At 30.6% G+C, this 72,089-nt stretch overlaps 2 long non-coding RNA genes and 7 other non-coding genes across 10 annotated transcripts; all 9 read left to right on the top strand.

Moving 5' to 3' along the window:
• The first annotated feature begins 35,358 nt into the window (after positions 1-35,358).
• Positions 35,359-36,842, top strand: LOC121120158 (uncharacterized). Of its 2 annotated transcripts, XR_011780543.1 has the most exons (5): positions 35,359-35,654; positions 35,716-35,935; positions 35,986-36,173; positions 36,310-36,462; positions 36,518-36,842. It is a non-coding gene; the product is annotated as an uncharacterized lncRNA (long non-coding RNA). The 2 variants fall into 2 exon arrangements; XR_005864922.2 differs by lacking the exon at positions 36,518-36,842 and having other exon boundaries at positions 35,986-36,232.
• A 1,318-nt stretch (positions 36,843-38,160) lies between these two features.
• LOC121120909 (uncharacterized) lies at positions 38,161-71,222 on the top strand. The gene is made up of 2 exons (XR_005865257.2): positions 38,161-38,337; positions 70,956-71,222. It is a non-coding gene; the product is annotated as an uncharacterized lncRNA (long non-coding RNA).
• TRNAI-AAU (transfer RNA isoleucine (anticodon AAU)) lies at positions 40,472-40,545 on the top strand. Its single transcript has one exon. It is a non-coding gene; the product is annotated as a tRNA-Ile (tRNA).
• Positions 42,754-42,827, top strand: TRNAI-AAU (transfer RNA isoleucine (anticodon AAU)). Its single transcript has one exon. It is a non-coding gene; the product is annotated as a tRNA-Ile (tRNA).
• TRNAI-AAU (transfer RNA isoleucine (anticodon AAU)) lies at positions 44,236-44,309 on the top strand. Its single transcript has one exon. It is a non-coding gene; the product is annotated as a tRNA-Ile (tRNA).
• TRNAI-AAU (transfer RNA isoleucine (anticodon AAU)) lies at positions 47,995-48,068 on the top strand. Its single transcript has one exon. It is a non-coding gene; the product is annotated as a tRNA-Ile (tRNA).
• Positions 51,751-51,824, top strand: TRNAI-AAU (transfer RNA isoleucine (anticodon AAU)). The gene has a single exon. It is a non-coding gene; the product is annotated as a tRNA-Ile (tRNA).
• TRNAI-AAU (transfer RNA isoleucine (anticodon AAU)) lies at positions 59,246-59,319 on the top strand. The gene has a single exon. It is a non-coding gene; the product is annotated as a tRNA-Ile (tRNA).
• On the top strand, positions 63,006-63,079 carry TRNAI-AAU (transfer RNA isoleucine (anticodon AAU)). The gene has a single exon. It is a non-coding gene; the product is annotated as a tRNA-Ile (tRNA).
• Positions 71,223-72,089: the final 867 nt, after the last annotated feature.

Raw genomic sequence — 72,089 nt, 5'->3', positions numbered from 1 at the left:
GTTCTTGTAGATTTAACGATGGAAACAAATGATCCATAGGTGTTTTATGAATGTCTTTATGACTTAAACTTAATACGATTTTTTACCTGATATATATAAAAGGTGTATCTTACTCGCAAGTCCATTATATAATTTAATATCCTCGGCTTTCTTTGTGATAAACATCATAAAAAATTTCTGCTTCGTATATTAATGTGAATACATACAAAATAAAGATGTTTAGAAGCTTATACATGTGCAAAAATGCCAAGACTTTGAATGAAAGAACAAAGAAATTGTCATATGAATGTAAATTGATGACGTTTGAGAAGAAAAACATACCTTAATCTCTTTACAAAAAAGCATTCCAAATTGTAGTAGACAAATGATGTAAAAACATACATAGTTCTCAGAATCCATCTCTTCAATCCATCTATGTTTGACCTTGAGAAGTCAATTGAACAAAACAAAAAAATGGATAGAAACATCTTATGCTCATCTTATAAAACTACACATATTACTTGATATCAAATCACAGGGACTTTCCCTTGACTCAATTATGAGTTGAAGTTTCTACTAAGACATGTGTCCTCAAACTTTTTGAATTAACAAATTTTGCAATTACTTTGTTTATTTTCCATAGACCATTCAATTCAAAAATAAGAAATATAATAATTAAATTAAATGAAAATACAACATTTTTTAATCAAAAGACATTATACATCATTATTAAGGGCACAAGAGCAAGAATGTCACTCATAATTTTATAATATCCCTAGATATGGGATTGTAAAGGTGTGAGTATACGCTCCAAACGCTTTTTCAACGGTATTACGCTCAGTCGTTAATTATCGTGCGTCGAGTATGGAGGTTCCAAAGGAAGAAATTCAGCATATTTTACATTTGCACAACCTGAAAGGGAAAACGCGCCAAAAGTGACAAAGAAAATGTGCCATGTATACAAGGCAATACTCTTTTTCTTCGTGTTGCACAAAAGTGGTGCGAATGATTTAGTTCTGGTGTAGTGGAGGATAATTATTTGCAACGCACGGGCAAGCCGGTTGCCGAAAATATTGATAAAAATTATTAAAAATATCAAGATAGACAATCATTTTAGCAGTCGTAGCATCGCCCAATAGCTGAACATCAATCTTAAAACCGTTTGGAGCCATTTTTAGAAGGCTAAATACTAAAAGAAACTCGAATAGGAAAAGAATTGTGTTTCATCAAGACAACGGCAGGACACCAATATCTTTTATGAGGCGGCCCCGAAGCTCCAGGAGCTCGAATTTTACGTTCTTATACATGCGTCCTAAAGTCAGGATCTGGAACCAAGTCATTACCAACTTTTATTATCTATAGCCAATGTGTTTGGGGGTTCAAATCTGGCCTCAATAGAGGCCAGTGAAAATTGGTTGTCCAAGTTTTTTTACCAATAGCGGCAAAGGCTTCTAAGGGAAGGACATTATGAAATTGGATTCTCGTTGACAACAAGATATTAAACAGAAGGGGCATACTTGGCATAAATCAGATGATTATAATACTTCGTATAATGCATTAATTTTAAAAGTAAAATACGAAATTATTTTTTCTCCAGCCTAATATAATCAAAAGAAAATAATCAATTATTTTTGCATATAAAAAATCCCAAGATTTCTGATATTTGATATTAATCATCTCTGACGTAATGTTAATATACCAAGATCTTGAGATAAATCCCAAGGAGTGTTATTTCTGCACAGGGGGAACCAATTCTATACGATACAAAACATAATTAATTGTAAGAATTTTAACTTGGTCTTTTTTTTAAATGTTTAGCCCCACAATCCTTTATATGCTGTATAAAAATGACGTCCATATTGATGGCATTACAATATCTCAACTTCTCATATTGAGTGTTTGCACAAAAATAAGTGGGAGGGATTGCGAAGCCACTGGTCATTTTTTTTTTTTAAGTCTTACTATAAATTCGAGGCAAGAATGTACTTTTTAGGAGTGCCAAGAATGCAATCATGGACAATCTAAATCATCTCTTCCTTTTGGCAAAGCAACAACCTTTTTTCAAAAGCTGATGTTAAATTCATTTCATTTTGACCAAGAATGAAGCACGCTAACAATGAGTATTCTCTTGTGCATGATTTCATTAAATTTGTCTTTTTATATTATTCATGGTATAATACAGATTAGATTCGTATATTTAATTCAATACCTGGGCACAATTAACCAACTCATAAATCAATGAAGAATCCGTATTTGCCCCTCCTCAAATTAAGCCTATGTACAGCGAGACATATGTTTCTTTCACAGTAGATTCACAACCTCTTCAAAGAAAGGAAACGTGAAAGTTTTTACATATGTACAAACGCATCATTAATAAAAAATGCAAGATCATTTTGAGAACGGCGTAATTACTTACGGTTAAAGATTTGCGATACAATATGTTGTTAACTTGTCACATGATAGCTCTTGCAAAGTCAATGAGCACAACTTATAATGGGATCAATTATATGTGCCAAATAGATATAAAGTATTTTAAAAGAGATTTGAGGAGTAAGTGGGTCTTCACATCGCTTAGATTTTATATAAATAACTTGCTTTTTGCTTCAAGATAGACGCTGTTTTTGCAGAATATACATTCCTTAAAAGATATTTCTATCTTTTTTGTTGTTGATTAAAGTTTGAAAATTTTTTCATAGAAGTAAGTAATGTTGAGCTTGTCTCTAAAAATTTTAATCCAGTAAAACCAAAGACTATTCTTATCGGTCTTTGGGACCATCAGTATTATGCAAGACGTCAGTGGGGCTTGGGCAAAGATTAAAGTCCAGTCTCTTTTCTTTCTTAAAATTTGATTTTTTTTAAATATTCTAACCTTTTTAGAAAATCAAATATTCTGTTTAATTAACTTATTGGATAAGATTTTTAAGGCGCTTTTTTTAAATAAAATTTTTAGTCGAATGTTTTTTTCTTCTTAGTTTTTCTAAGTGTACGGGTATATGTTACGGGCAATTTTGAAAAATGCCCGTTAGAGCGGTCAATTTGCAAAATGCCTGGGCAATCTATAAACTTTCCAATATAATGTTCATTCACTTTGACAGCTGGTTCCAAAGGGGGGTCAAAACCTATCGGCACTGGTGTCATGAGTATCAAGAATAACGCATTGCACATTAACCGCTCTGACAGGTATTTTGTTCTTATATTTAAGTTCTTACAAAGCCTCAGTTCCCCTCTTAAATTTTCCCTGGTTATAAGAAGGGACAATTGACTATTCATATTTAAATTGCAACTTGAACCTATTTGACAGAAAATAAAACATTACTACATTAATTAAATAGTCGTTTAATGTATCTTAATTCAATTTCGAATTCTAGTGAAGTTATCTCAACATTAAGCAAATATAATTTTTTTAGAAGTATTCAATTATCCATTAGTTACAAAATTATATTTTGTTCTTAAGTAAAGTTTACATGATAACGAAGGAAAATCATCAGATTTTCATGTTTCAACTAATTACATAAATTTATTTTGAACAAAATATCAGATTTAATTGATTTAAAAATCGCAATTTAATTACTTATATCAAATGATGTTTTGCTTTAAGTATAAATGGAATTCTTCGTATATTTTGGAGACCAGCATGGGGGATTGAACCAAAGTGGCTGAAATATAGTTTTCAGTTCTAAATTAAGACTGACACAACACTAAAAGTTTGCCTATTTACAATCTCCTTAATCCTTACGTTCAGGACTATAAATCATTTCATATACTAACTAAACCAAACTTAATCATTTTCACATTAAAATATCCCTCTGGCTATACCCTTTAATATTAGATAAAGTACTATTCAGTAATTTAAAACGAATTAATTAAAATAAATTATACTTGACATTACTAGTCATAATAAAATTATGAAAGGAACAAGAAATAACTTAAGAAAATACATTTATTGTCTATTTTAATTTAAAAAAATACCAATCCACTAGCATCTTGATCGTAAATTATCAATCTACAAATTCATTGGCTGAAACATTAGTAACTAAATAATTATTGGTCATGAAAAATATACTTTAACAAAAAGCAAGTCATCATTGATTATAATCGATATAAATATTTATTTTTTACTGCAATGACTCAAAGGCTTTACTCGTTGACTGTTGAAAAAATATAATTACTTCTTTATCAACATTCAAAGAGAGGTCAACATAATTTACTTACCCTCAACCAACAGGCTATAATTGGTAACAGCGGTAAGTAAATAACCTTGTGCTTTCTGTGGATGTTGGTAAAGACTAATTATATTTTCTCTAGTAGATCCTTAAGAAGAAGATCTACATATATATAAATTATAAGTACACACAATTATATAAATAAAATAAACGACTTAAGCCTTTGAGTCACTACACTACCTCAAAAATACCTCATTGAATCAAAATCATAAGAACGCACCATTTTCTTGTATATTATGTCTAAAATATGAACTGTCACATGAATTACATTGACGCTTTGTCCTAAATCTTAAGAATGCGTCCATAGTGGACGCAAAAGTATATAAATAATAAAAATCGAGTGATCATGTATATATGAAGTTGACACCTTCCAAAAATGAGTTAATTGACCAAAACATTCAAACTGCATTAGTTTTATATAGGTCACGTCGTTACCTTTATTGCATCACGCAACCTTTAATTCAAAAAGAAACAGAAAAAAAGGCACAAAATCATTGGTAGTTAGCCGAATAAGTCAATCATACCAACTACTATTTATCTCTAAAGTACTCTCAGACTATCATTGTCATACTATTTCTTACAATTTTAGAATGAATGACATAGCTATACGGATTTCATAGTATAGAACCCTACATAGTATTTTATTCGAAACTGTATTATAATTTTACTTAGTAATATTTTATTAATAGCGTGGCTGTAAATTTGTATTTATATATGATAGTCAATATTTCTTCACAAAAATAATAAAATGGCCAATATATATGTGAACGACGCGGGATCAACAGGGTATTCCTATCCTTCTGGAAACGGAGCAGAAAAATATTACTTCATTTATTTATCAAAAGAATAAATTATGAAATAGCCATGACGTATCTATTGAGACAAGGTAATCCACAGCTGACAACAAAATACAAATGATATTTTTATTTTAGCCAGGTGTGTTGGAATGCTAATATCTGAAATTTATTTTAAGTTATTTTCAGGCTGGTGAACGAAACGCAAAATTGAACGGTGTTCCATGGAACGTGCGTTCAATGAATGGAACATATTTTTTTTTAAATGCAAACAATCCAATTTGAGCATTCCGTTTCAATAGTACTTAGTAAAAATTCAAGACTTCAAAGTTATAAACTTTATAGTTTTTAAATGTGATTTAAAGGGCGGATAAAGTAAACGCTTGGGAGACATATTTCATGGCAGTAGCACAGAGTGGGGGAGGGGGGTCGTCAGTGAGTAATTTTAAAGGCTCTTATCGAACATGAAAGTTTCTAGTACTCTAGCTTAACTCGAACATATGAACTTAACTAGTTCAATAATTCAAAATCAAAGGGCCAAGGCTCATCATTTGGCCGTGACTGTAATGAAATGAACACTAACAATAATAAATTCTGCTCTCGTGTGTTGTGAGGTTTCCTCTAGGTTGTTGGACTTAACCCAGGGCAAGACAGATGACCTGGTACTTATTGGCCCCGATTTATAGGCTTTCGGGAACCAATGCAAGGTATCCTCTTCACGTCTGATGCCATGAGTCCCAACATCATGGCAGAGGCTGGGAACTTAGTCTGGTTGACCGACGGAACCTCATCGACTGCCAGGGGAGGTAACAGTCGTTCTTGGTGTTCTCGACTAGTCCACGGTACAGTTTTTCTTGCCTTTTTGCTGTGCTGAGTGCAATCAAGTTGGTAAAACTTTGCATTTTGGTCCCCATTTCGACAATGAATGAACCGATTTTTAGTCAATTGTAGCTCATTTGATTGCTAATATTCATATAATATTAGTGCTAAAAAATCTTGAAACCTTTTTCTCAAATGAGGCCTCCCTGACACTATCAAAGGGGAAGTCGCGATTTGAGGTCGTACCGTGTATATGGTACTACCTTATGATTGGAATGTGGAATAGAACGGAAATAATGTCTGAACGCTGAACAAAGAAAAAAAAATTGAACAGAATGTTAAAATAGCGGAACGCTTACAAGCCTGGTTATTTTTTTGTTCTTTCCTCTATTTTATATTTGACTATATTTTTCTTTATGGGAGCCTTCAGTTGTCATCAAACTAAACTATGATTCCCATAGTATTAGTCTGCTCAAGAAATTGTTTATTCTTTCAATCTTTAAAATTATTCTTTATTTCTCAAATTTTTTGATCTGATCTTATTAGAGGTAGAAATAGAAAAAATAATACAAACTTATGTAAATGAGCGAGAAATCGATCGATTTTATTGCCCTTCTAAAATGATAACGCTCATTAGTTAAAACAATGAACGTGCTCTCGTACTCATTCAAGAATTTTGAGCGTTGCTAGGAGAGATGCTTAATTGAGCGCTCTTTACTAATACTTGGATGATTCCAAACAAGTCATGGAGGGATTAATGTAAGAATAACTATATTTTCTATTGTTTTGGTAAATTAACTTCCGGCTTCAAAAAAATTTCCTCATATTTGCTAACCGTAAATACTCTACATATTGTATCTCAATGCAGAAAAACCGTTTTGGTAGAATAATCATTGCAAAATAACATCATCATAGATCTCAACCTGTGATATCATCATCAACTAATTTTCACTAATTTTTAGTGTACTAAATACTTCAATATAGCCTAAATTAAGAACAATGAAATACTATTTTCGTGCAAGGAAAATACTTAAAGACATTTTACTAACTAATTTTATTGGCAAACTCCTTTGTTTTACTGAATCCATAATGATACATTCTGAAGGGTGCTCTTAAATTTGGACGTTTTTCTGGAAACTATAGCAAGGATTGGACTTGACTGTCTTTAAGGTTCCATCGTTAACGACTGATACAGCCCTAGATAAAACAAAATAAAAGTACTGGAGGATGTCTGTAGCAAAATCCACAAATTCCTTCTACTTCATATATTAGTTGACATATTTTTAAAATTCAAAACAAAGTTAAAAGCTAAATTTAAGATGGGTAACTTAATACGACAAGTATGTTTACAATCAAAATGTCGATAAACATCATTTTCAATTGTAGAAATACAGCTGAATAAAAAGTTTTAAAAGTAAGAGTTCATATTTAATGCATAATAAATCAGAAAATGCTGTTATTTTACTGATTTTATAAGAATGCTGTATTTTTGAAACAGTTAATATACATTAATACAAACTAGTATTAAGAATACAATCATGTGTCGATGTTTTTTATACAACTTTATAACTTTTATAATGTTTTAAAAGTTCATCTTAATTCCATTTAAAAATATAAGAAAATCCAATATGAACCGTAGGTACATATTTTATACAAAATATAGGTTACTATTTCCTTTTAAAAATAGGGAATTCTTCAAAATTACAGGTACATAGCTATATATGAATGATCAAAGAAAAAAATATTTCATAAGTGAATGAATCATTGATGTGTTTAACTTTGATCATTACTATAAAATAATCATTTAAGATCTTCGTGCCGAAAAATGTAAATTAACATTTAAATATTTTGACAAATTTCATTCATTTTTCAAGGATTTGAGAGTTAAACAAATTTATTGTTTGGTAAATGTTGGATAAAATCATTTGACTCGAATATTTCTGTTAAAAAATGTAAATATATTGCTCATCAATACAGAATAATGCTTTCAATTAGCAGGATGATTAGAGTGTCCTTCATTGACAAAGAAAGATAGGGAGGGAATCAATACATATCAGCGTATCATGAACCTATCATCATTATTCAGGAGTGGGTGGGAACTTGGACTCAAAACTTGCTACTCAACATAGACTTAAGTCCATATTTTGAAGACTTGTAATCAGCAGAGCATTAGTCCATTCAATCGATCCTGAGTGCGTTCACCCGTAATTACTAATTTTGTGAGCGCGCTCCCGCTTGTTTTTTAAAGCTATGAACATGCTCTCGTGCAATTAAAAATGAGTGGCTCTTATTTTTTCCCTCGTATTTGAATTTGACAACTCTTTATTATTACAATTAAATTCAATATGTTGCAAGTTCTAGTGTATCGTACGATTTGTGGCAACATTATCACCTTATTTTATAATGATCCATATGAATGATTTAATTAAAATAGGTGTAGAAAAAAAAAATTATTTCTCTTTTGGTGTGCCTTGGGCAAATTTCTTTTGGGGACCACGGTCGTAGCGGAAATGTATTTACGAGGTTTTGGGCACTATTATCAAGTTAAACCTGAGAGTTAGCTTGATCTTGAGGAAAGGTTTCTCAAGTTTTTGAAATTATACTTGAGTGAGATTTTAAATTCTGATACAGTATATATCAAAATATAAAAAAAAGTATTTCAATTGGGGAAATTCGTTTAAAAAATAAAAATATATTTGAACGATATATTTACTCAAGAAGGGGCTGGAGGTGTCTCTAAGGGAACCGATATTTGAGTCCTCTAGAGGTTCCAGCTATATGAGAGGTGAACTTTGTGAACCGGAACAGCAGAGAGTCAAAGATACAGCATAGAAAAAAGATTCTAGCTTATCTTGAGACATAACCTCAACAGTCTATTCTTGCAATCTTTAAAATTATTCTTTATCTCTCATATTTTTTGATAATAAGCCATAAGAGGTAGAAACAGAAAAAGTAATACAAACTTATATATATGAGCAAAAATTTGAGGGATTTATCGTTCTTCTAAAATGATGAGTGCCCTCACGCTTGTTATTTAAAACAATGAGCCTTCAACACGTCCGAATAATTTGATTGGAAAGTTAATAGAACGGGAAAAAGTCAAATATTAAAAGGTTTGAACAAAAAAGTTAAAGTTTGAAACGGTATAATATGCATTCATTAAAATCCATCTTTGGATGAATGTATCAAAATTCATAATGAATGTGAAAAATTTGATTACCAATCCTTTAAAGTTCCGTTTGCAAATCAATAAAAATAGACTAACGTACTCGTGAGAAGGAGATATATAATATTATGTATTAATATTTTTTTTTTTAATACATGGAATTTTAGGAACTTCCGGAAAACATTCATCTCTGTATATATATTATGGTAGTTATTCGTAGATATGTCCACAAATCAATGTTATGTTAAGATTCTCCAATGTATTGACGAGTCGATTAAATCAAGCAATATGCTCATTAATACTTAATTGGTAATCTGCAGAAGTTACCTATTATTACCAGGTTTGCCAAAAACCTGGAAAAATCGTATTAACAATCGTGGCCTCAGTTATTATCCTTTCCCTATCAAGATTTGAATTTGAACCTCGTGCAATCCTTTGTGCATGGGGTACAACATTAATTGAGACTAGCAAATCGTAAACTTTGAGATGATGTCTTCAATTTGTTCATTGTGAATCTTCAGAGAACCGAAGCCATTATCATTTTGCTTGAATTAATAATTTAATTAATGGAAGCTGTAACGAATGTAGTATGTCCATAGTTGCAACCTACTTATATTCGTAAATCCCAGCAATATTAAATGCCCATTTATTTATTGTTATTCAATAATCAGATAACGAGAGAAGAGGAAATTGGTATTTTGTTTGAAAGAAAAAATAATAATTTATTTGATATGTAACAATTGTATAATTTTTTTTTAATTAATAAATTGCACGGAAACTATATAATTAAATAAATGCTTATGTATAGTCGTATATGTACATAAAATGCATTTGTTAATAAATGTTTCTGTATTTTCAATTTTTATCATTCCACGTTAAAATATCTTTTTTGCGTGTCATTGCATTTTAAAGTTTCTAAATAAGGGTTTATTTTTCTATTTTGTATTTTATTATTCATCGTTTATCGTTTTTTGCAATCCCACTTGGAATAAGTTGAAAATTGTATTATTCTTTTTTTGGTATCTAATTAAATATGCTCTCAAACATTCCACGATAAAGTCTTGATAAAAGTAGATTGAAGGAGTCTATTAAATCATGAAATTTTAGATCAAATTAAATGCTCACGCGCGAGAAAAGAGAGAAAAAATAAGAATTCTGAGTGATGTGATAGTATTGTTTTAATCTAATACCCCTTCATTCATATGAAAAATGAAAGGAAAAATAACAATTCGGGTGAGTTCACCTGCATAGACATAGAGAAGAAGGCAAAGTATATTCATCAGTTGAAAATACAGTTTTTTTATGAAAAAAACGGCAAGTTTAAAATTATTAATTAATAATAATTGATATTGTCAGTCTTAATTGTCAACTTTGAAGTTCAAATGCTTTAATTAAAGCCCTTCATTGTAAATATATCGGCCTAGGATCGATGAAATGTATTTAAGGAGTAATTTTTACTATGCCACTACTATGACGATTTTCTGTTGATTTCAAAATGCAGTCCTGTTGGTTTTTTCATTCCTCAACCCTCATAATATCATGCCCAAAAAATCTTGTACTCCTCAGTGCAATTTTGAATATTATAAGGAATAGATGAACCCTTCATTTTACTACATAGATTCCCTTAATATGAATCCTCTATCAAAAGGTGCTTCGCTAAGAGCAATTTCACGCCAATTCAAAAGTGTGTACGTTCGAGGCAATCTTCCAAGGGTTCAAAAGTGTGCTCACTCACCCTTCAGGAAGATAATTTTTTGATTGAGAGTGCAGACAAACGGTGACAGTTTCGGAAAATACTTGCTGCAGGAGAAACAACTTGAGTTGCGTTATTTGAAGCCTTCAACATTTTTGTGTATATTTCTAAATCTCCCAAAATATCTGTCAACGCATTACTATAAAATACCAATGTCCAGTAAAAACTTCATCTACTAGAATATCAAATGAAAATACAGCTATTATTCAAGCAGAAGAAGTTTTTTTTCATGAGGATACACATAGTTACTTCAGTAATTTATGCATGAAAATTGATAATGAAGCACTTACAAGGCATGTGCATTTCAAAAGTATAAAAGACTTTATTCAGTTTAATTGCCTATCCCAACAGTCTGCAGACTTTATTATGATCGATGTCACTAACAATGTTACTGTGGATCTGTTTTTCGTCCTGTATCTTAAGAAATAAAAAGTATGTTCCAATCTTGTCACACACATCATGACAGACGGGGAAACTACCTCAATAAGCAACTTTAAAATATTCTTAAATTATTCCTTATCATCATACTCAAGACAGGATTACCCACATTATCCATGACATCGTCCGATCCTATCAGTGGAGAAAGCTAATCGTTATTGCTATGCAACTTTCCCTAATTAACTCCCCTAAAAAAATTGTGTTACTTATAGAGATTTAGACATTAATTATATACAAAATATTTAGACAGAAAATAATCCGAAAATTCATTCAGAAGATATTGCCGCAATAAGTGAAATATTATATAACTTAGAAGACGAATCGTTATGTATGGATTTGGATTTTATGTGAGACTTCAATTTTATTCTTTGTTTCGAAATATGAATATAACTTATGTATTGTCCATCTACTGTTATATGTAGCATGTATATTCATTAGGTTTTCTCTCTGGATCTTTCGTTGAATCAATCGAGAATAATGACAAAACTAAACTACTAGAGCACACCGAAGATGACTCTATACGCCTTGTGACGTTACGTTATTTTTAGAAGTCTAAATATATCATGTATATAATCATATCATGAAGACAAAAAATATCAATTCCCTCTTTTTTTTTTTTTTAGAATTGATTATGAAATTATTCAAGGATGATTAAATGGTAATTTATTGAAAGCTTACATTTATATTTAAGGGTTTATATAATGACAAAAAGAAATATCGAAAAAAACTTATTCGATAATATCAATCTAAAGTGATCTAACAATTCAGGCAGTCATAATTCCCAAAAAAAATAATTTTTTATTCTGTAATCATATAAATATATATTTGGTATGTTACATTTGTCTGTTATTGACTAGATTCTTTTGAAGGATGACCTATAAAATACTATTATCTTTATTTTAAAAGGTATTTTGACTAAAAATTGAATAAAGGGACGTTTATAAACTGTGTGGTTCTTATTAACCTAATTCTGAACACCCTCCTCCCATGTTGACTATCATGGCTTGTTCTGTTACAAAATAAAAAGTCACATGGGTGTTTACAACTATTAAACAATAATTTATATCTGCTCTGCTATCAAGCATTATGCATATTTTTATAGAATTAGATACGATGACGTTAATTTAATTTTTGACTATTATCCTCATCCAGGACCTTGAAAAATTCGTGAGCATTCCAAGTTTAGAGCTCCGTGATTAAATATATTATAGCAATCTTATATTCCCTTCTATTTTTAAGAGTATCAGGTTTGTGAGAACAATAGTAAGCTGTTGATGGAGCACAAAGGTATCATCCCTGGGATATCTACAATTCCTAGGTACTTTTTTTTTGTTAGATGCTGATTTATCTACTCTTGCTTCATCTCAATAATATTTCCAAAATATCGACTAGATGTGTCTACTTTAGAGAACTTAACATTAGTGTTCTCAACTTCAATGTGTTAAACTGGAATATCTGTTGTTAAGTTGTAATTAATTCCTATAATTTAGGGCCCTTATTTAAAGACAATCGCCTAGGCAACATCTTCACTAATTTTTTACTTCTCTAACTTTTAGGTGGTAAATTGTATATTTCTCCTAGAGCGGCAAAAAGCCAAGGAATGCCCCGGAGTAGAGAGTTTTTGAACGGGTCCACTCTTGTCTCAAGTATCCGAATTCAAAGCCTCTAATTTTTTTACTTTTTTAAACATCCACATATTTTTGAAACTGTTTTAATATATATATAATTTATAATTTTTTTTTTTTTGCGATATCAGATCTTTTTGACCAAATGATCTACATGTATTGTTAGTGAATAAATATGATTCGCAGTTTTTAACGTATTTTGGAAGAAGGTTCAGATGAAACCTGCATTTCTCAATTTTGCAGGTCACGATTCGATTCGGACATGCGATCCGTGACATCACTAGTACATACATTACATTACATATATATACAACATCATCTTCAATTAATACAAATCAGATATTGTCATATGTATTTAAGGTGTCTTTGAGCGTTTTGTGCTGTATTTGGCTTAGAATATTTATATTTCGATAAATAAAACATCACTTCACTTTTTTTTAGTCACCTGTTTCACATGTTTCATTGTGCGTAACGTTGATTTATTGAACTCATATAATATGTTGCTAGGCTGGAAATGTTCTTACTATAATATAAAGTATGATATAACAGTCGTAGATAATGTCATAATTGGCTAGTTACCAATTAATTTTAGGGTTTTTTTAAAGGAAAGGTTGCAAGATAAAATGAAGTCATCCTCGCGTAATACTAGCGTAAGGAGCAAGAAAAATGTAAGGAAAATGCCAATATGTTTTTGTCAGATCTTTGATTCTAATCTATTTTGGAAGATGAATATGATATTATTCTTTATTAGTATAACAAATATTTTTCGGAAAAGTAAAAATACTAATAGGTTGTTTAATTATAATATTGGAACACACGTCAACATGTAACATATGACGCATGTCCTTAAATTAGTTAATAACATACAATAAATAATATGTGTTAAAAACTTTATACAAACTTTTGAACACATGCAAATTTAGGGAAAATTAGTTACGGCTTATTTAAAAAAGGGAAAAAAAAAAAAGATTTAGTTGCAGAGGCCAATTACTAAACCCTTCCATTTCGTATTAGTAATCAATGGCTGGTAATGATCTGAAAGTAACTCAAATTTTATTTAGTAATACATATTTAACATATTCTACAGAGGCCCATTAGTTTAGTTGGTTAGAGCACCGTACTAATAACGAGAAAGTCGCAGGTGCGATCCCCCCACGGTCTATTTCGAATTTTAACATACAATTGTAGCTTACTGTTTTTTAGGGCATTTTGCTTTTAATTGTAATAGTATATGGGGGTGTTTTATTTCTCAAAACTGTTTAATCTTTTTGGTGAATATATCAAACCTATCATAGAATTATAGATACATGGAAGTCTGTCAACGTCACTCAGTTTTCCTTTTTTTTTCCCCCAATAAGTCATAGATCCTTCTTTTGATATTTACTTAATACACTTATAATCCTTAATACATCATTTGTATTTAGATACATTTTTGTTGGTAATTCCTTGAAAATTAACATATTATATGATGTATATGGTAATAGTCTGGGAACCTGCCACGGAAGATTATATCCCATAAGGTACATAAGATTTGACCCCCTGAAATTACTTACAGGGAGCGGGGATCAAATTTTCGCCTACTTTAAACCTTCATAACTTGAAGACCACATTATCAAATAAAAAACCGGTTACCAAATAGGAAAGCTATTCTTGTCAGCTGACGATACGTAGTTCAGTTAGCATCATGCCGTCATCATATGAGTAGATAAAGAGCTATAAGTGGAACGAGGAGCTTTCGAGGTCCCCCGTAGTCATGGCATTGGTTAATAATGGAGGTGAAATCTCCAATTCATTAATTACTTCAAGCTTAGGAGTGAATTTACGGACTGTTCAGCGTATCCGTAAGAAGCTAGAGGACACTTGTGATGTTGATGCCACCATAAAGAGGGCACCCAAGGAGGAGGGAGCCGACAGGAAGGTCAGGGACACCGACTTTGTCGACAAGGTGAAGAAGATGACCCTACCAGGTCCATGAATGCCATGGCGAGGGATCTGGGCTGCCATGAGAAAACAATAAGGGACTGTGTATCTGAGGATTTAAGGTGCAGGAGCTACAAGATGCAGGTGGGCCAGATCTTGACCCAGAAGGCAAAGGACAACTGGCTGATGAAGTCAACAAAATTGCTCAACAAGCTCAAGCACCCAAAGCAGCCCGGGAGGCTGTGGTTTTTCTCTGATGAAAATAATTTCTGTCAAGATCAGAAGGTCAACAAGCAGAACAACAGTTGGATAGCCACTTGCACCAGCCATGTGAGGAAGGTAATGAAGACCAAGTTCCCTGCAATGGTCCTGGTGTTCGGGTTGGTCAGCAGTGAAGGTCATGTTATGCCTCCCCACATGTTTGAAACGGGTCTAAAGATCAATACAGAGGTCTACCTGGATGTTATGGAGAAGGTGGTTCTGCCCTGGATCCAAGGGGTGGCCGGAGACAGGCCCTGGGTGTCACACCTACGGACTCAATAAACTTCGATAGCCCAACCAATCAGCATGTAGACCTGAAAGAGTTCATCGACATAATGAGCAGAGGGGGGTTGTCTACTCCATCCGACCTTCTCTACCTCTCCTGTCTTTATGATCACTCCTTGTTCTCTTACATCACAGCTAATCCTGAAGAAAAAGACAGTGTACTTGGCACCCTAAATCCTAGACCTTCATTTGTTGCCACATTCCTTGACAGGACGAAGGACAGTTTAAACTCTGACATTATCGCCGTTGTGGGAGTAAAGTGCGAGAAAGGACACTCCTGGTCAGCTTTTCTTCAAAGAATTTCATTCGCTTTGTTTAATGTAATGGGTAACAATTTCAGTGCTAAACTGAATGATGACATCCGATTTTTAACAAAAAGAGAATGGCAGCTAAGAATTCAGAAGCTAATAGAGAAAAAGATAAATTTCAATCAAAATTTTCTCACTTGTAGACTTGGACAAACTTTGTACTTTTTGATATTGCCTTTTCTTTTTGATGTGTTTTTAATGTTTATTTTGATTAAAGTACTAATAAAATACCACTACTGTTAGAAATATATAGCCTCATTTTTATTATTTTGATGATTTTCCCTGGCAAAATACTTTTAAAACTTTTTATTTTTTTAGCAAAACACTTGAAGAGAAACATTCCATATACAATAAACAAATTCTAAATAAACAATTACCAATATTGGGGACGCGTGAGTCCAGTGTCCTGTCCCGGTTACAGGAGTCCTTGCTCAAATGCACGTTCTTCTTTTTATTTCCTGTTCACTCATTTATCGTCAGATTTTAATTAGATCCTTGAAACGAGACTTAATTTTTTGTAAATAAATAATATAAAATTGACTTTTTTTGCCAAATGTTAAATAGTTTACCAGATATTTTTGAGTACAAACTTTGTATGGTCACATAGATGAAGACAGTAGGTATTAGAAATGAAAATAGCGTTTAATAAGTGACTTAATCAATCCTTTAGACAATAAGTAAGAGTACAAAATCTTATGATATCTCGCAATAATCTTATGATTGAACTATTATTTTATTGATCGTTTTCCTAATCAATCTACGTCACAATAAGAATCATGAGTTTAAGGTTATATTTTTTTATCATTGAATATATGAACATTGAACACACATTCATACATATAAACATAACTTTAAATCATTGTATCTTCTTAATTTTGCTTTTCCCCTTTAAAACAATTGTTGAACCTCTTTTTATCTTGAATTAATTAATCTAAATTTTATCTAGGAATAAATATCAAGTTCTGACGTCATATGTAAGTATTTACAAATGAGTTATCTATGAAGATTGTAGATATTAGGTATTATTACTGTAAAGATAAAAAAATTTGTTTTCATTATCTCATTATTTAAATGATTTACTACTTTACAGTTGATTTTATTGTCTTTTTAAAGATATACTTGTATAGTCCCAAATAATAATAACTAACAAGTATATCCATTGATGAAATGGTTTGCCTTATAAAGGGGTTTTCATTGGGTAAGCTGTAGTTTTTTTTTTTTTTTAATTAGGGAAAAAATGACATCATTTTTCTTTTCTTCCGCTAACATTTAAAAACTTCATTAGTATACGTTTCATCATGGAGTGATATACACTTGATTATAGATTGCTAATAAATTTGGATAATTTGCAATCGATAACCAAGTGTATATCACTCCATAATGAAACGTATACTAATGAAGACCCAAAATTATCTTCAGTGATGTAGCTCATTTTTTGCTCAATGGCTTTGCTAATAAGCACAATATGCGTTATTGGTCATGCAGCAATCTACAAGTGCTTCACAGGACATCATTGCATCCCAATAAAAAAATACTGTTTTTTGTGGACTTCATGCTGATGGGATCATTGGCCATATTTTTTCGATGATGATGATAATCACTATTGCACCATGATAACTGATTATTTTTTTCCCCAATTGCAAGGTTTGGACTTGAGAAACAAGTAATTTCCTCCAAACGGTGCCACTTGTCACACAGCCAACCTTACAACTGATTTCTTACCAAGCAAATTTGGTGAGCGCTTTATTTCAGGAAAAATAGACCATTAAATTGGACACCTTGTGCAATTTAACTATATTAATTATGTTATTTTCTTCGGGGTCACACGAAGTCTTTAGTCTACATCAATAGGCTGGATACGTTAGAAGAGCTCAGTGAAAATATCGAATGCAAAATTGCTGCACTATCGGTCAATTTATTGGAAAAAGTACTGAAAAATTGGGTTAAGTAATTTGTAAACGTGCTCGTGGTGATCACGCTAGAAAAATTGATTTTCATGCATAAATGTATATGCTTCTAATTTGTACTGAAAAAAAAAATTGGCAAAATATTAAACCTTTTGTGTTTTACTTCAGGGCCGTGATGCTCTTGTGACTGACCTTACACACCTCCCTCTCCAACTTCCCCTACCAGTAGTAATCACACGGATTGAGGTCGGGTGAGTTGGAGGGCCAGGTGTTTGATCCCAGAAAGTGATGTCGTGGGAGTTGAAGAGGTTAGTGGTCCTCATGGCGATGTGTGCGGGCGCTGAGTCTTGTTGGAATATGAACTCCCTCCCAGCGGCCGTATCCTTCATCCAGGGGATGACGAACTCTTCCATGACTTCGCAGTACCTTATCGCGTTAATCCTTTCCTTCGGATTGAAGAAAAAAGGAGGCATCACTTCACAGGTGCTGCAGATAACATCCAGGGTCATCACGGAGGCCAGGAACTTTGTGGTGAAGACCGCAGGGACCTCTTCTCTCTCCTTGGCAAGCTACCTGTCATTCTGGACGTTGTAGTTTCTGTCGAGAGTCCGGTTCTTCTCATCATTGGAGAAGACGATGATTCTTCCTCCATGGCTCTTCAGGTCATTGAGGAGACGCTTACCGTTGGTGAGCCTGGTGGCCTTCATGGATGCCGTGAGGATGTGTTATTTGGCCATTCGGTATGACCTGTACCCGAGGTCCTCATTCACAGCCTTGGAGACCAGCTGCTTGCTCACTCCACGGTTCTTGGTCAACCTGGACAAGGAAATCCACGGCGAAGCCTTGATGTACTTCTGGAAGCCTTCAAGGATATATTATTATATTAAAAGTATGGTGGAAGTCAAACATATGTCGTACATGTGTTATAGTACAACCTTTGATACTGTCAGGTTACATTCAGTCAGGTATAAGCAGCAGTGACGAGGGAGAGAAGGCAATAAACAAGGTCATAGCATGAAATACTACGATATAGATCCTTAATTCTACTCTGAGTCCAACAAAGACTTTTAATTATAACTCTGCAACAAATCTCTCAGTTTTTATGAGCTCAGGCAAATGTTCAATTTGGGTTTTTGTACATCAATTATAGCTTGTATGTAGAAGAAAAGGAAGTTCACTCCTCAGGATTTAAATAAAAATGACAACAGCTGGGGAAAAGAAAGTTCACTCCTCAGGTTGCCAACTCCAAAAAAACGACAAGCTAAAAAATGCAACCAGTTAACATCACTGCTCATAGTACTAGCAGGTCCTACATAAACAAGGCTGTTTTTAATGTGAGCATTGGGCAAAAATATATATGCCATTTTCTTTCTTTCCTTATTTTAATTTTTTTCTTTTTTTCGCATTTGCAGCAAATAAAATAACTATCGTTTTTTTCCAATGACCTATAAAATTTTCGACCAGCAAAATATTTACCCACTGGGTCATTCTATGTCAAATGAACGATGGCATGTCATCCGAACCTATCAGATTTGGACTATTTTAGGCACATAAGCTCAAATTCATAGCCCTTTTGGATCCTAAAATATACCAGACATAGTAGCGTCTGGTAAAAATACATTAAAGTGACGTTGAAAATTGTGGTCTGAGACGAGTATTTATATCTAAGAAACAACTCAGAATTATTTACCGAAATTTGGTACACTTAATCTACTCATGAATTTGACCTTGTGTGTCAAAAATTACCCAAACCTGAGTGGGTACGGTGACATTTTTTTATTTATTTTTGTTGGTTTGACATGGAATGACCCAACTGAGAAATTAAAAGGATTAAAGGAATATTTTATTTTATATTCAGAAAAATATTTAAATAATATTTTTCTGTATATTTTGAAAAATATAAGTGTATTCAGCGTGTGGACTCCGGTGCCTCACCCCCCCCCTCCGTCCCCAAACCCTTCCCTTCTCTGAACATATAAGGAGAAGAAAACAAGCATTTTATTGAAGAGACTGACAGGAGTTTAATAACCATGAAGCCTTATTCTCAATGATATATAATGTATCATTGAACATTGTATATACATATTATATAGATTAGGTCAACATCATGTTAACCTTATTAGAGCAAAACCACGATTATACTTCATAGAAGGATCATAATGAACTCTCTATGCACTATAATTCAATGATAAATGTGTCAAATGATATAAATTTTAATTTAATAACAAATTAAGTATGCACATTCAAAAGTTATTAGACATTTTTTGTCATCACTAAACATTTGCATTATGTATTTTAATGTATATTATTCTAAAGAGGAGAAATATTGTATATATCATACCACGGTGTATTAAATTATCAGCTGTTGATTAGTCCTCTTCTTTTTCTCTTATGAGTGGTCTGGCTGTTGATTGATTGAACTTGACTTAGCTCTTGATAAGCTGTAAATAATTTCAAACATTTATAATTCCATAGTTGGGAAGAAATGCCTGACTATTAATAGATTTTGGACCTTTATGGGACCAACTAGTAAGAATTTAAATTTACTGTTTATCAAAAATATATATTCCTTTTATACCTAGTTATTTATATATAACTATCAAACACTAATATCAACTAAATATATGTTATTACCTAATTATACATTCGTATTTCCATAACGTAGACAGTAAATTAACTATTATACTGGAAATAATAAGTTATCTTTCTTTAACGATCCCTAAAAATTGTACAAATCTAGCCATTTTTAGTACATATTAGATTAATTAAATTAAAATATCACTATTTAGCATGAACATAAAGTAGTATACTATTCAGGTGTTATGGTTTTTTTTAAATTTCTTTAAGGCATTTGATAAAGTTTCTAAGATTTATTAGAAATGTGTACACTCATATTAGAAAAAAATATAAGCTTTAAGCCCCCAAGATGGCCTTACCTTGAATTATGATACAATTTATGTCGTCAGTGATCTAGCAACGTACGCCTCTGAACATATTGAAACATACATTTTTAGTTTCTTCAATCAGAAAGATAAATGGCCTAAAATGATTTGGTACCTCTGTACTTCATTATTTTAAATTGCAGGACTATTCCTTTTAGCAGTAATTTTTTAATTTGTCTTCGACAAATCAACTTTTAGAAAGCCAATAGAGTAGGAAACAAATGTATATCTTTTTTGTAACTCGTTACCTTACCTCCAAAAACAGAAATGAAAAAGAAAAAAACATTAACATGTAGTTAGTCAATTCTTACCAACCGTGGGATTATTCTTCACTTAATAGAAGGAAACTGCTTAGAATGTAACAAATAATCATTAAAGCTCAATAAATCAACGTTCATAACACTTATAAGGGCATATCTGGTATAAAAAATTACTACTGGCTCAAAAATATATAGGACAGTGTCGTAATCATGGATTTGTTTTTATGGGGGCCGACTTTTTTATGGGGAGGGCCTGATTAGAGAGACTTTGCACTACTCACCGTTAATGCAACAATAAATACTACTATTAAAAGAAATATTTTAGACCCCTGGTGATAACGTCCCTCGGAGTTGTTGAAGTTTTTGGGGATACCATTTTGCTTTAACCAAAAAAAAAACCTGTTGAAATAGACTTTAATGCCCATTCTTGGCTTCTGTTTTAAAGAAAGTGTGATTTGTAACTATCTAGCTAGACCCGTAGTTTTTAATATTTTCCTTCAATGACAATGATCCATAAAACAAGTCCTGTCATTATTTAAAAATGAAAGACCCCCAAGGAGAACAGTTTAGCTGCCATGCCGTTTTATTAGATCAGCTACAAGCAGCCGTTAGAGGAAGGAAATAAACAGAAATCCCACTCCACATACTCTGATGTCGATTCTCAATTATACTTCGAGTCCTACGAATACTCACACTTATGACTCCCGAGCAACGCCTCATTGTTACTCTCTGTCTTCATGAGCACACCCACTAGCTATTACTTCATACTTAGATGTTCCCTTCTATATTAATTGAAAAAAAGATTACAGCTTTGAAAAATAAAAAATCCTGTTCAGACATATTTTATACACCTCTGTTAATTTCCCTCTTTCAGTATCTTAATGGATAAGGTCCGATCCCCCTCCCCAAATCTCAGAAATTTAATGATATTTTTTTTTAAAGACACTTTTTCATTCAATTATATATTGTATATAAAGTGATTTCTAATGGATGTTTTTAAACAAGATCTTAATTCCTGTAAGGAACATAGCACATGCTTTCGTCTTTGATTAAGAATCACTAATCTAGACAGTGTTTAGATGGGTTACTTGTTACTAATACATCGATCATGCGTGTGCAAGCAACATATTTCTAAGAATTTTGCATGTTATAATCTTGAAACCTCAACAACTCTCTCTGTCAAAATAAAGAGGTTCAGTTATTTGAAATATTTCTTGCATGTGGGGATTAAAATAAGACATTAGTCATTTTGTATTTCCAAAAATTACTCTATCATGGGATTTGTATTCCTGCAAATAGGACATATTTTAAATTACAAGATACCTTTGTTTTGAAAAGGAGATTTGTTGAGGTTTGAAGATTATAATACGAAATGTCCTTGTAAATAAATTGTGAATACTACACGTCTTTTGTGTAAACACATGATAGATGTTGTAACTCACCTATACGAATACATATATTTTTTGTTTGTTTGCTTATGATGCATTTTTTATACACTGCTCTCTGGAGTAAAATACAGCCCCAAAAATTATAGTAATCAATTGTTGTCTTTCAGGAATACGTTCATTCCTTCACATTTGATCCCACTATTTGACTTTTTCACCTTCCTTTAATCATTTAACGTTTCGAAAAAGAAATTTTATTACTGTTTATACAATATGTATATATATACATTTATTAGTCAAAGAAGGTATGAAATTTCAAAGGAATTTCATGCTTTAAATAACTATATAGTACTTTTGCAGTCTCCGCTCACCCTTTTTGAAAGTGGAGGGCCAATAATAGGAATGGATTTTTTTTTTGCTGCTATATGTTGGGTGACAGATCAACAGCCATAACGTGCCCTAACATTTCTCTTTTTACATTATGTCCAGAGCGTCCAATGCTTTTTTTTATAAATTCATAAATTGTCCGGGTTTTTATGGGCTAAGTAGATTTTCAAAATGTAAAAAGAGGAAAATTGTGTACAAAAGAGAACGGTTGGACTTCCTAATTAAATATAAAACAGGGATTTCCCGTAAAAAAAAAATATATATAAGCTAAATCAATATTAAAATCAAGACAGATCAAAATGATTTGTTAATTATTAAAAAAAAAAAATTTATAAGACTTAAAATTTACATAATTTTACTAATTTCAAAATATTTTCCCTCTCCTCCCTAAAACCCGCACAAGTAAGTTAGTCCAAAACCCTTCTTTTGGAAATCAAAATATGTAGACAATCTATATACCAAGTGGTCCATTAAAATATGAACACTTTGAAATTTAAAATTCAACAAAAAATAATTTATTCATGAACAAACGAATTTCAACCAAATTAATAAATTAATTGATACGTGCCTAAGCTCTCTTAATCATTAATGTAGCTGCACTTATTAGAAATGATCACTTCCGGGCGGTGGCGAAAGGCCTGGAAGCCACTACAGATGTAGTCCTCTGTCATGGCGTCTCATTGCTGGTTGACAATGGCTCTGAGGATCTCGGTGTTTGGATGACGTACACTGCAGGCCTTACTCTTGACATGCAACCAAAAGGTATAGTCGAGGAATTTGACATCAGGGCTATAAAGAGGCCAAAAGTGTCAACAAGAGTTCAAAAGACTCATTTAAATGAGTCTTGCAACGGAAGAGAAGGGTTTTTTTCATGGATGGTGTCAAAAGTGGCCTCTCTACCATCACAAGGCTGTTTCGACCCAATTTTCTGATAGCTCTCTTGTCAGTCTTGTCTGAAACCCCAAAATATCTTGCATGGACCATCCTGGACTTGAGGGCATTGGCCTGAGATGTTTTCTTTAACTCCTCCGGGTCCTCTTTGGGCTTTTCGATAGAGTCCTACTTCCTATCCAACGTTTCAGACTTGCTGACGGCTTAGATAGTGGTCTTGGAGACTCCCAACTGCTTGGAATGCGGGAATGTAAATTTGTATGTAGCTTGAGAGCTCAAGCTTGTTTTAATTTGTAACTAATTGTTTGTCTTTAATATATAGAAATATGAATTAATTTCAATCACACAACCTTTATAATTTTTGAATTAGTAAGTGTTTAGATTTCAATGGACAATCCCGTATATGATAATTGTAAATTTTCAAAAAGTGGTTTGAGCTAGTCCGCACTGTTCTGTATTAAAACAGAACCTTATTTTGATGTAAACGATTTAAAGGATTCTTAATATAATACATAATGGATGAATAGAAAAATATTTCCATGAGGGATAATTCATAAGTCACTTGGTTCTTTTTTCACATAATTAACCCATTGTTTAATTTTTTTTTACCCCTCCTTCGGGGAAAAAAGTTACAATAATAAATAAAAAAATTGAAAATAAAATACAGTGACCTTTTTTGACTTTCTTTTAGAAGACCAAAAAAAACAATTCTTTCCATATTTACCAATTGACGTTTTTCTAAAGAAAATAGCTTTATATTTTATTTTTAAACTGAATTGTTTTGGGATCTTCTTAACGCCTTTTTGATAGAATTTTCATCTAATGAGGCTTTTTTTTATGGAAAATAAATATTTCTTTCTATTTCTTATTAATGGTATACATTCATGGTTTTAAGTGACCCAACGTGAATACATATGGTTTCAGACCTCCCCCAAAGTGGTCTCGTGGTCTGTGAATGTTCCCTAAATCATTTGAATGGTTTATACATTTCCATTTTCAAGGGCATTGGTTGTGTAGATACTACAAACTGATGAATATGAATGGATATAAATTCCTTGAGGAATATTTGTAGGATTTGATGAAATATTATGGAAGTCAATTACTAGATACTCCATCAAAGATAAAATGAGGAAAGATTAATATACCGTTATGCAATCACTTTTTAATGATCCATTCTATACAGTTTCTTCATTTGATCAACGCGTCACGGGTGTGACAAAAGAGAAAAGGAGGTGTCGAGTTTCATATATTATGTTTTGTTAGACTGTCCTGTATTACAGATAAAGAAAAGTATGTAATATAGTAAAATTTTATCCTATTTAAAGTATTTTAAAAGATGTTCAAAAAAAGAAGGAACATTATTTATTACTAATATAATATATTTATTATTAGTAATAAATCAGGGGCGTCCGCAGGATTATAATTGGGAGGGAGTGGAGGGGGAGGGAAGGGCGGGCTTGGTTTTTGGGTTTAAAAAAAATGAAATGATTTGAGAAATAAAATATTTTTGAATTTTTTTTTTCATTTATTCAATTTTGAAAAAAAAATTCAAAATCCACAGCAATTCTTAAAAATTAAATTTTTTGGAATTTTTTTTTCAAAATACACAACCTTCACAAAAATATAAATTTTTGAGTAAAAAAATTCTAAAATCCATAGCTAATCTCCAAAAATTAAATTTTTTGTATAAAAGTTTCAAAAATCCACAGCAATTCTTAAAAATTAAATTTATTGGAAAAAAAATTCAAAAATTCCTAGCAAGTCTCAAGAAATAAAATTTTTTAGAAAAAAATTGAATAATTAAATTTTTTTGGAAAAAAATTTGAAAATGTAATTTTTTTGGTAAAAAAATTTGAAAAATAAAATTATATTTCAAATATTAAATTTTTTGACTAAAAAAACTAAGTTTTTTAATTATTTTCCAAAAAAATATAATTATTGAAGTACTAAGTAAAAAAAAGTAATATTTTGGACTCACAGCTTCATATTTGGCGACGTTGTACAAAAGGCAATTTTGTCTTAAAATTCAATTTAAATAAAAATATTAAAATAGCATATACGAGAAATGGCTTGAGGGGCCTCAAACTTCGCTTGATTCAAGTTTTGGCTTATGCCCCACAGGAAAAGCTCTGTTGGCAGGGGGAAAAAAATTAACCCAAAAATGGGACAGTCTAATGGACATAATTCGATCATAACTATTTATATACATTGTCCATATTAGAATAGTATATAAACATAAGAAAAACGAACACTCTAAAGACAACAGTAAATTGTATCATTTGTTAAACTCACCTTCCAGGACAGAAAAAGGTTGATGATGTAATTTTAAAATGTTTCAAATTTTATCGTCAATAATGTGGTCATATTCATTAATTTTCTTTAAAGGATATTAGCCATAAAACTAAATAATAATGAATTATTTAGCATTTCCAGTTCAAATCATTTACAAACTGTTCATTTTCTCAAGTTCTTTATTAAATGTGAATTTTTAGGTCATTACTTGATATTACCTATACGTTATACAAATTAATGTATGAAAATACTACGAGGATTAATAAAGCATTTGAACCTTATTATACATTATGTCTAATAAGGTTCAGATTGAAGTTAAAGTATTGCCATTTGTTTGAAATAAACATGGATATTTCAATTTATGATCTAACAGATCTGAGGAGCTATGACTACTAAATTCCCTTTAATTAAAGAAATATAATCTTATCATTGATTCCTTTTTTTGGAATTTTAAAACCAGTTGCTTTAATAAACAAATACAAAAAAGGAAATATATTGTGGGAAACTCAAGTATATTTTTGATTTAACCCTCAGAGACTGAAATATCCTAGTAATATTTCGTTTACATCTTGTATTTGTTACACATTCTATGTAAATCCTTATTTTATTATACACTTAGTGTATCTAATTTTTCGGGAAGAATATATTAATAGTTTCTGAGGTATGAACAGATTTAGCAATTGATTATCGAGGTTTCTAAGATTTTTTAAAATTAGGTGTTCCTATTATTTATCTACCACCACCGATTAATACGAAAAAGGAAGGGGGAAGAGGAGTGGGAGAAGTTTTAGAGCCAATCTTTCGACAACTTTTTTGAGAAAATAAGAAATATTTATCCATTTGCATAGCATCTACACGAAACATGTGTTTTAATTTTTGGGTTTTGGAAAGGGCCTCTTGAATGAAAAAATTTGAAAACACCGTTTACACGGTGAATTAATATGTACCGTGTGATTGTAAAATTTGTAACTTTTACAAGCAAATTACACAAATGAAAAGGATGACCTAATTTATCTTGCCGAATGCGATGATTTTCCCTTCTTTAATAATAAGTTTCCTATGAGAAACATCAAAATTCGTAACCCCCGCGTCGACGTAAAACTTTTTTAAATCTGAAATAAAAGGAAATACACTGCCCTTTGAAAGGGGCCTTATTTAGTCTGCTATGTACATCGTACGCTCTAGAATATCTTGGTCGATAATTATTTTTTTATTTAGAAATAATCTTTCCTCTGAGTCTGCAAAATTCAATATTATTTTATCCTACAACCATTTTAGGTTAGATTAGGAGTTCACAGTTACAAAAATCATACGTGATTATTTAAGCCTCACGTTTATTATTAATTATCATTTTTATAACTAAGGTATTTTTATGTTTGATTATTTTTAATCCCCACATAGGAATGTTTTATTGTCAAATCCCTAATAGTTGGCTCGTGAGAGTACTATATTCTTTGTTTACTGATTTTGTCTTTTGACTTATTTTTGGAGTATCCATAGCCAAGAAGTAAACGTGAATCTTAACTTTTATTTAATCCAAGTTTCCTGGCAATATAATTTGTATCATTAAGGGCCTATGAAATGATCAATTAATTGTGCCTTCCGTGAGAGGCAGAGAAGAGACAATCCATTATAGTAGATATATAATATAAATTAAAGGATCATATTATAATTAATTAAATTGTGACTACACAGTTAAATTAATAAACAAGTCATTAGATAAAATATTTTTATTCATCACAAAGGGATTCTCATTAAGTGTTATGTATTTATTCGTCAGCTATTTTTATCCTTCTATTACATTCCAATATTATCTCTATTATTCTATATAGCCAAGGATGTGGCAAGCCGTACCAGGTACAGCGTTACTTGTATTGTATCACATAACCTTTCCTCCGAAAAGAAACTGAAAAAAACAACAACAATGTTTGTCCAGACTATACAATTATTATTTAATCATAGTTGGGAACTGTTCACAGCATAAAAAGAACGCATTCTAATTCAACCAATCAACATTCCGAACAAAAATTAGGAGAAAAGGAGCAGAAACATTGACAGCTGAAAACAAAATACACTGTATATATTTATGAGTTTGCGAGTATCGACGTGGAGGAATTTATATCTAGTCTTGTTCTAAATTTGAGGGGAGTGTTCTAATCGGTTGCAAAAGCCGTCCAATACAAATTGACTTTGTTAAATTATGTCATCATAGTTAACAGCCAATGCCATAAAAATTTGTTCATTCCCATATTTCTCATCATCAATCAATCTAGATATTTCTATAAAAAAATAAAATACTTTAATAAAGTCTAAATTAAGAATGATTGCAAAACTATTCTCGTGCATAAAATATATTTAACAGGACTAATTTTATGGTCCATGAGTGTTGTTTACTTATATAGTTTATTTACAAAAGGGTCAAGGGTCTTGCAGCAAAACTTTCCTGAATGAAAAATGTATTATCTGTAAATTTAAAATTGTATTTGGGCTCAAGAAAAATAAATGAAAGGGATTACCTTTTTTAATTTATTATGTTGGGTTAACTACTATCACTTATGGATACCAACGGTAACAACTGAAGGGAATGGAACAGTTGATCACTTGGTATATATTTATATTTCTTCCTCTGTGATAATGTTGATGACAAAATATTACAATTACTTTGCTAAATGTTATGTGAGAAATCTTTGATTTTTCATCGTTCATGAACGATAAACGATGAACAAATTTTAAAAAAAGAACGAAAACGAAGATAAATAAAAAAATACAATTTTAAATCGTTCATCGTTTATTTAGAATAAATTATCTCAATCCCCATTTTTTCAATAATTTCTTCAATCTAATTGTATATTAATATTTTCGTTAAGTACTTCAATTTATCTAAATATATATATTTTCTGACAGACATATTTATATGTTTGTAAGTACTTAACACTTTTCAATATTTTTGACAATTTGTAAATTGTACGGACCCGACTGACTCTGTACATAGAACAAGCGATTCAATAACGAAAAGAGAGAAGGATGAGAATAAATTTTTGCTAAATTGCAGGGAATTTTTAATAATAATTTATTCTCAATCTTAAGTTTGTGTCAAAATATAAGTATATTTTATTAGTTGAAATTAATCAGCTACACTCACTCACTCGTTCATTACAAAATAGTTTCAACAATCCATAATCTCCTAAGAAATTGTTTATGTTGTTAGAGGGCAAAGGAGATTGGCACATCAAAGGACATGTCAGGCCGGATGTGATGCGTGAACCGTAGTTTGACAACCCTTATATTAAAAGATGTTGGAAATTTGTCAGTTTACAATAATTGCATTTTATTTTTCTGAATTTGATGAAAACGAAATGACAACGACAACGAAAGTGAATGATGAATGATTAAAAGTGAACGTATAAACTAATTTAAAGGAAGGAATTCTTTGAACTAAACGAATTAAAAAAATGAACAATTAAATTAAACTAAACGATTAAAAAAGTTGAAATACTACCAGCCTGGTTATAAGAGACAATTTTGGAGCTCATTTTAAATCTTGTTATAAGAAATTATGTACGCTTGTACATACAATGTATGTACACATTATGGATAATCCTTATTCATAAATGTAATTTAGCTCTGTATGATTGAGGTGGTTTTTTTTTTTTTTTTCATATTATCACATATGTGTGAATTTATGTATGACAAATCCTTTATTAAAAATTCCTTTTTAAGCTTCTTTGCATAATTATAACCGACAATGAACAAAAAATTTTACAGGTAAATATTTCCCAAATGTGGTTTTAAACTATAAATATGTAACTATGCACAATATGTACATTGAATGTAAATATTTATTATATTACATATTTAATTAATTATGCAGTTTCTTTTTAACGTTTTATAATTTTCTTATCGTTTATAACGTATTTTTAACGTTTTCTACAATCACTTAGACATAAATACTTGTTTGTACATATATATTATATATAAATGTACACTTTTTATTATCAAATATATATACCTATCATATATTTAGGTGTTACATATTAAAAACGTTGGAACCTCTCCGTAAATAATTATCTCTGATAAAAATAATTGACAATAGACAAGAAAAGGTACATGATATAGATCATCCTAATAGCCAGGGCTCTGTGTTAGGGGTGCACTTGCAGCAGGCCCCGTGCGGTATCGAATTTGTAAATATACAGAATGAGGACCTAAGGCTTGCAGTAGCAATTAATTACGATGTCATCCCTGTTATTTTTCATTACGTAGTTTCACTACGCCGCCAAACGTCAGCTGAAACAAAAATAAACAAGGAGTGTTTTTATCCCTTGCCCCTGATCTGTGCAGGGAAGAAATTGCAAAGAAAATGATAAAGTGGAGAAAAGGTAAAAATTCTTTTAACCTGATATTTTACCTATCAACAATATAATATATATGAAGATAAAGAAAAATAAAGGAACACTACAGCGGTTCGAATGGAAGAAGTGTTTAATTATTGATTATCTGTTATCAATTATAGTATCCTTAAACACGATGAATTATTCGTATTGACAAAAGATTTTTGCCATTTTTTCCACTGCCATTTTACGGTTTGATAATTAATCATCAAACCGTAATTGGCTCACTCACTATAGAACAACAAAAAAGGCTAAGCGTTTACAATCTCTTCCGTGTTGCTGTCAGTACAGAGAAGGTCGTACGTATGTACAGTTGGCACCTCCATCTGAACTACCTACAACATCAAAAAGTTTATTACAGCCCCTACAAAATAAACAAAACTTCTGCAGCAAAATATTGCTTACTTCTCTCCTGCCTCTATTTGGCCCTCCTCCATCCCTCACCTCAGCCCCCTGGATTTTTTCAGTTTGGGGTATCTGCTGAACTTCTCATTCAAATTTGGATTCACTTCGAGCTACCATCATGGCAGTCTGATGCTCCATGAGCACAGCTTTCATCATCAAGAGCTATAAATCTGTTCTCTGGCGTATCGAGGTTGTTGTTGCTTGTAAAGGAGGACACATTGAAAAAAAGATACGGCTAAATTTAGTTTAATAACATATTTTTAATTGGTTTTGAGTTGTCTTGGCTTGACTCAATAAAAATAATGTTTTTCGTAAGTTAATCATGTTATTGCAAGTTTTGAGTTTTCTGTATACACGAAGAAGAAATGTTACCATAAAGATATAAAAGAATTGAGTTTTTTTTTTTGTTTTAAAAATATTCATTTCCAAAAAATAAATCAGCACAAGTGAAATATGGACATAAATTATTAAAAGAGTGAAAATATTAAATCAAATTGTATAAAAGAAATGAAAAAAGAGTAAGCTTAACTTACGCTAATCGGCCCAGTCCGTAATCTAACCTATAGGCTATATGACTTCAGATGAAAATTGGGTGTAATTTATGACCTATAGATTTAAAATAAAAATATCATTAAAGTAAAAATCAAATATGTTGTCCGTCAACACAAAATCAATAGAATGAGGATTACATTCAGGGGCTTGATCATCAATGTTTGTTGTACTTGAAACGAAATTTAGTCAATTCTTTATCAAAAAAGTACATTTTCAGCTAATAATTAACCTTTTATGGTGCATCAACATAAAAAATTTTTTGAAGAAAAATCTAGAAATATACATGTTACCCACAAACCCTACTGACCAATGAAGTGTAGAGGCTCTAACTCTGTTCCTTATCTCTTTTGGCCAATCCTTGACCATGTCAGCTCTGATGTTTCAAATTTATCCTCCAATCTTTGAGCTCCTTTTGAGTAGTACTTAACTTTTGCCAATAAGCTAATACAATGTTTTACTAAATCAGAAACTATCATCTTTTTTACGTCCGGGACTCTAATCTGGAATTAATTTGGCTAATTTTGGCCTTCATGAGCTGTCTTGATTTAACTTTGGGAGTGAATTTATTACCTTTTCGATCCGTTAATTCTATTTGACATGGGAGATCGACTTTAGGAAGGATTTCCTGTTTTAGTATTCTTCTGACAGAGGTAAAGAGGTGCCCGTGTAGTAATCTTTTACAAATCGATTCAAGATCCTGAGTGTTCATTTTCAACACTTATGTACAAAAGGGTAGCTGCGTTGGTATAACTTATTTCACTGTGACTCATTATACCTCTGTCTCCCAATCTTGATCAGGGGCGTCTGCAGGGTGTTAGCAGAAGGAGCTGTATCTTTTTTTTTTTTTAATTAATTTTTTGTGTGAAGCTATAGATTTTTGAATTTTTTCCCCAAAAATTAATTTTTAGTTAATACCCGTGAATTTTTTAAACAAATTTACAAAAAGTTTAATATTTGAATTTAAATATTGAAGTTTAATTTTGAATTTTTTTCCAACAACCTAATTTCTCATAACAAAAAATTCTAAAAATTTAAATTTTTTTCCAAAGAAAAATTAATTTTTGGATTTTTTATATTAATCAAATATAAGAAATATACATATATTTCTTATTTTATATATACTATTTTCCACCATTATTGATGCTGCTTTATAATTTTATATAATTACACATCATATGTTTTTTAAGCAGAGCAAGAATTTAGGGTTAGTTTATGAATGTGTCTTTGTTGTCGAAAAAGTTGCTGATAATTCTAATAAATTATCTTGGATTCTTCACACCATATGAATCCGATTAAGTAAGGTAATCTACATCACGTCTAACCCCCCTAAAAAAACAACAACTCTTATTATTGCTTCTTGTAACCTTGGTAGTATTATTATGAATATAAAAAAATTTGTTGCTAACTTTAAATAACAAAGCAACATATTTACATTTAAAAAATTGACTTCCAAAAATTCCCAATAAAATTGCAAAAAAAAGTTCACTAACTCCGCAAAAATAGTGAACAGCATTTATTGAACTTGTAAAATAAACACAAAACTACCAATATTTTTTTCGTACCTGCAAAAAAAAAAAAAAAAAAAAAAAATCGTCATCTCCGTCTTAGCCTGACCATCAAGGCCGGATTAACCATTAGGCTACTAAGGTTGTAGCCTTAGGCACTGAAAAATTCGTCCCTCAATTGTTTTTATCCTTCACTTGGACATTGCACTAGCCTTTTTAATTCGTATTTCGATATCTTCTCAGCTACATGTTGTGATATTGTTACTTGTCCAGTGACGATTGACGATACAACATACAAGCGAAACAATTATTCACTCGCACTGCATGTTATTCTCAGGAACGAAACAAGCATAACTTCATTCTCGATTGAAATGAAGTTTCGCATACATGTACATGATGTTGTATTTTGTAGAGGCTGTGGATACTTGGAGTGGCTGTTGCATCCTTGTAGAGCAGAGGCTGTTGCATTTTACAGTGAGAAACAGAGAGTATTATTAATAATTAATAACATTACATTTAACAGAAAGGGGAAAGAGTATTATTAATATTTTTATTTTGCAGAGTGTTAACCTGCATTACTGCGCTAATTAAAGCGTGTCAAAGAAAATGGGAAAAATTAAAATCTGCTGAAGAAAAAAGGAAAAGAGAAGAAGCTCTGCGGAAGCAGACTTCAAGACTATTTACCTACTTTTCGTCAAAATCACTTTCGCAATCACGATGGAGTGCTAATGCAGAAGCTGTTTATGCACCTGGTTATAGCTATGAGAATATAAGTGCTGCTCTTGAATATATTCAGGATAATGAACATGAAAAAGCAGATACAAGAAAAATGACAAGAAATCCGAATAACTCTTTGCAATTTCTGGAATCGGGTATATTATGTGAAATGTAGAATGACATACTAGAACCTTTCCATAAATGTAGCATTAATCTGCAAAGTTTACGTATTGATATTTCAAACTCAGCTGGGCTCTTGAAATCTTTACAAACAGTTATTCAATCAATAAGGGACAATTTTGATGTCTATGAACAAAAGGGAGTCACTAAACACACAACCAAGACAACAGAGATGTTGCATCTCGTAAGAAAAAGAAAAAACATGACGATGGCGCATGAAGAGATTTAACTCCCAAGGAAGAATTTCGAATTTAAACATTTATTCCCATCACTGACAAACTGATGCAGGAATTGTTGAATTTTTGACTCTCATGGTCACCCTTTGTAGTGGAAAACGATCCTTTTCCATACTTAAACGAGTTAAAAACTATCTATGTTGAACAATGTCAGATACACGCCTCTCTGCGCTATTGCTTTTAAGCATTGATAAAGCATTAAACCAAGCTGTGCATCGAAGGTTAACGTCATTATTAGAAAATAAAATATCTTAATTAAAATTTACTTTTTTTGTCCGCTAGAGGCATTATTATTTCAAGCATTTTGGAGAATCTTTCCTGTTCTCTCGCGAATGAGTCAAGTACTGTACTGTTTCTACTTTTATTTAATTCATTATTCATATACTTGTTGCTTGAGCAATTATGGAAAGGGAATTATGATTCAAAATGATTTTGTCATACCGAATGGTCAGCAGGTTCCCAATTTGCAAGATATTTAAGATTTGATATCCATTTTTTTTTCTTGCGACCTCTTCTGGATTTTTGGGGATGGGAAATTTAAAAAAGCGAACGTTTCCTTGAAGCTTTTGGAAATTTGACTCAGTTCTATTTTTGCATCCTCGGAGACTACCATGACCCCATATTTTGGAGTAATTTGTTTCAAATTTGCTTTATAATAATATGTAAATATATAATATTTAAACAAGAATAAATTATATACGTATTATTACTTATTCAAAATTATTAATACTACGTAGTACCACCGACCTATATAATAACTGGATGCACAACCTATTGACCAAAATGAGAAAAAGAGCTACTTATCTTCCAGCTGTTGATTACAACATAAATACTACGCACCGACCTAAATAATAACTGGACACTTGGTTATTACTTATTATATAGGTCGGTGCGTAGTAAGTACTATAAATAAATTAGTAACGTTTTAGAAAAAGCGACATTTTGCGAAAATATTATGACAAATATTGACCATACTATTGTCTCAGGCTAACGGTGCTGGATGGGCTATTTGGTTTAATGCTTTAAGCATAGAGAGTGATGTCGTTAGAGATTTGAATGTCGATAACATCATTCATACGTTTGCAAGCTGTAAGGCTAAGAAAATGTAATTTTGAATATACATGGTAAGACACTATGAAACTTAGTTACATTTGATACATGTTTTTATGTTATATTTATTTTATTTTCCTGTAAATAGTTTCAATTTTTCATGTTAGGGCATTCTCTAGTAAACAACCTTAAGCCTATAGTACCATTAATCCGGCCTTGCTGTCCATCTTCGAAAGAGGCACCCATGCAAAATTTCAGGCAAAGAGTTCAACTGTGTGAGCACGCTTAAAGGACACACAAAGTTATATTGACTGTTATATATATATATATACAAAAGATAGTAAATACGAGTACAGATTTGCCTATAAAAATGTATGTATTTTAATATTTTAACTACTCAAAATTTATTTTTCTTATATTTCAATTTAATAATACTGTTTATTTCATTACAGCAATTATCTACGTATTTTTATGTATACTCAATGAAATAAGAATTCATCGATATGCCATATCCAATAATTATCTCAGAATTTCATTGTGTAACTAAATTGTTATTTACTAATTACTTATCCTATTTTATTTAATAATAAGGGAGTGGAAAAAAAACAATAAGCAAAAAAAAGAAGAAAAAAAGAACAAGAACCGGTAGAGAATCTATCTCGAGTCAGTTCTAACAAAGAGATACTCATAAACATTATCATTTCTTCAGTTGATCTTCCTTTCCAATAATACAGATCCACTGTCACCTTCGTCAAAAGCACAAATAATATTAATTCTGATATACAACTTCACTACCTCTTCCAGACGTCCAGGCATGGCAGACCCGGAGCACCATACCCCATATATTATATGGAGCACATTTGAGATTATTACATCGATCTTATATATTTCCTTGGCCTGGGAATAGTGGCCACCAGCAAATCAAATCTTCTTGGCTGAATCCCGTAGACATTCCGGATCAATGTATTCGTTGTTTTGCTTACGTGAGTTATTCATTGCCAATAGTAGAAAAGATATACGGAGTTTTCCCTTTCCTTTTTACAGAACGATCACATTCTCTCCTTCGATGTTTTTCTCGATTTGATTACGAAGAAAGACGACTTTGCCATTCAGTACCAAAACAACTTCTCCTTCAGATTAATGGATGGGCTTCTCATACCAACATTTGGACTATTTATCATGTCTTCGTTGGATGGGAGCTCCAGCCATTGAAGTCTTCATCAAAGTTACCGTACAATTTGGGAATTTAACAATTCTAAAACAGGTCAATTGAAGTTGGTGGTCCTCTATTTTTACTGACACCATTATTTTCAGGAAAATGAAATTTTGAGGTGTGGTTGATGTCCTAGCATTCTAGGCTTGTCCAATTGTAGTCGGATGATGTTTTTTAAATAGGACATCCTCGAACATCCCTGAGTTTAAATTTGTTGGGTCATCTGGTCCTATTAAAGGAAGTGTTACTTTTAGGATGGAAGTATTTACATCTGTACCCAATAAATGTTGTGAGTTTTCACACATTTTAATTGTTCGTTTGATCCATAGATATTCTATTTTCGAAGAGGTATCATTCAATACACGATTGAATTCGTGTTCTATTTGCATTGCCCATAAATTAATATTAATTCTTATTCTTTTTAGCAATATGAGATTTAAGCTTTTCCAAACCCTTTCTGAATTGGTGAGTCACAAGTTCCACTCTTGTATGCGAACATCCATTGGTTTTTGAAATATAGGATATCTTTGAGTACCACAGAAAACTCCTTGAGATATCAAATTCTCCTTGTATAAGAGGTACGTTTAATTTTGACTTGGAATTTCCTAATGTAACTGATATTTTATCAATCAGGTCCATATGAGTTATGTTTTGTTGAGATATGGAGTGTAAGTCTTTTTCGAAATCAACGAGTAAGATAGTGTTATCCTTTCCCTTTTATTATGTTATCCATGGTTTCTTGGATAGAATGAGGAATGCACTCCGCGTATTTACCTTTCATAAAGCCTTCAGTTCAATTAGTATATATAACGTTTTCTTCAGTATACCATTGACAATTTTATAAGTTGTGTTGAATGACATTATAGGGATTTAGTCTGATTAATTAAGATGATTTTTTCGTCTGTTTTTTTAAAAGTAAAGTAAGTATTTGTAAGTATAAAATTTGGTTTTATACAGTTTTTGAAGATTTTTTCTTCACTAATTTTAAGAGTGGGGCAAGTTTTCTTACAAATTTCTTATAAAATTCATACTTCAAACCCGATATTCCCTTCGATTTATATTTCTTTTATATACGTGCCATGTTTTTCCACATAAATAGTATGTCCATTACAGTTCAGATGCTCAAATTTTTTGTTAACTTTTTCTTGACAAAAGGAACATTTATTCTCCCCGTAAATTTTTTGACATTTATACAGACTTGAGTAGAACATTGTGATCTCATCTGTTATTTCATCTGGATCATTTGATTATCTCAATACTTAAGTCATAGAGTGCATTTTCCTTTTTTTGCCCTCGTAGCATTTTTTCGGATACTTAAACGATGTACACTTTTTTATATTTTTTTCCTCTAGGTCTTTTAGACTAGATCATTCTTCCAAGTGTTTTCTTTCTAGTATTTTGTTTATTTTCTTCCCTACTATTTTCTCCAGTCTCCGAGGTTTAATTAAGTTTTTCTAATTTATTCTTCAGGATTTTCCCTCTTAATTCATCTTTCTTCCTCTTGTTCTTTAGAAGGTAACTCGATCATTTTTCGTGCTTTGTAGAGCCGTCTTTAGGGTAAGTAAATGGGTTTCCTGTAATTCCATTGCGTTATCTATTATTCCTTTAATTTTTTGCAGGTTTTATCGTCTTCTAGCAGAGAGTAGGGTTGATTCAGTCCTTATTTATTCGGTCTAATCAAGTCCAGTCTTAGGATCGGGTATTATGACTGTCGATCCTTCGGACTGTCAGTACTAGAACCGATTGATAAAACAAGAAATTATGTTGAGTGACGTCATCCAGAACCGACCTTTATGATTTTTAGGACTCAACTGGACGGGACTGCAGTTTTAAAAAAGGACTCAAGCTACACTACGACTATCTCAAGGACAATTATATATTTTTTGCCTTTTTTAATGAAAAAAAAATTAGGAGTTGTAAGCAATATGGTGTGGTAAGGTTTTAAATTTTTCTATCATTTCAGCCGTTTCGGGTGAAGCTAAAGTGTAATGAAGTTTACTTTTTATCTGGATACCTAACTTCGTAGTGCCAGCTAAAGTCATCTTTGGTTGAGTGGGTTAGTCTTGATGTCAAGATCCTCAAGCTTTGTTATCAAACGCTTCTCCTTCACCATTTTCCCGATAGTTTTCTGAGTATCCTTTTGGATTCATACTTACATTCAGATTAAAAGAATCAAATTGTTGCCATAGGTTAACCATGCCAACTCAGCGAAAAATACGGTGACATCCTTTTTATTAATTACACAGACATTATTCTACTTTTTATTCCTAAATTAGATCTCAATTATTAGACGATCGAGGATGTAATTTAATCGGACTACTCAATAGTATCAGGAAACTCTTAAAGTGCTCGATGGAAAGTATATACGGGTGTATAAAAAACCCCACTAAAACTATAACATGTGGAAACTTCATTTCAAGTAATTGAAGACTGACAAAGCCCTGTATAAGGAGGTAATGTATTTAAAATTATATGTTAAAATTGACTATTTCATTGTTGGTATGTGGTTATTATATTACCAAGCGGAAGAGGATATACTTCTGGGAACTTGAGGGTCAATTTCCCTCATACATTTTTTAACCAGGATGTCCTAGCTATTTATAACTTTTTTCTTTTTTTTTGTTATGAGTTCCAAACCAGAATTAATAATCGCCACTTTAATGTCATTAAGAATGTTTCCTAATAGTCCGAAACACAAGAAGCATTGTAGAAAGTAGTTTAAAAAACATTTATCTTATATGTATCCTTAAAAAATATCCATTTTGTATTTTAACATTCTGCTGGAAATTAAAAAAGGGCAATATAAAGAACATTACTCAGAATGTCACGAATTATAACATGCACTCGTCCATGTATGGTGAAGAAATGCATACAATATATTTTATACAACTTGATATTATACACTTTTATATTGATATACTCGAAACCAAATAAATTAAAGAATGCGGGGGAAGCCTTCCATTTCATATTGAGTACTCAATGCCTGGTAATTAATGTCATTAAGAATGTTTCCTAATAGTCCGAAACACAAGAAGCATTGTAGAAAGTAGTTTAAAAAACATTTATCTTATATGTATACTTAAAAACTGTATGGAATAATATCCAGGGCCCATTAGCTCAGTTGGTTAGAGCGTCGTGCTAATAACGCGAAAGTCGCGGGTTCGATCCCCCATGGGCCATCAATAATTTTTATCTTTGAAAAATTACACATTCTATATAATTATTTTTTTTAAAGGAGTTTTGCTCGATATTGTAATCATATTTATGATGGTTTATTTGTCAAAGCCATTTACCCCCCTTCCCCCTTAGTTGATGGGAAAATTAAAGTAACAAAGTAACATAAAAAATATACTTTTTCAATTCATTGAAATATTCTTTATCTATCTATCTTTGTTGAAATAGTATAAGCAGAGCACGACAGAAAGGCTAGCCCCAGACTGTAAAAAAACAGTAAGGCTAGTGCAGGGTGGCCTATATCTAGCCCGTTTGGCTACGTAATATTGTACTTTATATACCGTATATACTCAGGGAATTATGGGTTGAAATCATGAGGAATACTTAGTGTCGACGTATCGTACAATAGACATTGCAAACAAATATTACAGGTATTTTTTGCGTAAAATATATTTTTGAAATACTTTTTTTTTGCAATATTTCACTTCTTTTGTAGTTTGAAAATGTCTTGTAACAAGACTACCATTGCTAAGTGCCGAAAACAATTTCAATTCCGGAACCATCGAATCTATTTCACATATTCTGTAAAGCACTTTGTTTCCTTGTTTCTAATGGAACAAAACGTTATTATTTAGGAATTTCCCTTTGAATCTAAGCCGTTCAGCTATCTTCTCTGTATATGAACCAAGTACATAGGTAGTTTATATTTCGTGTTAGTTACACTATTTTTGGAACTAATGCTAGGTAGTCACTAGGGCAATACGGTGCAAGACATTACTTACTCAAGATTCTATTTTAAAATGTTGCACTTTTATAATGCTGTGTTACTCATTATAATTTAATATTTATATTTTTCAATAATATCTAAGCAAGATTAAGATTAGTATCCTTAGTTGTTGATTATATAGTAATTTGTCCTCCTGTAAAATCTAAAATGCACATATCCTTTGAAGAGTTTTAATTATCGAGGATCTCCTCTACTATAATATTTTAAATTATTATTTTTTTTCTTTCAATTATGACTTGATATAGATTACAATAATTAATTAACATAATCCACACTCCATTTTGAGAAGAATCATTCTAGCATGTTTTTGTTTTTTTGTTATGGTTTCCAACCCAGAATTAATAAACTGCTACTTTGGACCTTTAAGACATTTTCAAGATAGTAAAATTATATCTTAGAATCGAGATAACTTTACAGGGCTAAATAAGTGGATTTATTTTTATTATTAAAGGAACATAAAAAAAAAAGTAGATATAACAATAAGTAAAATGGTACAACTCTCAAGCATCCTATATTTTTTTCTGGAAAAGATATCGAGTTGAATTTTTAAATTTCAACAGATCAGTTTGCAATCTATAAATTTTGAAAAAAATTTAAAGTTAAAAACTTTTTATTTATATATCAAGGGCCCATTAGCTCAGTTGGTTAGAGCGTCGTGCTAATAACGCGAAAGTCGCGGGTTCGATCCCCCCATGGGCCAGATTGTACTTTTTTAAATCTTTTAAATAGTTTCATTTTGTAGGCCTACCTTTTTTAAGGTTTTTTCCTAATTATATTTAGAGTAATATTAATTCTCAATAGCATTAGATCCTGGCAGACTTTTAGTCCATAGTGAAGATATGTTATAAGTCACAAAATGTTATTAAAAAAGATAGATACTCTGCCAGTTTACTTAAATCAATATCTTTAATCCATCAATGTTGAAGCATTTAGTATATTAAACATGATTCTAATTTCTATGAGAAACTGAATATATTCAATATTTCCTTCTTTTCGTGAATATTCAAATTATTAGTTACTACGTTGTTTTATTTGGCATTCAATGTCAATATGGAATTATATATCATTCCTAAGCATATAAATAAATTCCTATAAATAATATATGTACTACTGGTCCACATATTTAATTCGTACTTCCACCAGTTGTAATGGAAGTATTTTAAATTAAATAAAATGAAAAAAAATATTAATTGGTCTATTTTCATGACATTGAGGTTTTACCAATTATTTATTTCATTTATTATTGAAAGATTGATTATGATCCTTTTCCAAATTTTATAAGAGTGTGTATAAATTGACAAATCTTGATCGTTTTCACATCCCTACGAGGGATGTCTGAAAATTTTCCACTTTAAAGTGAAAATGGCAGCACTCAAAAAAATAAAAGTTTAGTATAGCATCTGTAGGATTTACATTAACCCCATCAAAGTAATGGGAGTTTTAAAAAAATACACCTCTGTTACCTAGTGGTAGTCCAAAACTAAATTGAAAAGCAATCTGAATTTTGAAGCATGAGTATTTTTGAGTTTCTAAAAACAAAAAAACAGGAGAAGAATTACGAGCTATACTCGTTACGCGCTTGAATACTTGTTATTCGTGTGAATACTAATTACTCACTCTTAGACTTTTTATAGTATGGGTAGATGAAGAGGAATAATTTTCATAATTTGAATTAAAAAACCTGATATAACTGGTATAAGATATGCAAGGTTGACAATTTCCAATCTTGTAATTCAACTAAAGATTCAAAAGATGAACAGGGCTGTTAGAGTCACATATGTAAAAAAATGTGACCATTACTTCCCCCATGATTAAAGTTATGAAAGACCAATTTATTATTATTATATATCGAATACCAATGCATTTTAAAAGTTTAGCCAATAAATTCGTCTCAAGATTTAACTACTATTTAAACAAAACAAATAATGATGGTTACAAAGTTAATGCCCAAAAACTAAAATGCTGTAAGAGAAATGTGGATAATATTTAAGCTTGAATTTCAAGGGAAACGCCTAACGAATTTGAAGCTAGCAGAGTGAAAATCAGATTTGAACATTTGCATTTTATATTTAATAGCGCCTCCTCCCTTATGCATTTAGAAATATTCATTAATCTCTATTAATAGTGTTAATTTTGTCGTATGCCTATTGATCTGGTGAGAAGTTTGAGGGTGTGCTTAATAAACTGCGGAATTCCTTTTAGTATCGACTACTCCTGCTAGTTTAAAAACAATCAAACAAGGATTACTTTTAAAACAAACTTTGATTAAGAGTACACATTTCACTTCAATGAATATTGTTTTGCCTCTGGGAAAACAAAGATTCAAAATATAATAAAAAAAGGAAGGCAGTCTAGGAAGAATTACATGTTATAATGGGCTCGAAAAAGAAAAACAGAGAATTCCCAATTTTTTACGAGTTCCTAGGTTTTGACAGGTTACGGTTTTTTGATGAATTCAGAGTAATTTCAATGCCTACGAGTCGAGTTTTCTCTGTCTTTTTTTATTTACTTCATAAAACTCTAGTACAAATTTACGAGTTTGCTCGTGGCACATCAATATCCATTTTGTATTTTAACATTCTGCTGGAAATTAAAAAAGGGCAATATAAAGAACATTACTCAGAATGTCACGAATTATAACATGCACTCGTCCATGTATGGTGAAGAAATGCATACAATATATTTTATACAACTTGATATTATACACTTTTATATTGATATACTCGAAACCAAATAAATTAAAGAATGCGGGGGAAGCCTTCCATTTCATATTGAGTACTCAATGCCTGGTAATTAATGTCATTAAGAATGTTTCCTAATAGTCCGAAACACAAGAAGCATTGTAGAAAGTAGTTTAAAAACATTTATCTTATATGTATACTTAAAAACTGTATGGAATAATATCCAGGGCCCATTAGCTCAGTTGGTTAGAGCGTCGTGCTAATAACGCGAAAGTCGCGGGTTCGATCCCCCCATGGGCCATCAATAATTTTTATCTTTGAAAAATTACACATTCTATATAATTACTTTTTTTAAAGGAGTTTTGCTCGATATTGTAATCATATTTATGATGGTTTATTTGTCAAAGCCATTTACCCCCCTTCCCCCTTAGTTGATGGGAAAATTAAAGTAACAAAGTAACATAAAAAATATACTTTTTCAATTCATTGAAATATTCTTTATCTATCTATCTTTGTTGAAATAGTATAAGCAGAGCACGACAGAAAGGCTAGCCCCAGACTGTAAAAAAACAGTAAGGCTAGTGCAGGGTGGCCTATATCTAGCCCGTTTGGCTACGTAATATTGTACTTTATATACCGTATATACTCAGGGAATTATGGGTTGAAATCATGAGGAATACTTAGTGTCGACGTATCGTACAATAGACATTGCAAACAAATATTACAGGTATTTTTTGCGTAAAATATATTTTTGAAATACTTTTTTTTGCAATATTTCACTTCTTTTGTAGTTTGAAAATGTCTTGTAACAAGACTACCATTGCTAAGTGCCGAAAACAATTTCAATTCCGGAACCATCGAATCTATTTCACATATTCTGTAAAGCACTTTGTTTCCTTGTTTCTAATGGAACAAAACGTTATTATTTAGGAATTTCCCTTTGAATCTAAGCCGTTCAGCTATCTTCTCTGTATATGAACCAAGTACATAGGTAGTTTATATTTCGTGTTAGTTACACTATTTTTGGAACTAATGCTAGGTAGTCACTAGGGCAATACGGTGCAAGACATTACTTACTCAAGATTCTATTTTAAAATGTTGCACTTTTATAATGCTGTGTTACTCATTATAATTTAATATTTATATTTTTCAATAATATCTAAGCAAGATTAAGATTAGTATCCTTAGTTGTTGATTATATAGTAATTTGTCCTCCTGTAAAATCTAAAATGCACATATCCTTTGAAGAGTTTTAATTATCGAGGATCTCCTCTACTATAATATTTTAAATTATTATTTTTTTCTTTCAATTATGACTTGATATAGATTACAATAATTAATTAACATAATCCACACTCCATTTTGAGAAGAATCATTCTAGCATGTTTTTGTTTTTTTGTTATGGTTTCCAACCCAGAATTAATAAACTGCTACTTTGGACCTTTAAGACATTTTCAAGATAGTAAAATTATATCTTAGAATCGAGATAACTTTACAGGGCTAAATAAGTGGATTTATTTTTATTATTAAAGGAACATAAAAAAAAAAAAAAGTAGATATAACAATAAGAAAAATGGTACAACTCTCAAGCATCCTATATTTTTTCTGGAAAAGATATCGAGTTGAATTTTTAAATTTCAACAGATCAGTTTGCAATCTATAAATTTTGAAAAAAATTTAAAGTTAAAAACTTTTATTTATATATCAAGGGCCCATTAGCTCAGTTGGTTAGAGCGTCGTGCTAATAACGCGAAAGTCGCGGGTTCGATCCCCCCATGGGCCAGATTGTACTTTTTTTAAATCTTTTAAATAGTTTCATTTTGTAGGCCTACCTTTTTTAAGGTTTTTTCCTAATTATATTTAGAGTAATATTAATTCTCAATATCATTAGATCCGGGCAGACTTTTAGTCCATAGTGAAGATATGTTATAAGTCACAAAATGTTATTAAAAAAGATAGATACTCTGCCAGTTTACTTAAATCAATATCTTTAATCCATCAATGTTGAAGCATTTAGTATATTAAACATGATTCTAATTTCTATGAGAAACTGAATATATTCAATATTTCCTTCTTTTCGTGAATATTCAAATTATTAGTTACTACGTTGTTTTATTTGGCATTCAATGTCAATATGGAATTATATATCATTCCTAAGCATATAAATAAATTCCTATAAATAATATATGTACTACTGGTCCACATATTTAATTCGTACTTCCACCAGTTGTAATGGAAGTATTTTAAATAAAATAAAATGAAAAAAATATTAATTGGTCTATTTTCATGACATTGAGGTTTTACCAATTATTTATTTCATTTATTATTGAAAGATTGATTATGATCCTTTTCCAAATTTTATAAGAGTGTGTATAAATTGACAAATCTTGATCGTTTTCACATCCCTACGAGGGATGTCTGAAAATTTTCCACTTTAAAGTGAAAATGGCAGCACTCAAAAAAATAAAAGTTTAGTATAGCATCTGTAGGATTTACATTAACCCCATCAAAGTAATGGGAGTTTTAAAAAAATACACCTCTGTTACCTAGTGGTAGTCCAAAACTAAATTGAAAAGCAATCTGAATTTTGAAGCATGAGTATTTTTGAGTTTCTAAAAACAAAAAAACAGGAGAAGAATTACGAGCTATACTCGTTACGCGCTTGAATACTTGTTATTCGTGTGAATACTAATTACTCACTCTTAGACTTTTTATAGTATGGGTAGATGAAGAGGAATAATTTTCATAATTTGAATTAAAAACCTGATATAACTGGTATAAGATATGCAAGGTTGACAATTTCCAATCTTGTAATTCAACTAAAGATTCAAAAGATGAACAGGGCTGTTAGAGTCACATATGTAAAAAAATGTGACCATTACTTCCCCCATGATTAAAGTTATGAAAGACCAATTTATTATTATTATATATCGAATACCAATGCATTTTAAAAGTTTAGCCAATAAATTCATCTCAAGATTTAACTACTATTTAAACAAAACAAATAATGATGGTTACAAAGTTAATGCCCAAAAACTAAAATGCTGTAAGAGAAATGTGGATAATATTTAAGCTTGAATTTCAAGGGAAACGCCTAACGAATTTGAAGCTAGCAGAGTGAAAATCAGATTTGAACATTTGCATTTTATATTTAATAGCGCCTCCTCCCTTATGCATTTAGAAATATTCATTAATCTCTATTAATAGTGTTAATTTTGTCGTATGCCTATTGATCTGGTGAGAAGTTTGAGGGTGTGCTTAATAAACTGCGGAATTCCTTTTAGTATCGACTACTCCTGCTAGTTTAAAAACAATCAAACAAGGATTACTTTTAAAACAAACTTTGATTAAGAGTACACATTTCACTTCAATGAATATTGTTTTGCCTCTGGGAAAACAAAGATTCAAAATATAATAAAAAAAGGAAGGCAGTCTAGGAAGAATTACATGTTATAATGGGCTCGAAAAAGAAAAACAGAGAATTCCCAATTTTTTACGAGTTCCTAGGTTTTGACAGGTTACGGTTTTTTGATGAATTCAGAGTAATTTCAATGCCTACGAGTCGAGTTTTCTCTGTCTTTTTTTATTTACTTCATAAAACTCTAGTACAAATTTACGAGTTTGCTCGTGGCACATCAATATCCATTTTGTATTTTAACATTCTGCTGGAAATTAAAAAAGGGCAATATAAAGAACATTACTCAGAATGTCACGAATTATAACATGCACTCGTCCATGTATGATGAAGAAATGCATACAATATATTTTATACAACTTGATATTATACACTTTTATATTGATATACTCGAAACCAAATAAATTAAAGAATGCGGGGGAAGCCTTCCATTTCATATTGAGTACTCAATGCCTGGTAATTAATGTCATTAAGAATGTTTCCTAATAGTCCGAAACACAAGAAGCATTGTAGAAAGTAGTTTAAAAAACATTTATCTTATATGTATACTTAAAAACTGTATGGAATAATATCCAGGGCCCATTAGCTCAGTTGGTTAGAGCGTCGTGCTAATAACGCGAAAGTCGCGGGTTCGATCCCCCATGGGCCATCAATAATTTTTATCTTTGAAAAATTACACATTCTATATAATTACTTTTTTAAAGGAGTTTTGCTCGATATTGTAATCATATTTATGATGGTTTATTTGTCAAAGCCATTTACCCCCCTTCCCCCTTAGTTGATGGGAAAATTAAAGTAACAAAGTAACATAAAAAATATACTTTTTCAATTCATTGAAATATTCTTTATCTATCTATCTTTGTTGAAATAGTATAAGCAGAGCACGACAGAAAGGCTAGCCCCAGACTGTAAAAAAACAGTAAGGCTAGTGCAGGGTGGCCTATATCTAGCCCGTTTGGCTACGTAATATTGTACTTTATATACCGTATATACTCAGGGAATTATGGGTTGAAATCATGAGGAATACTTAGTGTCGACGTATCGTACAATAGACATTGCAAACAAATATTACAGGTATTTTTTGCGTAAAATATATTTTGAAATACTTTTTTTTGCAATATTTCACTTCTTTTGTAGTTTGAAAATGTCTTGTAACAAGACTACCATTGCTAAGTGCCGAAAACAATTTCAATTCCGGAACCATCGAATCTATTTCACATATTCTGTAAAGCACTTTGTTTCCTTGTTTCTAATGGAACAAAACGTTATTATTTAGGAATTTCCCTTTGAATCTAAGCCGTTCAGCTATCTTCTCTGTATATGAACCAAGTACATAGGTAGTTTATATTTCGTGTTAGTTACACTATTTTTGGAACTAATGCTAGGTAGTCACTAGGGCAATACGGTGCAAGACATTACTTACTCAAGATTCTATTTTAAAATGTTGCACTTTTATAATGCTGTGTTACTCATTATAATTTAATATTTATATTTTTCAATAATATCTAAGCAAGATTAAGATTAGTATCCTTAGTTGTTGATTATATAGTAATTTGTCCTCCTGTAAAATCTAAAATGCACATATCCTTTGAAGAGTTTTAATTATCGAGGATCTCCTCTACTATAATATTTTAAATTATTATTTTTTTCTTTCAATTATGACTTGATATAGATTACAATAATTAATTAACATAATCCACACTCCATTTTGAGAAGAATCATTCTAGCATGTTTTTGTTTTTTTGTTATGGTTTCCAACCCAGAATTAATAAACTGCTACTTTGGACCTTTAAGACATTTTCAAGATAGTAAAATTATATCTTAGAATCGAGATAACTTTACAGGGCTAAATAAGTGGATTTATTTTTATTATTAAAGGAACATAAAAAAAAAAGTAGATATAACAATAAGTAAAATGGTACAACTCTCAAGCATCCTATATTTTTTTCTGGAAAAGATATCGAGTTAAATTTTTAAATTTCAACAGATCAGTTTGCAATCTATAAATTTTGAAAAAAATTTAATGTTAAAAACTTTTTATTTATATATCAAGGGCCCATTAGCTCAGTTGGTTAGAGCGTCGTGCTAATAACGCGAAAGTCGCGGGTTCGATCCCCCCATGGGCCAGATTGTACTTTTTTAAATCTTTTAAATAGTTTCATTTTGTAGGCCTACCTTTTTTAAGGTTTTTTCCTAATTATATTTAGAGTAATATTAATTCTCAATAGCATTAGATCCGGGCAGACTTTTAGTCCATAGTGAAGATATGTTATAAGTCACAAAATGTTATTAAAAAGATAGATACTCTGCCAGTTTACTTAAATCAATATCTTTAATCCATCAATGTTGAAGCATTTAGTATATTAAACATGATTCTAATTTCTATGAGAAACTGAATATATTCAATATTTCCTTCTTTTCGTGAATATTCAAATTATTAGTTACTACGTTGTTTTATTTGGCATTCAATGTCAATATGGAATTATATATCATTCCTAAGCATATAAATAAATTCCTATAAATAATATATGTACTACTGGTCCACATATTTAATTCGTACTTCCACCAGTTGTAATGGAAGTATTTTAAATAAAATAAAATGAAAAAAATATTAATTGGTCTATTTTCATGACATTGAGGTTTTACCAATTATTTATTTCATTTATTATTGAAAGATTGATTATGATCCTTTTCCAAATTTTATAAGAGTGTGTATAAATTGACAAATCTTGATCGTTTTCACATCCCTACGAGGGATGTCTGAAAATTTTCCACTTTAAAGTGAAAATGGCAGCACTCAAAAAAATAAAAGTTTAGTATAGCATCTGTAGGATTTACATTAACCCCATCAAAGTAATGGGAGTTTTAAAAAATACACCTCTGTTACCTAGTGGTAGTCCAAAACTAAATTGAAAAGCAATCTGAATTTTGAAGCATGAGTATTTTTGAGTTTCTAAAAACAAAAAAACAGGAGAAGAATTACGAGCTATACTCGTTACGCGCTTGAATACTTGTTATTCGTGTGAATACTAATTACTCACTCTTAGACTTTTTATAGTATGGGTAGATGAAGAGGAATAATTTTCATAATTTGAATTAAAAAACCTGATATAACTGGTATAAGATATGCAAGGTTGACAATTTCCAATCTTGTAATTCAACTAAAGATTCAAAAGATGAACAGGGCTGTTAGAGTCACATATGTAAAAAAATGTGACCATTACTTCCCCCATGATTAAAGTTATGAAAGACCAATTTATTATTATTATATATCGAATACCAATGCATTTTAAAAGTTTAGCCAATAAATTCATCTCAAGATTTAACTACTATTTAAACAAAACAAATAATGATGGTTACAAAGTTAATGCCCAAAAACTAAAATGCTGTAAGAGAAATGTGGATAATATTTAAGCTTGAATTTCAAGGGAAACGCCTAACGAATTTGAAGCTAGCAGAGTGAAAATCAGATTTGAACATTTGCATTTTATATTTAATAGCGCCTCCTCCCTTATGCATTTAGAAATATTCATTAATCTCTATTAATAGTGTTAATTTTGTCGTATGCCTATTGATCTGGTGAGAAGTTTGAGGGTGTGCTTAATAAACTGCGGAATTCCTTTTAGTATCGACTACTCCTGCTAGTTTAAAAACAATCAAACAAAGATTACTTTTAAAACAAACTTTGATTAAGAGTACACATTTCACTTCAATGAATATTGTTTTGCCTCTGGGAAAACAAAGATTCAAAATATAATAAAAAAAGGAAGGCAGTCTAGGAAGAATTACATGTTATAATGGGCTCGAAAAAGAAAAACAGAGAATTCCCAATTTTTTACGAGTTCCTAGGTTTTGACAGGTTACGGTTTTTTGATGAATTCAGAGTAATTTCAATGCCTACGAGTCGAGTTTTCTCTGTCTTTTTTTATTTACTTCATAAAACTCTAGTACAAATTTACGAGTTTGCTCGTGGCACATCAATATCCATTTTGTATTTTAACATTCTGCTGGAAATTAAAAAAGGGCAATATAAAGAACATTACTCAGAATGTCACGAATTATAACATGCACTCGTCCATGTATGATGAAGAAATGCATACAATATATTTTATACAACTTGATATTATACACTTTTATATTGATATACTCGAAACCAAATAAATTAAAGAATGCGGGGGAAGCCTTCCATTTCATATTGAGTACTCAATGCCTGGTAATTAATGTCATTAAGAATGTTTCCTAATAGTCCGAAACACAAGAAGCATTGTAGAAAGTAGTTTAAAAACATTTATCTTATATGTATACTTAAAAACTGTATGGAATAATATCCAGGGCCCATTAGCTCAGTTGGTTAGAGCGTCGTGCTAATAACGCGAAAGTCGCGGGTTCGATCCCCCATGGGCCATCAATAATTTTTATCTTTGAAAAATTACACATTCTATATAATTACTTTTTTAAAGGAGTTTTGCTCGATATTGTAATCATATTTATGATGGTTTATTTGTCAAAGCCATTTACCCCCCTTCCCCCTTAGTTGATGGGAAAATTAAAGTAACAAAGTAACATAAAAATATACTTTTTCAATTCATTGAAATATTCTTTATCTATCTATCTTTGTTGAAATAGTATAAGCAGAGCACGACAGAAAGGCTAGCCCCAGACTGTAAAAAAACAGTAAGGCTAGTGCAGGGTGGCCTATATCGAGCCCGTTTGGCTACGTAATATTGTACTTTATATACCGTATATACTCAGGGAATTATGGGTTGAAATCATGAGGAATACTTAGTGTCGACGTATCGTACAATAGACATTGCAAACAAATATTACAGGTATTTTTTGCGTAAAATATATTTTTGAAATACTTTTTTTTTGCAATATTTCACTTCTTTTGTAGTTTGAAAATGTCTTGTAACAAGACTACCATTGCTAAGTGCCGAAAACAATTTCAATTCCGGAACCATCGAATCTATTTCACATATTCTGTAAAGCACTTTGTTTCCTTGTTTCTAATGGAACAAAACGTTATTATTTAGGAATTTCCTTTGAATCTAAGCCGTTCAGCTATCTTCTCTGTATATGAACCAAGTACATAGGTAGTTTATATTTCGTGTTAGTTACACTATTTTTGGAACTAATGCTAGGTAGTCACTAGGGCAATACGGTGCAAGACATTACTTACTCAAGATTCTATTTTAAAATGTTGCACTTTTATAATGCTGTGTTACTCATTATAATTTAATATTTATATTTTTCAATAATATCTAAGCAAGATTAAGATTAGTATCCTTAGTTGTTGATTATATAGTAATTTGTCCTCCTGTAAAATCTAAAATGCACATATCCTTTGAAGAGTTTTAATTATCGAGGATCTCCTCTACTATAATATTTTAAATTATTATTTTTTTCTTTCAATTATGACTTGATATAGATTACAATAATTAATTAACATAATCCACACTCCATTTTGAGAAGAATCATTCTAGCATGTTTTTGTTTTTTTGTTATGGTTTCCAACCCAGAATTAATAAACTGCTACTTTGGACCTTTAAGACATTTTCAAGATAGTAAAATTATATCTTAGAATCGAGATAACTTTACAGGGCTAAATAAGTGGATTTATTTTTATTATTAAAGGAACATAAAAAAAAAAGTAGATATAACAATAAGTAAAATGGTACAACTCTCAAGCATCCTATATTTTTTTCTGGAAAAGATATCGAATTGAATTTTTAAATTTCAACAGATCAGTTTGCAATCTATAAATTTTGAAAAAAATTTAAAGTTAAAAACTTTTTATTTATATATCAAGGGCCCATTAGCTCAGTTGGTTAGAGCGTCGTGCTAATAACGCGAAAGTCGCGGGTTCGATCCCCCCATGGGCCAGATTGTACTTTTTTAAATCTTTTAAATAGTTTCATTTTGTAGGCCTACCTTTTTAAGGTTTTTTCCTAATTATATTTAGAGTAATATTAATTCTCAATATCATTAGATCCTGGCAGACTTTTAGTCCATAGTGAAGATATGTTATAAGTCACAAAATGTTATTAAAAAAAGATAGATACTCTGCCAGTTTACTTAAATCAATATCTTTAATCCATCAATGTTGAAGCATTTAGTATATTAAACATGATTCTAATTTCTATGAGAAACTGAATATATTCAATATTTCCTTCTTTTCGTGAATATTCAAATTATTAGTTACTACGTTGTTTTATTTGGCATTCAATGTCAATATGGAATTATATATCATTCCTAAGCATATAAATAAATTCCTATAAATAATATATGTACTACTGGTCCACATATTTAATTCGTACTTCCACCAGTTGTAATGGAAGTATTTTAAATTAAATAAAATGAAAAAAAAATATTAATTGGTCTATTTTCATGACATTGAGGTTTTACCAATTATTTATTTCATTTATTATTGAAAGATTGATTATGATCCTTTTCCAAATTTTATAAGAGTGTGTATAAATTGACAAATCTTGATCGTTTTCACATCCCTACGAGGGATGTCTGAAAATTTTCCACTTTAAAGTGAAAATGGCAGCACTCAAAAAAATAAAAGTTTAGTATAGCATCTGTAGGATTTACATTAACCCCATCAAAGTAATGGGAGTTTTTAAAAAAATACACCTCTGTTACCTAGTGGTAGTCCAAAACTAAATTGAAAAGCAATCTGAATTTTGAAGCATGAGTATTTTTGAGTTTCTAAAAACAAAAAAACAGGAGAAGAATTACGAGCTATACTCGTTACGCGCTTGAATACTTGTTATTCGTGTGAATACTAATTACTCACTCTTAGACTTTTTATAGTATGGGTAGATGAAGAGGAATAATTTTCATAATTTGAATTAAAAACCTGATATAACTGGTATAAGATATGCAAGGTTGACAATTTCCAATCTTGTAATTCAACTAAAGATTCAAAAGATGAACAGGGCTGTTAGAGTCACATATGTAACAAAATGGCATGATTAAAGTTATGAAAGACCAATTTATTATTATTATATATCGAATACCAATGCATTTTAAAAGTTTAGCCAATAAATTCATCTCAAGATTTAACTACTATTTAAACAAAACAAATAATGTTGTTTACAAAGTTAATGCCCAAAAACTAAAATGCTGTAAGAGAAATGTGGATAATATTTAAGCTTGAATTTCAAGGGAAACGCCTAACGAATTTGAAGCTAGCAGAGTGAAAATCAGATTTGAACATTTGCATTTTATATTTAATAGCGCCTCCTCCCTTATGCATTTAGAAATATTCATTAATCTCTATTAATAGTGTTAATTTTGTCGTATGCCTATTGATCTGGTGAGAAGTTTGAGGGTGTGCTTAATAAACTGCGGAATTCCTTTTAGTATCGACTACTCCTGCTAGTTTAAAAACAATCAAACAAAGATTACTTTTAAAACAAACTTTGATTAAGAGTACACATTTCACTTCAATGAATATTGTTTTGCCTCTGGGAAAACAAAGATTCAAAATATAATAAAAAAAGGAGGGCAGTCTAGGAAGAATTACATGTTATAATGGGCTCGAAAAAGAAAAACAGAGAATTCCCAATTTTTTACGAGTTCCTAGGTTTTGACAGGTTACGGTTTTTTGATGAATTCAGAGTAATTTCAATGCCTACGAGTCGAGTTTTCTCTGTCTTTTTTTTATTTACTTCATAAAACTCTAGTACAAATTTACGAGTTTGCTCGTGGCACATCAATATCCATTTTGTATTTTAACATTGTGCTGGAAATTAAAAAAGGGCAATATAAAGAACATTACTCAGAATGTCACGAATTATAACATGCACTCGTCCATGTATGATGAAGAAATGCATACAATATATTTTATACAACTTGATATTATACACTTTTATATTGATATACTCGAAACCAAATAAATTAAAGAATGCGGGGGAAGCCTTCCATTTCATATTGAGTACTCAATGCCTGGTAATTAATGTCATTAAGAATGTTTCCTAATAGTCCGAAACACAAGAAGCATTGTAGAAAGTAGTTTAAAAAACATTTATCTTATATGTATACTTAAAAACTGTATGGAATAATATCCAGGGCCCATTAGCTCAGTTGGTTAGAGCGTCGTGCTAATAACGCGAAAGTCGCGGGTTCGATCCCCCATGGGCCATCAATAATTTTTATCTTTGAAAAATTACACATTCTATATAATTACTTTTTTAAAGGAGTTTTGCTCGATATTGTAATCATATTTATGATGGTTTATTTGTCAAAGCCATTTACCCCCTTCCCCTTAGTTGATGGGAAAATTAAAGTAACAAAGTAACATAAAAAATATACTTTTTCAATTCATTGAAATATTCTTTATCTATCTATCTTTGTTGAAATAGTATAAGCAGAGCACGACAGAAAGGCTAGCCCCAGACTGTAAAAAAACAGTAAGGCTAGTGCAGGGTGGCCTATATCGAGCCCGTTTGGCTACGTAATATTGTACTTTATATACCGTATATACTCAGGGAATTATGGGTTGAAATCATGAGGAATACTTAGTGTCGACGTATCGTACAATAGACATTGCAAACAAATATTACAGGTATTTTTTGCGTAAAATATATTTTTGAAATACTTTTTTTGCAATATTTCACTTCTTTTGTAGTTTGAAAATGTCTTGTAACAAGACTACCATTGCTAAGTGCCGAAAACAATTTCAATTCCGGAACCATCGAATCTATTTCACATATTCTGTAAAGCACTTTGTTTCCTTGTTTCTAATGGAACAAAACGTTATTATTTAGGAATTTCCCTTTGAATCTAAGCCGTTCAGCTATCTTCTCTGTATATGAACCAAGTACATAGGTAGTTTATATTTCGTGTTAGTTACACTATTTTTGGAACTAATGCTAGGTAGTCACTAGGGCAATACGGTGCAAGACATTACTTACTCAAGATTCTATTTTAAAATGTTGCACTTTTATAATGCTGTGTTACTCATTATAATTTAATATTTATATTTTTCAATAATATCTAAGCAAGATTAAGATTAGTATCCTTAGTTGTTGATTATATAGTAATTTGTCCTCCTGTAAAATCTAAAATGCACATATCCTTTGAAGAGTTTTAATTATCGAGGATCTCCTCTACTATAATATTTTAAATTATTATTTTTTTCTTTCAATTATGACTTGATATAGATTACAATAATTAATTAACATAATCCACACTCCATTTTGAGAAGAATCATTCTAGCATGTTTTTGTTTTTTTGTTATGGTTTCCAACCCAGAATTAATAAACTGCTACTTTGGACCTTTAAGACATTTTCAAGATAGTAAAATTATATCTTAGAATCGAGATAACTTTACAGGGCTAAATAAGTGGATTTATTTTTATTATTAAAGGAACATAAAAAAAAAAAAGTAGATATAACAATAAGAAAAATGGTACAACTCTCAAGCATCCTATATTTTTTTCTGGAAAAGATATCGAGTTGAATTTTTAAATTTCAACAGATCAGTTTGCAATCTATAAATTTTGAAAAAATTTAAAGTTAAAAACTTTTTATTTATATATCAAGGGCCCATTAGCTCAGTTGGTTAGAGCGTCGTGCTAATAACGCGAAAGTCGCGGGTTGATCCCCCATGGGCCAGATTGTACTTTTTTAAATCTTTTAAATAGTTTCATTTTGTAGGCCTACCTTTTTTAAGGTTTTTTCCTAATTATATTTAGAGTAATATTAATTCTCAATATCATTAGATCCGGGCAGACTTTTAGTCCATAGTGAAGATATGTTATAAGTCACAAAATGTTATTAAAAAGATAGATACTCTGCCAGTTTACTTAAATCAATATCTTTAATCCATCAATGTTGAAGCATTTAGTATATTAAACATGATTCTAATTTCTATGAGAAACTGAATATATTCAATATTTCCTTCTTTTCGTGAATATTCAAATTATTAGTTACTACGTTGTTTTATTTGGCATTCAATGTCAATATGGAATTATATATCATTCCTAAGCATATAAATAAATTCCTATAAATAATATATGTACTACTGGCCCACATATTTAATTCGTACTTCCACCAGTTGTAATGGAAGTATTTTAAATAAAATAAAATGAAAAAAAAAAATATTAATTGGTCTATTTTCATGACATTGAGGTTTTACCAATTATTTATTTCATTTATTATTGAAAGATTGATTATGATCCTTTTCCAAATTTTATAAGAGTGTGTATAAATTGACAAATCTCGATCGTTTTCACATCCCTACGAGGGATGTCTGAAAATTTTCCACTTAAAAGTGAAAATGGCAGCACTCAAAAAAATAAAAGTTTAGTATAGCATCTGTAGGATTTACATTAACCCCATCAAAGTAATGGGAGTTTTTAAAAAAATACACCTTTGTTACCTACTGGTAGTCCAAAACTAAATTGAAAAGCAATCTGAATTTTGAAGCATGAGTATTTTTGAGTTTCTAAAAACAAAAAAACAGGAGAAGAATTACGAGCTATACTCGTTACGCGCTTGAATACTTGTTATTCGTGTGAATACTAATTACTCACTCTTAGACTTTTTATAGTATGGGTAGATGAAGAGGAATAATTTTCATAATTTGAATTAAAAACCTGATATAACTGGTATAAGATATGCAAGGTTGACAATTTCCAATCTTGTAATTCAACTAAAGATTCAAAAGATGAACAGGGCTGTTAGAGTCACATATGTATCAAAATGGCATGATTAAAGTTATGAAAGACCAATTTATTATTATTATATATCGAATACCAATGCATTTTAAAAGTTTAGCCAATAAATTCATCTCAAGATTTAACTACTATTTAAACAAAACAAATAATGTTGGTTACAAAGTTAATGCCCAAAAACTAAAATGCTGTAAGAGAAATGTGGATAATATTTAAGCTTGAATTTCAAGGGAAACGCCTAACGAATTTGAAGCTAGCAGAGTGAAAATCAGATTTGAACATTTGCATTTTATATTTAATAGCGCCTCCTCCCTTATGCATTTAGAAATATTCATTAATCTCTATTAATAGTGTTAATTTTGTCGTATGCCTATTGATCTGGTGAGAAGTTTGAGGGTGTGCTTAATAAACTGCGGAATTCCTTTTAGTATCGACTACTCCTGCTAGTTTAAAAACAATCAAACAAAGATTACTTTTAAAACAAACTTTGATTAAGAGTACACATTTCACTTCAATGAATATTGTTTTGCCTCTGGGAAAACAAAGATTCAAAATATAATAAAAAAAGGAAGGCAGTCTAGGAAGAATTACATGTTATAATGGGCTCGAAAAAGAAAAACAGAGAATTCCCAATTTTTTACGAGTTCCTAGGTTTTGACAGGTTACGGTTTTTTGATGAATTCAGAGTAATTTCAATGCCCACGAGTCGAGTTTTCTCTGTCTTTTTTTATTTACTTCATAAAACTCTAGTACAAATTTACGAGTTTGCTCGTGGCACATCAATATCCATTTTGTATTTTAACATTGTGCTGGAAATTAAAAAAGGGCAATATAAAGAACATTACTCAGAATGTCACGAATTATAACATGCACTCGTCCATGTATGATGAAGAAATGCATACAATATATTTTATACAACTTGATATTATACACTTTTATATTGATATACTCGAAACCAAATAAATTAAAGAATGCGGGGGAAGCCTTCCATTTCATATTGAGTACTCAATGCCTGGTAATTAATGTCATTAAGAATGTTTCCTAATAGTCCGAAACACAAGAAGCATTGTAGAAAGTAGTTTAAAAACATTTATCTTATATGTATACTTAAAAACTGTATGGAATAATATCCAGGGCCCATTAGCTCAGTTGGTTAGAGCGTCGTGCTAATAACGCGAAAGTCGCGGGTTCGATCCCCCATGGGCCATCAATAATTTTTATCTTTGAAAAATTACACATTCTATATAATTACTTTTTTAAAGGAGTTTTGCTCGATATTGTAATCATATTTATGATGGTTTATTTGTCAAAGCCATTTACCCCCTTCCCCTTAGTTGATGGGAAAATTAAAGTAACAAAGTAACATAAAAATATACTTTTTCAATTCATTGAAATATTCTTTATCTATCTATCTTTGTTGAAATAGTATAAGCAGAGCACGACAGAAAGGCTAGCCCCAGACTGTAAAAAAACAGTAAGGCTAGTGCAGGGTGGCCTATATCGAGCCCGTTTGGCTACGTAATATTGTACTTTATATACCGTATATACTCAGGGAATTATGGGTTGAAATCATGAGGAATACTTAGTGTCGACGTATCGTACAATAGACATTGCAAACAAATATTACAGGTATTTTTTGCGTAAAATATATTTTTGAAATACTTTTTTTTGCAATATTTCACTTCTTTTGTAGTTTGAAAATGTCTTGTAACAAGACTACCATTGCTAAGTGCCGAAAACAATTTCAATTCCGGAACCATCGAATCTATTTCACATATTCTGTAAAGCACTTTGTTTCCTTGTTTCTAATGGAACAAAACGTTATTATTTAGAATTTCCCTTTGAATCTAAGCCGTTCAGCTATCTTCTCTGTATATGAACCAAGTACATAGGTAGTTTATATTTCGTGTTAGTTACACTATTTTTGGAACTAATGCTAGGTAGTCACTAGGGCAATACGGTGCAAGACATTACTTACTCAAGATTCTATTTTAAAATGTTGCACTTTTATAATGCTGTGTTACTCATTATAATTTAATATTTATATTTTTCAATAATATCTAAGCAAGATTAAGATTAGTATCCTTAGTTGTTGATTATATAGTAATTTGTCCTCCTGTAAAATCTAAAATGCACATATCCTTTGAAGAGTTTTAATTATCGAGGATCTCCTCTACTATAATATTTTAAATTATTATTTTTTTTCTTTCAATTATGACTTGATATAGATTACAATAATTAATTAACATAATCCACACTCCATTTTGAGAAGAATCATTCTAGCATGTTTTTGTTTTTTTGTTATGGTTTCCAACCCAGAATTAATAAACTGCTACTTTGGACCTTTAAGACATTTTCAAGATAGTAAAATTATATCTTAGAATCGAGATAACTTTACAGGGCTAAATAAGTGGATTTATTTTTATTATTAAAGGAACATAAAAAAAAAAAAAAAAAGTAGATATAACAATAAGTAAAATGGTACAACTCTCAAGCATCCTATATTTTTTTCTGGAAAAGATATCGAGTTGAATTTTTAAATTTCAACAGATCAGTTTGCAATCTATAAATTTTGAAAAAAATTTAAAGTTAAAAACTTTTTATTTATATATCAAGGGCCCATTAGCTCAGTTGGTTAGAGCGTCGTGCTAATAACGCGAAAGTCGCGGGTTCGATCCCCCCATGGGCCAGATTGTACTTTTTTAAATCTTTTAAATAGTTTCATTTTGTAGGCCTACCTTTTTAAGGTTTTTTCCTAATTATATTTAGAGTAATATTAATTCTCAATATCATTAGATCCGGGCAGACTTTTAGTCCATAGTGAAGATATGTTATAAGTCACAAAATGTTATTAAAAAAGATAGATACTCTGCCAGTTTACTTAAATCAATATCTTTAATCCATCAATGTTGAAGCATTTAGTATATTAAACATGATTCTAATTTCTATGAGAAACTGAATATATTCAATATTTCCTTCTTTTCGTGAATATTCAAATTATTAGTTACTACGTTGTTTTATTTGGCATTCAATGTCAATATGGAATTATATATCATTCCTAAGCATATAAATAAATTCCTATAAATAATATATGTACTACTGGCCCACATATTTAATTCGTACTTCCACCAGTTGTAATGGAAGTATTTTAAATAAAATAAAATGAAAAAAATATTAATTGGTCTATTTTCATGACATTGAGGTTTTACCAATTATTTATTTCATTTATTATTGAAAGATTGATTATGATCCTTTTCCAAATTTTATAAGAGTGTGTATAAATTGACAAATCTCGATCGTTTTCACATCCCTACGAGGGATGTCTGAAAATTTTCCACTTTAAAGTGAAAATGGCAGCACTCAAAAAAATAAAAGTTTAGTATAGCATCTGTAGGATTTACATTAACCCCATCAAAGTAATGGGAGTTTTAAAAAAATACACCTCTGTTACCTAGTGGTAGTCCAAAACTAAATTGAAAAGCAATCTGAATTTTGAAGCATGAGTATTTTTGAGTTTCTAAAAACAAAAAAACAGGAGAAGAATTACGAGCTATACTCGTTACGCGCTTGAATACTTGTTATTCGTGTGAATACTAATTACTCACTCTTAGACTTTTTATAGTATGGGTAGATGAAGAGGAATAATTTTCATAATTTGAATTAAAAACCTGATATAACTGGTATAAGATATGCAAGGTTGACAATTTCCAATCTTGTAATTCAACTAAAGATTCAAAAGATGAACAGGGCTGTTAGAGTCACATATGTAAAAAAATGTGACCATTACTTCACCCATGATTAAAGTTATGAAAGACCAATTTATTATTATTATATATCGAATACCAATGCATTTTAAAAGTTTAGCCAATAAATTCATCTCAAGATTTAACTACTATTTAAACAAAACAAATAATGTTGTTTACAAAGTTAATGCCCAAAAACTAAAATGCTGTAAGAGAAATGTGGATAATATTTAAGCTTGAATTTCAAGGGAAACGCCTAACGAATTTGAAGCTAGCAGAGTGAAAATCAGATTTGAACATTTGCATTTTATATTTAATAGCGCCTCCTCCCTTATGCATTTAGAAATATTCATTAATCTCTATTAATAGTGTTAATTTTGTCGTATGCCTATTGATCTGGTGAGAAGTTTGAGGGTGTGCTTAATAAACTGCGGAATTCCTTTTAGTATCGACTACTCCTGCTAGTTTAAAAACAATCAAACAAAGATTACTTTTAAAACAAACTTTGATTAAGAGTACACATTTCACTTCAATGAATATTGTTTTGCCTCTGGGAAAACAAAGATTCAAAATATAATAAAAAAAGGAAGGCAGTCTAGGAAGAATTACATGTTATAATGGGCTCGAAAAAGAAAAACAGAGAATTCCCAATTTTTTACGAGTTCCTAGGTTTTGACAGGTTACGGTTTTTTGATGAATTCAGAGTAATTTCAATGCCTACGAGTCGAGTTTTCTCTGTCTTTTTTTATTTACTTCATAAAACTCTAGTACAAATTTACGAGTTTGCTCGTGGCACATCAATATCCATTTTGTATTTTAACATTGTGCTGGAAATTAAAAAAGGGCAATATAAAGAACATTACTCAGAATGTCACGAATTATAACATGCACTCGTCCATGTATGATGAAGAAATGCATACAATATATTTTATACAACTTGATATTATACACTTTTATATTGATATACTCGAAACCAAATAAATTAAAGAATGCGGGGGAAGCCTTCCATTTCATATTGAGTACTCAATGCCTGGTAATTAATGTCATTAAGAATGTTTCCTAATAGTCCGAAACACAAGAAGCATTGTAGAAAGTAGTTTAAAAAACATTTATCTTATATGTATACTTAAAAACTGTATGGAATAATATCCAGGGCCCATTAGCTCAGTTGGTTAGAGCGTCGTGCTAATAACGCGAAAGTCGCGGGTTCGATCCCCCATGGGCCATCAATAATTTTTATCTTTGAAAAATTACACATTCTATATAATTACTTTTTTAAAGGAGTTTTGCTCGATATTGTAATCATATTTATGATGGTTTATTTGTCAAAGCCATTTACCCCCTTCCCCTTAGTTGATGGGAAAATTAAAGTAACAAAGTAACATAAAAAATATACTTTTTCAATTCATTGAAATATTCTTTATCTATCTATCTTTGTTGAAATAGTATAAGCAGAGCACGACAGAAAGGCTAGCCCCAGACTGTAAAAAAACAGTAAGGCTAGTGCAGGGTGGCCTATATCGAGCCCGTTTGGCTACGTAATATTGTACTTTATATACCGTATATACTCAGGGAATTATGGGTTGAAATCATGAGGAATACTTAGTGTCGACGTATCGTACAATAGACATTGCAAACAAATATTACAGGTATTTTTTGCGTAAAATATATTTTTGAAATACTTTTTTTTTGCAATATTTCACTTCTTTTGTAGTTTGAAAATGTCTTGTAACAAGACTACCATTGCTAAGTGCCGAAAACAATTTCAATTCCGGAACCATCGAATCTATTTCACATATTCTGTAAAGCACTTTGTTTCCTTGTTTCTAATGGAACAAAACGTTATTATTTAGGAATTTCCCTTTGAATCTAAGCCGTTCAGCTATCTTCTCTGTATATGAACCAAGTACATAGGTAGTTTATATTTCGTGTTAGTTACACTATTTTTGGAACTAATGCTAGGTAGTCACTAGGGCAATACGGTGCAAGACATTACTTACTCAAGATTCTATTTTAAAATGTTGCACTTTTATAATGCTGTGTTACTCATTATAATTTAATATTTATATTTTTCAATAATATCTAAGCAAGATTAAGATTAGTATCCTTAGTTGTTGATTATATAGTAATTTGTCCTCCTGTAAAATCTAAAATGCACATATCCTTTGAAGAGTTTTAATTATCGAGGATCTCCTCTACTATAATATTTTAAATTATTATTTTTTTTCTTTCAATTATGACTTGATATAGATTACAATAATTAATTAACATAATCCACACTCCATTTTGAGAAGAATCATTCTAGCATGTTTTTGTTTTTTTGTTATGGTTTCCAACCCAGAATTAATAAACTGCTACTTTGGACCTTTAAGACATTTTCAAGATAGTAAAATTATATCTTAGAATCGAGATAACTTTACAGGGCTAAATAAGTGGATTTATTTTTATTATTAAAGGAACATAAAAAAAAAAAAGTAGATATAACAATAAGTAAAATGGTACAACTCTCAAGCATCCTATATTTTTTTCTGGAAAAGATATCGAGTTGAATTTTTAAATTTCAACAGATCAGTTTGCAATCTATAAATTTTGAAAAAAATTTAAAGTTAAAAACTTTTTATTTATATATCAAGGGCCCATTAGCTCAGTTGGTTAGAGCGTCGTGCTAATAACGCGAAAGTCGCGGGTTCGATCCCCCCATGGGCCAGATTGTACTTTTTTAAATCTTTTAAATAGTTTCATTTTGTAGGCCTACCTTTTTTAAGGTTTTTTCCTAATTATATTTAGAGTAATATTAATTCTCAATAGCATTAGATCCTGGCAGACTTTTAGTCCATAGTGAAGATATGTTATAAGTCACAAAATGTTATTAAAAAGATAGATACTCTGCCAGTTTACTTAAATCAATATCTTTAATCCATCAATGTTGAAGCATTTAGTATATTAAACATGATTCTAATTTCTATGAGAAACTGAATATATTCAATATTTCCTTCTTTTCGTGAATATTCAAATTATTAGTTACTACGTTGTTTTATTTGGCATTCAATGTCAATATGGAATTATATATCATTCCTAAGCATATAAATAAATTCCTATAAATAATATATGTACTACTGGTCCACATATTTAATTCGTACTTCCACCAGTTGTAATGGAAGTATTTTAAATTAAATAAAATGAAAAAAAAAATATTAATTGGTCTATTTTCATGACATTGAGGTTTTACCAATTATTTATTTCATTTATTATTGAAAGATTGATTATGATCCTTTTCCAAATTTTATAAGAGTGTGTATAAATTGACAAATCTTGATCGTTTTCACATCCCTACGAGGGATGTCTGAAAATTTTCCACTTTAAAGTGAAAATGGCAGCACTCAAAAAAATAAAAGTTTAGTATAGCATCTGTAGGATTTACATTAACCCCATCAAAGTAATGGGAGTTTTAAAAATATACACCTCTGTTACCTAGTGGTAGTCCAAAACTAAATTGAAAAGCAATCTGAATTTTGAAGCATGAGTATTTTTGAGTTTCTAAAAACAAAAAAACAGGAGAAGAATTACGAGCTATACTCGTTACGCGCTTGAATACTTGTTATTCGTGTGAATACTAATTACTCACTCTTAGACTTTTTATAGTATGGGTAGATGAAGAGGAATAATTTTCATAATTTGAATTAAAAAACCTGATATAACTGGTATAAGATATGCAAGGTTGACAATTTCCAATCTTGTAATTCAACTAAAGATTCAAAAGATGAACAGGGCTGTTAGAGTCACATATGTATCAAAATGGCATGATTAAAGTTATGAAAGACCAATTTATTATTATTATATATCGAATACCAATGCATTTTAAAAGTTTAGCCAATAAATTCGTCTCAAGATTTAACTACTATTTAAACAAAACAAATAATGATGGTTACAAAGTTAATGCCCAAAAACTAAAATGCTGTAAGAGAAATGTGGATAATATTTAAGCTTGAATTTCAAGGGAAACGCCTAACGAATTTGAAGCTAGCAGAGTGAAAATCAGATTTGAACATTTGCATTTTATATTTAATAGCGCCTCCTCCCTTATGCATTTAGAAATATTCATTAATCTCTATTAATAGTGTTAATTTTGTCGTATGCCTATTGATCTGGTGAGAAGTTTGAGGGTGTGCTTAATAAACTGCGGAATTCCTTTTAGTATCGACTACTCCTGCTAGTTTAAAAACAATCAAACAAGGATTACTTTTAAAACAAACTTTGATTAAGAGTACACATTTCACTTCAATGAATATTGTTTTGCCTCTGGGAAAACAAAGATTCAAAATATAATAAAAAAAGGAGGGCAGTCTAGGAAGAATTACATGTTATAATGGGCTCGAAAAAGAAAAACAGAGAATTCCCAATTTTTTACGAGTTCCTAGGTTTTGACAGGTTACGGTTTTTGATGAATTCAGAGTAATTTCAATGCCTACGAGTCGAGTTTTCTCTGTCTTTTTTTATTTACTTCATAAAACTCTAGTACAAATTTACGAGTTTGCTCGTGGCACATCAATATCCATTTTGTATTTTAACATTCTGCTGGAAATTAAAAAAGGGCAATATAAAGAACATTACTCAGAATGTCACGAATTATAACATGCACTCGTCCATGTATGGTGAAGAAATGCATACAATATATTTTATACAACTTGATATTATACACTTTTATATTGATATACTCGAAACCAAATAAATTAAAGAATGCGGGGGAAGCCTTCCATTTCATATTGAGTACTCAATGCCTGGTAATTAATGTCATTAAGAATGTTTCCTAATAGTCCGAAACACAAGAAGCATTGTAGAAAGTAGTTTAAAAAACATTTATCTTATATGTATACTTAAAAACTGTATGGAATAATATCCAGGGCCCATTAGCTCAGTTGGTTAGAGCGTCGTGCTAATAACGCGAAAGTCGCGGGTTCGATCCCCCATGGGCCATCAATAATTTTTATCTTTGAAAAATTACACATTCTATATAATTACTTTTTTAAAGGAGTTTTGCTCGATATTGTAATCATATTTATGATGGTTTATTTGTCAAAGCCATTTACCCCCTTCCCCTTAGTTGATGGGAAAATTAAAGTAAGAAAGTAACATAAAAAATATACTTTTTCAATTCATTGAAATATTCTTTATCTATCTATCTTTGTTGAAATAGTATAAGCAGAGCACGACAGAAAGGCTAGCCCCAGACTGTAAAAAAACAGTAAGGCTAGTGCAGGGTGGCCTATATCTAGCCCGTTTGGCTACGTAATATTGTACTTTATATACCGTATATACTCAGGGAATTATGGGTTGAAATCATGAGGAATACTTAGTGTCGACGTATCGTACAATAGACATTGCAAACAAATATTACAGGTATTTTTTGCGTAAAATATATTTTTGAAATACTTTTTTTTTAATATTTCACTTCTTTTGTAGTTTGAAAATGTCTTGTAACAAGACTACCATTGCTAAGTGCCGAAAACAATTTCAATTCCGGAACCATCGAATCTATTTCACATATTCTGTAAAGCACTTTGTTTCCTTGTTTCTAATGGAACAAAACGTTATTATTTAGGAATTTCCCTTTGAATCTAAGCCGTTCAGCTATCTTCTCTGTATATGAACCAAGTACATAGGTAGTTTATATTTCGTGTTAGTTACACTATTTTTGGAACTAATGCTAGGTAGTCACTAGGGCAATACGGTGCAAGACATTACTTACTCAAGATTCTATTTTAAAATGTTGCACTTTTATAATGCTGTGTTACTCATTATAATTTAATATTTATATTTTTCAATAATATCTAAGCAAGATTAAGATTAGTATCCTTAGTTGTTGATTATATAGTAATTTGTCCTCCTGTAAAATCTAAAATGCACATATCCTTTGAAGAGTTTTAATTATCGAGGATCTCCTCTACTATAATATTTTAAATTATTATTTTTTTTCTTTCAATTATGACTTGATATAGATTACAATAATTAATTAACATAATCCACACTCCATTTTGAGAAGAATCATTCTAGCATGTTTTTGTTTTTTTGTTATGGTTTCCAACCCAGAATTAATAAACTGCTACTTTGGACCTTTAAGACATTTTCAAGATAGTAAAATTATATCTTAGAATCGAGATAACTTTACAGGGCTAAATAAGTGGATTTATTTTTATTATTAAAGGAACATAAAAAAAAAAAGTAGATATAACAATAAGTAAAATGGTACAACTCTCAAGCATCCTATATTTTTTTCTGGAAAAGATATCGAGTTGAATTTTTAAATTTCAACAGATCAGTTTGCAATCTATAAATTTTGAAAAAATTTAAAGTTAAAAACTTTTTATTTATATATCAAGGGCCCATTAGCTCAGTTGGTTAGAGCGTCGTGCTAATAACGCGAAAGTCGCGGGTTCGATCCCCATGGGCCAGATTGTACTTTTTTTAAATCTTTTAAATAGTTTCATTTTGTAGGCCTACCTTTTTTAAGGTTTTTTCCTAATTATATTTAGAGTAATATTAATTCTCAATAGCATTAGATCCTGGCAGACTTTTAGTCCATAGTGAAGATATGTTATAAGTCACAAAATGTTATTAAAAAAGATAGATACTCTGCCAGTTTACTTAAATCAATATCTTTAATCCATCAATGTTGAAGCATTTAGTATATTAAACATGATTCTAATTTCTATGAGAAACTGAATATATTCAATATTTCCTTCTTTTCGTGAATATTCAAATTATTAGTTACTACGTTGTTTTATTTGGCATTCAATGTCAATATGGAATTATATATCATTCCTAAGCATATAAATAAATTCCTATAAATAATATATGTACTACTGGTCCACATATTTAATTCGTACTTCCACCAGTTGTAATGGAAGTATTTTAAATTAAATAAAATGAAAAAAAATATTAATTGGTCTATTTTCATGACATTGAGGTTTTACCAATTATTTATTTCATTTATTATTGAAAGATTGATTATGATCCTTTTCCAAATTTTATAAGAGTGTGTATAAATTGACAAATCTTGATCGTTTTCACATCCCTACGAGGGATGTCTGAAAATTTTCCACTTTAAAGTGAAAATGGCAGCACTCAAAAAAATAAAAGTTTAGTATAGCATCTGTAGGATTTACATTAACCCCATCAAAGTAATGGGAGTTTTAAAAAAATACACCTCTGTTACCTAGTGGTAGTCCAAAACTAAATTGAAAAGCAATCTGAATTTTGAAGCATGAGTATTTTTGAGTTTCTAAAAACAAAAAAACAGGAGAAGAATTACGAGCTATACTCGTTACGCGCTTGAATACTTGTTATTCGTGTGAATACTAATTACTCACTCTTAGACTTTTTATAGTATGGGTAGATGAAGAGGAATAATTTTCATAATTTGAATTAAAAAACCTGATATAACTGGTATAAGATATGCAAGGTTGACAATTTCCAATCTTGTAATTCAACTAAAGATTCAAAAGATGAACAGGGCTGTTAGAGTCACATATGTATCAAAATGGCATGATTAAAGTTATGAAAGACCAATTTATTATTATTATATATCGAATACCAATGCATTTTAAAAGTTTAGCCAATAAATTCGTCTCAAGATTTAACTACTATTTAAACAAAACAAATAATGATGGTTACAAAGTTAATGCCCAAAAACTAAAATGCTGTAAGAGAAATGTGGATAATATTTAAGCTTGAATTTCAAGGGAAACGCCTAACGAATTTGAAGCTAGCAGAGTGAAAATCAGATTTGAACATTTGCATTTTATATTTAATAGCGCCTCCTCCCTTATGCATTTAGAAATATTCATTAATCTCTATTAATAGTGTTAATTTTGTCGTATGCCTATTGATCTGGTGAGAAGTTTGAGGGTGTGCTTAATAAACTGCGGAATTCCTTTTAGTATCGACTACTCCTGCTAGTTTAAAAACAATCAAACAAGGATTACTTTTAAAACAAACTTTGATTAAGAGTACACATTTCACTTCAATGAATATTGTTTTGCCTCTGGGAAAACAAAGATTCAAAATATAATAAAAAAAGGAAGGCAGTCTAGGAAGAATTACATGTTATAATGGGCTCGAAAAAGAAAAACAGAGAATTCCCAATTTTTTACGAGTTCCTAGGTTTTGACAGGTTACGGTTTTTTGATGAATTCAGAGTAATTTCAATGCCTACGAGTCGAGTTTTCTCTGTCTTTTTTTATTTACTTCATAAAACTCTAGTACAAATTTACGAGTTTGCTCGTGGCACATCAATATCCATTTTGTATTTTAACATTCTGCTGGAAATTAAAAAAGGGCAATATAAAGAACATTACTCAGAATGTCACGAATTATAACATGCACTCGTCCATGTATGGTGAAGAAATGCATACAATATATTTTATACAACTTGATATTATACACTTTTATATTGATATACTCGAAACCAAATAAATTAAAGAATGCGGGGGAAGCCTTCCATTTCATATTGAGTACTCAATGCCTGGTAATTAATGTCATTAAGAATGTTTCCTAATAGTCCGAAACACAAGAAGCATTGTAGAAAGTAGTTTAAAAACATTTATCTTATATGTATACTTAAAAACTGTATGGAATAATATCCAGGGCCCATTAGCTCAGTTGGTTAGAGCGTCGTGCTAATAACGCGAAAGTCGCGGGTTCGATCCTCTCATGGGCCATCAATAATTTTTATCTTTGAAAAATTACACATTCTATATAATTACTTTTTTTAAAGGAGTTTTGCTCGATATTGTAATCATATTTATGATGGTTTATTTGTCAAAGCCATTTACCCCCCTTTCCCCTTAGTTGATGGGAAAATTAAAGTAACAAAGTAACATAAAAAATATACTTTTTCAATTCATTGAAATATTCTTTATCTATCTATCTTTGTTGAAATAGTATAAGCAGAGCACGACAGAAAGGCTAGCCCCAGACTGTAAAAAAACAGTAAGGCTAGTGCAGGGTGGCCTATATCTAGCCCGTTTGGCTACGTAATATTGTACTTTATATACCGTATATACTCAGGGAATTATGGGTTGAAATCATGAGGAATACTTAGTGTCGACGTATCGTACAATAGACATTGCAAACAAATATTACAGGTATTTTTTGCGTAAAATATATTTTTGAAATACTTTTTTTGCAATATTTCACTTCTTTTGTAGTTTGAAAATGTCTTGTAACAAGACTACCATTGCTAAGTGCCGAAAACAATTTCAATTCCGGAACCATCGAATCTATTTCACATATTCTGTAAAGCACTTTGTTTCCTTGTTTCTAATGGAACAAAACGTTATTATTTAGGAATTTCCCTTTGAATCTAAGCCGTTCAGCTATCTTCTCTGTATATGAACCAAGTACATAGGTAGTTTATATTTCGTGTTAGTTACACTATTTTTGGAACTAATGCTAGGTAGTCACTAGGGCAATACGGTGCAAGACATTACTTACTCAAGATTCTATTTTAAAATGTTGCACTTTTATAATGCTGTGTTACTCATTATAATTTAATATTTATATTTTTCAATAATATCTAAGCAAGATTAAGATTAGTATCCTTAGTTGTTGATTATATAGTAATTTGTCCTCCTGTAAAATCTAAAATGCACATATCCTTTGAAGAGTTTTAATTATCGAGGATCTCCTCTACTATAATATTTTAAATTATTATTTTTTTTCTTTCAATTATGACTTGATATAGATTACAATAATTAATTAACATAATCCACACTCCATTTTGAGAAGAATCATTCTAGCATGTTTTTGTTTTTTTGTTATGGTTTCCAACCCAGAATTAATAAACTGCTACTTTGGACCTTTAAGACATTTTCAAGATAGTAAAATTATATCTTAGAATCGAGATAACTTTACAGGGCTAAATAAGTGGATTTATTTTTATTATTAAAGGAACATAAAAAAAAAAAGTAGATATAACAATAAGTAAAATGGTACAACTCTCAAGCATCCTATATTTTTTTCTGGAAAAGATATCGAGTTGAATTTTTAAATTTCAACAGATCAGTTTGCAATCTATAAATTTTGAAAAAAATTTAAAGTTAAAAACTTTTTATTTATATATCAAGGGCCCATTAGCTCAGTTGGTTAGAGCGTCGTGCTAATAACGCGAAAGTTGTGGGTAGGCGAAATTCTTAATCTTTAATAGACAGGCGTTCATAGCTGAAGTTGTACAAAACTGTATGATTTTAGAAGACACCCCTTCAGAGTTTCTAAAATCTTTCCTAAAAATTCAAAAAATATTACTCCAAAATAATAGAACACTTCCGTCCTCTGCGCCCGTTGAGTGAGTGTTTTGAAAAGGTGGTCAAATATTTAAAGATCGATGCCAATGTTTAAGGGACGAAATAAATGAAATAAAAAAATACTATTGTCAATGAATAATATTTCATAGTTATACCCTTGTATTAAATTATTTTATTGATTATTTTACTTTATATTTAATTTTTAATCTTTAAGTTTTATTTATTCTTGTGTATTCATTTCTTGGGATAAATTTTCTTAATTTATTTGCAATCATAAAGTAGGTATGTTACAAAAAGCCAATTTATGGAGAGAGAAAACCTTGCAGAAAAGCGTACGTGGAAGTTTATAAGTGTTTCGGGAATCCTCGTTGAAATGCTAGATGTTTATTACTTAAATCGAGAAAATCAATTTTATGTTATTTATATTTAATGTAGATGAATTTTAAATCTTTAACCCAATCTATGTTTGCGAGAAAAAAAGTTATCTAAAGATAGCCTTCAAAATCATAAATTAGGTATAAATGGATCAAATAAAAAATACCATAGACTGTGAAACATTTATTTTTCTATAATTTTGTAAGGTAGAAATTGAAATCTTTTGTAACATACCTACATACACAAAAACATCTTTTACTACTGGATTTGAACGCTAAAAACGAGCATGTGTATTTTACAAAAACTACGTGATATTCATTTTCTTATTAGTAGTTACCAATATGATTTATTTGTATATTACTTAATGCTAAATGTATACCTATTTTATTCATTAATTAATTATCGTCATTATCTATTCACTGTTCATTAACCACAATTTTGTTCGGATTAATTGAATATTAATTTTATTGTCGTAAAATTCTTAGTTAGTATTTTTAAAATAGGCTGATACTAGTCCCTTAGAATCAAGCTAACAATATTGTACACATATTAGAATTATGTTTACAAACTTTCTGCGGCTGTTTTTTATGGATACGTTTTTGTAGACAAATAATGATTAATAAATAGAAAAGAGCAATTCCAAGAAATTAGGCACCAGGTATAATACCTGTATTACGAGTTACTTCAAATCTCATTAATTAAATTACTATAAAAATGATTATTACTTAATAATATTTATTGTATCTATCCAGATTTACACATAATAAATCTATTAGTATAATATTATAATAGCATGTGATAGTTATTTTCTCCAATGACTTAATATTTCCATCTAGGATAAGTATATATTACTATTTTTGGAGTTTAGGTATCTGCTGTTATTTATAAAGCCTTCGTTTACTTTGTGATGATTTTATATTTTTATACTGTCATTTGACCATCTTTTAATCTCTGAGAATGTAGTATTGCATTTAAAAAGATTTATACAAATAGTGAATCAAGAGCTGCCTAATATTGACATCAACGACACTGATAAAGATG

The sequence above is a fragment of the Lepeophtheirus salmonis genome, chromosome 6 (assembly GCF_016086655.4).
Source record: "Lepeophtheirus salmonis chromosome 6, UVic_Lsal_1.4, whole genome shotgun sequence".
NCBI lineage: Eukaryota > Metazoa > Arthropoda > Copepoda > Siphonostomatoida > Caligidae > Lepeophtheirus > Lepeophtheirus salmonis.
This window is presented reverse-complemented; position numbering and strand designations above follow the sequence as displayed.